Here is a 72,089-nt window from a genome sequence, read left to right on the forward strand (position 1 = left end):
ATGCGGGAAAGAAATTGTTCTAGGGAGGGTGCTAGCAGTATAAATACACGTAAAAAATGATAAACTCACCTTATGGACGAAATAGCTCTCAAGTTCCTCTGTCCGCGTCGAAAACAGAAAAAAGTGATGGTGGTTTAGCTCTGATGAACCATGGTCGGAAGCGAAAGGCTGCATCCCCCTGGCTACGTTTGTGGTCGAGCGAACGGCGGTTTCCATAGCCAGCCATATTGACACCCCCACAGTAGTAGGCATTTTATTTTTATTAAACATCTCGCTTTCCTCGAAACGGCATTACAAGCTCTCACACGATACAGCATATATTTAATAAAGCTTCGGTGATATTTACAACTGTTTTGTTGCTCGTTGTATGCGGAGATATGGGAAAAAATCCGGTTCTAAGCGACGCACCAACCCTGCAGATAACTTTAGAGAGCGAAATTGAAAAAGAAACTGGTTTTTTGGGGGAAGAAAATGGCGCAACGTGAAAAAGGCGTCCTTGCGTTTCCTTGAAACCACCTTGATTTCGCGGTCCTTTCCTTACAGGCATGGTTTGTGTGCCCACCGAGAAATATGGGGCAGGCGTTATGTCCTTTTTTGACCTCTAGCTACATTCAAGGTTATACTTGCGGCCCCGCTGACGCCTCGAAAAGCTGGTGCTGTGAAGCTTTCCGCTTCTAAAACTGTGGTTCTCTAAGTGTATTACCCCCAGCTTCTCCAAAACGTGTCCTAAGACGCACGAGCACCGACAACGCGTGATTTGCTACGGCTCTTGGGCTCACCGATTGAGCGCTTTAACCACTCAGGCTGCATCCAAAATGGACCTTGAAATCGAGGCCGGGAACACCATTTCAAAATCTATAACTCACTTTATTGTTACTGCAATCCTTGATTCGGCTTCTGGAGTGCCTATGTCAAGCACTGTGTTAATCGTTGACCTTCTTGTCGTAAATGTGAGTATTCTTGCAATAAAATTAACCACCATTTAGAACAATGCGCAAGTGTTTTTTGCCCATTTCAAAGAAACGACACAAGTTACTGTGTCTACTGTTGAACTTGCAGAATTTTTACCTTCCTTGTTACTTTTGTCTCGCCCTCAACCTTATTGAATATTCTTTTCGGTATTTGCGACTTTAAATACGAGCCTTTATGCACACCGCTACCTGCAAGTCTATCAGAGATGCAGTAACGTGTAGCGTGGGAAGTAAATTTCAATATATTGTTCGTTCATTCCACTAACGTTTGAGACATTATATGCGTAAGGCAAATAGCTTACAAGGGCGATTCAAATCACCTCGCTATTCTCAACAGCGCGCAGGTGCACATGTGGAAATCTGCGTGAAGGAAGCGAATAGTAACAGAAACCAAGGACCACTGTTGATGTTTTTGTTATTTAATTGCTGATGTTATTCAAAGTTGTAGATAAACGAAGCAGAAGAAAAAGCAGCACATGCAACCAGTGAGATCCGCACACACGTCCTATATATCATAACGTGACCCTCTTTTCCGTGCTCTGTCCTGCTGATATTTAAATCGAGGAAGGTTTGCATAATATCTTCGCACTTTGGCGAAGCTCGAAGTGGACGACTTAACATGGAAGCTGAGAATCAAACCCAGAGTCAGAACCAAAGCGACCCTAAAGAAATTCTTGCTGACCGCTACGCTGAATAAAATGTCAGAACGGACAGTCCCAAATTATTCTTTTCTCTGCATTAACCGAAAAACATAATATCACCTACCAGGCGAAGCCAACATATCCCGAATCTTTGCAGTGAATCTTGTGGCTGTGATTGCCGCCATGTTCGGTAAGCGTACGAAAAAAGTTTAGAAGTGAAATTTAATCTTCGATTTCCGGCAAGGTAGGGAATTCAGAGTCTTGTAATCGCGGCAAAAATTTCGTCGAAACTATCTCTAATTATCAGTCCACGCTGCTGCCGTGGATACATTTCTTCCTTTCGGCGTAAACGCTCCATCGTCAGAAAAGTCGTCAATACTCAGCGAATATTTGTCCTTCTTTTACTAGTTCCTCTTCTTTTTGTCATCGAATCACCATAATTACTATAATTACAGTAGACAAGACTTCAACAGGCGCCGTTTAACCAACCATACAGCTGTAAACATCTTGCCGTAAAGAAACTTCAGGCAGGAAATCTTTGAGGAACTTTTTTTTTCAACGAGAGCGCATCGCTACAAAATTTAGCGTTCACTAAAATACTCGCTCCTTACAGCTGGCATATTCATTAATTTACCCGCACGTCAGACAACCATGCTCGTAATCATGCATGCGGACTGTGTTGAATTCCGATTTTCTGTGGCAACTAAAGTATCTCAGACACTTGTACTTACTTCAGTACGCGCGCGCGTGGAAGTAGTCGGGGTCACTGTTATTAATTTAAGCTTTTGGCATTCTATTCGATAACCATTTTAAATAAGTACTTTACTAGATTCAGAATCGAAATTTATTTCAACCAAATTTGTGTAGAAAACCTTATTTTTAACGATGTTTCCCATTTAGCCAAATTTTCACTGCGGCGTTTTATAAATGCATGTGGTTCATCGTAAAGGAAAAAAACCTCATGCAAGAGATCGGGGACCTGCGTCCCAGTTAAATGCCACAGAAGAGCTCCAATGCTTTAAACAGTTCGATCAAACTTAACACACCTCTGTTTTTATTTTTGTTTTTCAGCGACCCTGTCTATGCTGCCCCATGGAGCAAACGCGATTCCTCTGGGTGGTATGGATGTTCTTGATACTATCACCAAGTCTCTCGAACGGGCGGAAGAAACCGCTAACAAGGAGTGAAGTTCCCCGGTTATTTAATAAACACGGGCTATGAATGACATTCGTGTTTGTTTTCTGTGAGTACGGGTACGTACGTCCGTAGAGTAACGGCTGAACTGCCAAATATTACGTTTTTCTTCTAAATATTCCTCCTCAAACTTCACTTCAAAGCTTAACTTTTTTCAGCCTAAAATCATCGTTTTGCGACAAAAATTTACCGGTTCTAAAGGGTCATGCGGTAAGAGCGCATGAAGGCGAAGTTGTTTAAGCCATAAAGGGGCTCATACTTGCCCGCTCCGATCTCTGGACGGCAGATATGAAACGCGATCTATTCTAAGCAATCATTCTTACAACGGGGCGCTTTTGGTGAGGAAGATAGTGGAGCGTTCTGAAATCACATTTGTGTGGTCTTTTTCAGTATGAGAAATGTCGTGCTCGTAACACAAAGTCGAAATAACCAGGACACCTCGTCACATAACGAACGGCCCATCTGTTTCTGGCTTATTTTTTAACGTGGCACCCGTATCTGTGCTGAAACGTCAATACGTTTAAGTTATCTTCATGACGCACCTCGGCGAAACTGTTTTTTTTCTGCTTCACTGAGCGCGGAATATAGCTCTCAGTTTGAGATCGACACAAAAATGATTATTGTTACCATTAGGCCTTGAGAGACAATTCAAGTACTGGAATAAAAAATCCTCTTCCTCAAGTGTAATCACATCAGGATAACTTTAAGCCAAGGTATTTCAGTTTTCGCCAGAGTGTATAACACACTGAACGCAATACCCCAGTACACAGATCGAGTGCCATCAGCAGCAGTGCCTCTACGATATAGTGCACAAACAGTCAAGCCGGAGTACTTTGAAATCATGCTGATGTAAGACATGCCATGGAATCTTCAGAGGCTGGCGCTTAACGAAGAAGACGACGAGAAGCGCCAAATACTCCTAGGCTTTTGCGTTTGGCGAGTTGGCAGCTTCGAACGTGTGAGAACGTGTGAGCCTTTCGAGAGAACGAAGATCACAGCGTCCAAGGAAGCCATCTGTTGACGTGGCTTAGCTACCCAGGCTGCGGGGCAGTGGCTAAGTACCTGGCGGTGTTGCTCTAGCTTGCTAAATTTCTCCTTTTTGTCTGTGCCTGTTTGCTCCTGTTCTTGGGTGATTGGGTGCGGGACTAAAGCTTAATGTCTACTTCTTCTCCTGGCCAGGGGTTTTCCCCTTGGTCGGCATCTCTTCCTAAAGACCAGCTCCCAATCGATCTCTTTTTCCGCAGCGGTGTTTCAAGCATTTCAGTCGCATTAGTGCCTTCCGATGGAGGCGCTATCCGACTGAACAACCCGGAGGCCGTGCAGGCGGCTCTTAGGTCAACATCGCAGCATTTCATGCACATTACCGACGTCCGGCAGTTCGGCAGGGGTGGCATTTTGTGCAGGTCGCCGGATAAAGCCTGTATTGAAGACCTGCTGAAGTGTACTTCATTCGCCAACCACCCGGTGAGCGCATTCATTCCACCTCATCTAGCATGTTCCAAGGGCTTGGTCCGAGGGGTCGACTCTCGATTGAGCCCTGCGGAAACGCTTGAGAACCTCTCGCCTGCGGGAGTGATTGCTGTCCATCGATGCAGCAGGATGGTTGACGGAGAAAAAATTCCTACGGAGTCCGTAATTGCCACATTTGCAGGAATATTTTGCCCGTCAGAGATTAAGGTGTGGCCATTGGTTTTTCGAGTAGATGCCTTTAACTCTCGGCCCCTTCAGTGTCAAAACTGCTGGCGATTTGGCCACAGCGGCAAAGCCTGCAAATCTGCCTTACGCTGCTGCCTGTGGGGAACGTCATTGCAGAGAGGAATGTCCTGAACAGCAAGAGAAATGTTGTTTGTGTAGCGGTGCTCACTCTGCTGATTCGCCTGACTGTCCTGCACGAGCACTAGAAGTTCAGGTGCTCGAGCTTATAGACAAGCGCAGATGCACGCGGAGAGAGGCTTTTGCCGCAGTCAAGGAGAGAACCTCAGCCTACTCTAGTGTGGCCGCCAAATGTCCACCCATAATGGATTCTAGTTGGTCCCAGGCTATTACAGCGGCAGTTGAGAAAGCTGTGGCAAATGCAATGGATCGCATTATGGAAACCGTGTCCACGTGCATTTCGCAGGTCATAGCTGCTCAGATGACCAATCTTCTGCAGGCTTCCACCGCTCCGCTCTTGTCTTCTTTGGCTTCGGAAGCTACCCCTCCTTCTGTAATTATCGGTTCCGCTCCACAGGGCCAAAAACAATGTGAGCAACAAAAGATCTCTCAGGCCTCTCCTTCGCATAGCGTTATGGACGCATCCTCTATGGATTGTATGGATATGGAGTCTGATCTCCGCGCCCAGAAACGAAGTGGGTCTCCTCTGAATATTGCAGGTCCATCTTGCCCCCAGTCAAAGACAAAGAGAAGTAATGCAAGTCAAAACGCTAAGACCAGTATTCTAGAAAAGGCAGTCGCGGCTGCGGCACTTCCGCCAAGATAGGGTTCTTAAGTGTACTCCAGTGGAATTGTCGATCTATATTCTCAGCTTCAACAGATTTAAATTGCCTATGCACTCAGCTTCTACCGGATTTAGTTGCTTTACAGGAAACATGGCTAACTTCAAATTTCAATTATCATCTCAAGGATTACAATCCGTTCCGGCTTGACCGGTCATCACGAGGGGGAGGGTTGTTAGTGCTCATATCTGCAAAGTTTTGCCACAGGGCATGCATTTCTTTTCAATGTGCGGACAATGAATGTGAAATCCTTGCGGTTGACCTTAGTGTCCCAGGTCAACAGCCCTTTACGGTAGCTAATGCATATTTCCCTTCTGGTGTGCGTGACACTCGGCCCCTTGACTCACTCATGTCTAGTAGCCGATCTCAGGTTCTTTTACTTGGCGACTTCAATTCGCACCATGTGACTTGGGGGTTTAAAACAGACAGCTTTGGTTCTAGACTATTTGATTGGGCTTCTGGCAATAACTTGATCTGCAACAATTCCGGATTGCCTACGTTTTTCCGCAGTCAATGCCGCTCTGCCTTGGATTAAACTTTTTCCTCCCCAGGAGTCTCTGTTATGTCTTGGGCGCCTGTTGACTGTGCAACAAACAGTGATCATCTACCGATTAGTTTTAAGTTTGCGTGTAAATTAACTCTTCCTGAGCGACATCAGCGCACGTTAATAAATTACCATTGCTTTAAAGACACGCTAAAATCAGCCCTCCAAATCACTACAGACACTCGCGCTCAGAGAAGTGCCGAAAGCAAGGCTGCACATCTATGCTCGGTACTGTACCATGCAAGGCAATAGTCTGAATTTTTCCTTAAGAGCACAAAGGGTGCAATCGCGAACAATTGGTGGAATGCTGAGTGCACGCGTGAATATAGACGACGAAAAGCAGCTTGGAAGAAACTTCTCATCAATCAATGCCCAAAAAATTGGCTGGATTATAAGTATGTTGCAGCAACATTTAAGCGCACTGTCGCCCGTGCAAAGGAGGAGTATAACACAAATCATTATGATTTCCTTTCCCAATCAGGAAATAAACGAGCTTTATTTAATTTCCTGAGGCGCAACAAGGTGATTCCTCCGATTGCCAACATTGAATCCCTCGTTCAGACCCCTGCTGACATCGCAAAAGCCTTAGAGAATATTGCGTGTGGCCTAGAGCTTCGCTTTACATCTGCTTTACCTTCTCCTACTATATTCACATGCACCTCAAGTGATTTCACTGAGGTCTCTATGCCTGAGCTGTCGCAAATTGTTCTGCGCTTATCCCCAACGGCTCTTGGCCCCGATAGGGTCACATCATCTATGATCAAAATATTGTTCAATGAATCTCCTGCAGACCTGTTGGCTCTAATTAACCATTCTATTAAAGGTCCTTGGATACCGCATGAGTGGCGTCTTGCTGAAATAGTTCCATTGCTTAAAAACCAAGGGGAGGGCTTAACTTTAGACAATATACGCCCTATTTCGTTAACATCGAACCTTGTGAAATTGGTGGAAAGGGTCCTTCTCAGCCGTGTCATGTCATTCATTTCAGAAAATGCTGTATTGAATTCATGCCAAATTGGTTTCAGGCCGGGTTGTTCAATTTGGTGTGCTCATACTGACCTTGAGAGTCCTATTAAATTAGCTCGCAATAGAAAAAAGTTTGCTGCGCTTGTCACCTTGGATGTCAGTAAAGCATACGACAGCGTGGAGCACTCGACTCTGTTACTAAGATTACAGGAACTCAACTTCCCAAGCTATTTTGTAGCCTGGATATCTGTTTTTTTGGAAAATAGAGAATTTTACTGCTCCCAAAATGGTGTTTCGACAAGGAGATTTCCAAAGACAAGAGGTGTTCCGCAAGGATCAGTTCTCTCACCTGTTCTTTTTAACATTTTTCTAAGCTCAATTCCATGCATTCAATATGTGAAAACTTATGTGTACGCCGACGATATTGCATTTTTTGCATCAGCAAGTGACATTAACATTCTTTATCAAACCCTACAAAATTACCTCAATGTTCTTGACAACTGGCTAGGAAGAATTCATCTGTCCCTTAATGTGAAGAAATGCGCATTGTTAGTATTTCCAGTTTCTGTTCCAGTAAATATCTGCCTGGTTTATAGAAATAACATAATACCCCAAGTTCAGACGGTGAAGTATGTCGGTGTAATATACGACCCTACTCTCTCCTGGCGGCCCCACATTGAGCAAGTTTCTGCAAAAGGAGTTCGGGCCATTGGCATCCTGCGCAGGCTTTGTAGTGCTAGGTCAGGCATGAGAAGGCATACGCTTCTGATGATTTATAAAATGTACGTCCGCCCAATTTTGGAGTTCGGGTGTGTTTTATTCTCAGGGGCTCCTGCCTATAAACTTCGCCCTCTTGTGCTTTTGGAGCGTGGGGCGTTGCGCCTTTGTCTGGGGCTTCCAAAATATGTCGCCAATGCTGTTCTGCACCTTGAGGCGCGAATGCCTTCGTTATCAGCTAGGTTTCGCCTTTTAACAGTTCAAACATTTTTAAAATTGTGCGACTCACCTCTTCACGCTTCCAGTATAATATTTCTTAGTCAACCTTCCGCCTTTTTTGGTGCTGCCTGGTCTCTATTTCATACCCCGCAGATGTGTTACGTGCAGTCCCTCCTTAATCGCATAAATATTCATTTCGCAGATGTCCGCCAAATATTTAACAACTCCTCATCTGTCCAGATTGAATTCGATGATATTTTCCCATCGAATGCAAAGCTGCAGCCCTTCCCACTTCTTCAGGGTCTATTGCAGGACCACCTAAGGTCCTTTCCCTCTCATGTTCTTATTGCTACTGATGCCTCGCAGGATCGCGAAAAGGCAGGTGTGGGAATTTTTTCGCCTTCACTGGATTGGTCTTTTTCTCTCCGTCTTCCTGACTACACTCCAACTTTTCTGGCTGAATTATTAGCAGTAATCTTAGCCTTACGAAAATTAGAATCTACAGTTTCCCAGGTCGTGGTTATGACAGACTCTGTCCATTTGCTCTTCCTTATCCTCACCCACTGACTCTCGGCCGTTACGCCTCTTTAAGTTCCTGATTCCGCTCCATCTAAATTCGGTAAGGTTGCTTTGGGTACCCGGTCACATGGGCTTTCACTTAAATGAGGTTGCAGATTCCTTAGCAAGAGCCTGTCTCAGCGGCCCAATTGTTGCTGTCCTGCCATCATGTGCATATACAGCCGCGGTGAGGTTTCGCCGCTACACAATATTTCAGGAATTTGCTGCCTCGGCTCTTACATCATCTCCCGAATATCAGCATCTTCTGCATCCTTGGAGTAGCAAAGACTGGCGCTCACGCAGACTAGAGGTCTCTTTCACGCGTTTGCGTTGCCGGGTTCCCCTTCTAAATTTCTACCTTCACAGATCTGGCCTGGCAGCTTCCCCACTGTGCCCTTTTTGTGCCGAACCTGAGACAATAGATCACTTCCTGCTGTTCTGCCGCCGCTTTTCTCATTTGAGGAAGCGTCTTTTGCAAATTCCATTTCATCAACTGGGCTTTCCTGTGTCTTCCGCGGTTGTTCTTTCCATTGGCGCTTCTTTGCTTGGACGAAGCGACAGGAGTGTGCGCTCTGCTGTGCAAAATTTTCTTCAAGAAACGCAGCGACTCCCATTCTAATTTCTTTTTCCCGCCCTCAATCAGTACGACATTGCAACATTACAGGCATTGTGTGCTATTATGCACATTAAGCAATTGTCCTGTCTTTGATCTCCAAGTTAACTGGACCCCTTTCCTTCCCTTTTCCAATCTCTTAGGCTACATACTATTACCACTCCTTTTCCCGTCAAAACTTTCCTGTATCCAGTAAGTAACCGCCTGTGTCTTGGCCACTCCCCCGTAGTGGGTATGTGCCAGCAACGTCTGAGGCCTTCCTTTCTTCCTTCCTTCGAGCGCCGAAAGCTTCGTCCCTCATGCGTGCTCTGTATTGACCGCTGCCTCGTGTCTGCACCTGGACTCTACCGCTGGTTGTTCGCGACGCAGTGCTTTGTAAGACGTTCCTTATTACAAGTGGTGGAAGTGCTAACGATCCCCTCGCCCTGGAGCTTCGCACCCGTGCTTTGCTTATCGCATCTGCAATGCCTGAGACAGTCACCCAAACCGCTTCACGACTTCCGTCGGCGCTCTTCTGTTCCGGCGCCGCGGGCCAGCGTGACCCGGCAATTTTCAGCGGCACAGATGACACGGATGTGGAGAATTGGTTGGCCTCCTATGAACACGTAAGCGCATACAATAAGTGGGACGTTAGCGTCAAGCTCACAAACGCTATATTTTATTTGAGCGACGTAGACAATCTCTGGTTTCGAAACCACGAGGTCAGCATTCCAAGCTGGGAAGCCCTAAAAACAAGTCTGACAGAAGTATTTGGCCGTCACACAGTGCGTAAGCTTCGCGCCGAGCAACGCTTGCGAGCCGGTCCTAAATGTGGGCGGAGCTTCACACTATACTTCCGTTGCATCTGATTATAGAGTGCGCGTCTACGTGTCTTTGGACACAGTAAGGACAGGAGACAAGCTCCATCGGAGGTGCCTGTTGTCCACTCGGCACAGAAGCACGACGGACAACCCCGAAAACATGGCGCCCTGTTTGTGAATTTCGACGAAAGCATCGTCGACACCTGCTTCCAATTTTTAGAGCCCCTAAAGGCGTGCGATAAAGAGACAGTTGATCTTGTTCGCGAATATAACTTCACATTGCCCGTCCCAATATGCCCGCTAACTAGTGCCCAACAACTGCACTAAGAATTAACATAGAGTACTAAAACTAAACGGATGATCTTTACATCTTTGTTGCCGTTTTGAAGGTAAATAAATGTTTCGTTTGGAGACCCAACTGTGAATCCTCCGAAGCAGCAAGAAAAGATTTCTGCGTGTTCACATCAATGGCGATAGGATGAAGCATTATAATATAAGCCGCCGAGAATTCAATCCTAAGTTTGTGACTCCTGCTCTACGATATGCAGTACTATTATGAGTAAAAAACTGAACGACGCACCGATTGAGGGATACAAATTGTCCCCTCAAGAACCTCACTAATTTCCAGGTTCCTAACAGCGGTCTTTGGTTTCTCTTAAACGATGAAGTGCTGTGTCGTTGGCTATATGCATTAGAAATGCTACATATATATTTCTTTTACCCTATATTACTGAAATGGTTTAGATATTTTCGTACGCTATTCAATAACGTGTCCTTTATTTCCGCGAGAGCCACACTATTTCTCGATGTTTGAGAGTGGAACCAAGGAAGAGCGTGCGTGAACTGGCGCTACCTTCACGAAATTGCTTTGGCACTACCTGGTATCACAAGTTCCTGCAAAATATCTCTTCAGAGTTTTCTAGTTCGAAGGTATCCAGAATTGTGTTACCGAAATAAAAATTTCCAAATCAAAAATGCATAATACATATTTAAACAAGAAACAGAAGTTTCACATTACATTTCACTTAGCCGAAAACCCGAAGTCTGGTAAATAAGAAAAATGAGAAAGTTCACGCAAAGATTTCTTTTATATGAAAACCTGGATATATATGTCAGAAACAAAAAGACTGAAAACACAAAAAGAGAACAGCACAAAAATTTTCAGGCATGTGGAGCTAATGGAAAATGTCTGTTTTTTACAGCAACAAGTTTTTACAGTGATGGCTGTATCAATCATTCTGTGCACAAAAGACTACTGCAGCCACTTCAATAAAAAGTAATATCCACGATTACTGCCTTTTTAGTTGAAATCCGAGGTGGAGGGGGGGAGCATTGAATTTATTTGTTATGTGAACATTGTAGAGGAAAAATAAATAGGCTGCATTCAAATAATGCTGTGGGTAGAGACATGGTGAGGTATGTTTAAGGCAGTTTTCTGTTATTTTTCTTCAAAATTTACTTTCTGTTCGTTGTTGTGTTGACCAAGTTGCTAACATCGTTAAAATATATAAGGCGAATACACATTCGCACCAATGCCAATAATCACATCTTGGTGGTGTATATTTCATCATTTGCAATTCATTCGTTCTTTCCTTCGCTCGTTCGTTCGTTACAAGGGGTTTAACGCCCCAAAACGAATCAGGCTGTAAGCGACGCCGTTATGTTGTTGTGCGAATAATTTCGACTGCCCAAGGTTCTTTACTGCGCACTGACATCGCACCAACATTTCATAAGTAAAAACGTTTTTGCTACAAGCTGAGAATTCTGATGTTCACTTTTTAAGAGCCAGTAATACTTGAGAAGTTTGACGATTTCAACGAGAAGACTCACACTTTGGGGTTCGCTCGCGCCATGGGCTTCATATAGACTAGTCGGCTAGTGCCTTGCAAGAAAAATTTAAAATTGGTTTCGATGAAATCAAAGGCGCAGTTACTAAACACGTCAAAATAGAGCCCTCAAGACTATCGGTGGAAAATGAGGTATGGTGGGAGTGAAATAAAATAGAGGGAAAGAAGTCGAGTCTAAGAGAGCCTAGGAATGATATCGACTGCCTGGGGATTTTAAAGATGCACTTACACTCCAGAGCACATGGGCGCCTTCTAGGAATACAGAGGGTCTCTGTACACCTCTGGTGCTTTGTCAACACCTTACTAGGTTGTCTATACCAGTCATCGAATTTGCACCAGAAGATTCAAGATGGGAGGCCACTATAAATAGTATTTGTGACGCAGAAACGTACCCGAAGGATTACGGCGTCGACAGAAAATCTCATATTCTCCGCTGCGTCGTACACGCATGCTTAATTTCCTTCCAGTGTCAGAATTGCCTCTCTATTATAACAATTCTATGCGTAAGTATTGCTACTCCCACTACGAAAAAAGCCGGCGGCGTGTGTGTGTGTATAATTGCAGATCATGCGGAAAACCCTTTGCGATGGCCAAAACAAAATAGAGTTACGCCATAAAGCGCCCGTATGACGTGCAGATCAAGCCGAGCACCGCCGCTACAGTTAATACTATACATGTCACTTGCCTATACGCACTCGACACTGACGTTTTTCCGTGTGGTGGAATTATTCTCGACATTTGTACAAAAACTGCGACACAAACATTTGTCGTACAAAGTTCCCGGTGACGTCGCACGAGTTCTCGTTGCTACAGCTTACATGCGCTAGTTGTGTTGGTGGTTATTTTTCTACAGGGATTCGAATCAACAACATATGCACTTTCTTTTTTATGCATTCCTAGCGACTCGCATCAAACGTCTATTGCAACCGTTCACCTCACAGCGTTCCAGCTGGTGTCATACTGCTCCATACCAGCACGCGAACACAAACTGGTTGAAAAAACTAATTTATATGTCACGTGAACCTGTTTAAAGCGGGAAGATGCAAATATCGGGTGATTTATAGGCTGTAGGGCCTGGGTTCAATCCACTGCCTTGAGCTAGCCGGACAGACTCTAGCGAGGGTCCAACGCGAGGAGGTTGGCCAACCATGAAGTTCCACAGTGTCGTCAACATCAGCGCCAGCTGTCGCCTGTGGTGGGTAAGACAGGTTGTGTTGCTGAAGCAGCTCCCCCCCGCTAGTGAACGAGCAACTGCATAGCAAGTTTTACTGTGGCAGTACGCCCTGTATAAGTCTGGCTTCAGGCTGTAGATAGAAATGGAGTCAGGTCGTTCGTGAACGTCCACGATGAAAATCTTCGACTGTCCTCCGATTACGTGGAACGGGCCATTGTAGGGTCGCTGAAATGGTTTGCGGACGGAGTCTCACCTAACAAAAACGTGAGAGAACGTCAAAAGGTCAGAAGGAACGTGCGAAGAAGGACGAGTCTGGTGTCGAGTTGCAGGAGCTCAGAGATGACGGCTAAATCTGCGAAGCTGAATGACATAACGGTTGGATTAATCGAGGCTTGGAGCGGAAATAGTAATATCTAAAAATTCGACACGAAGATAGAGGGGCGTGCCGAAGACAAATTATGGCGGAGCGCAGCGGAGATCTTGTTTTAATGTAACCGGTAGGCTAAGCAGAACAAGTGTTTGGGATGTAGTCCAGTGAGTGGCATCCAGTTGTGCTCTGAGGGTTGCGTTTACCGAAAGGCGGAACCTTTCAATCATGCCGTTGATGAAGGGATGGTAAGCGGTCGTGCGAGTTCGAGAACATCCAAGCAGAGTCATAAGGTTCTTGAACAAAGAATATTCAAACTGAGGGGAACTGTTGGTGGTGACCGCAGAGTTAGCCCCGTATCTTTACACCTATCCTGCGACCAAAATTCTGGCGATGGTGTCACTAGTTGCATCAGAGAGGGAAAGCGGCGGGCCAGCGAATGAAACGGTCGATGCACGTAAGCATATAGCAATATACTGCAGACTGGGGCCAAGGGTCGGTGACATCGCTCTGGACATTGTCGAAGCGTGCTGATCGCGGATGGACCCAGACGAAAGGAGATGTCGTGATCTCTGTGTTTTATAGTGTAGACAGGCCAGGCAGGCTTGGGCCCAGGAGCTAATGTCTTTGCTGATACCAGTCCATACGTAACGCTGTGAAATGAGATACTGCGTGCTTCGTATTACACGACGAGGGAGATCATGAAGGGCGTGTAAAACTGGGTAACGAAACGCAGAGGGTACCAAAGGGCAGGGAGTGCCTGTCGCAGTAATGCAAATGATGGGGACGGGGCTCGAATAGAGGAGAACTTCACAGAGGACCAATAAGCCGGGGACATTACGATGGTACTTAATTTCCGCGCCTTGGTTCTGTGCTCTGGCGAGGGCGGCCAGGTCGAGGTTAGCTTACCAGGCGCCGATAGTGAGGGAAGAGGTGCCACGCGGATGTGCAGACACCGGGGCGTTGTCAAGGTCCTGCAGATGTCTAATGTCTGTCGTGAATTCCGCCACGTAGAAGAGATGACGGATTTCACATGGCAAGAAATTACTGCCCCTCGACTTAATGGCAAGAGAGTGTATCATGGTCATCGGCAATGAGCATCTGCTGACCTTCGAGAAGGTGCTTGAAATAGCGAACCAACATCAGCATCATCAGCCTGGCTACGCCCACTGCAGGGCAAATGATTTTTTCATGTCTCTCTAAAGAACTTCGTCTTTTGGCAGCTGCAGACACCGTATCCCCACGAACATCTTATATCATCCGGTTACCTGGCTTTATGTCTTCCCCTGCTACGCTCGCGTTCTCTTGGAATCCACTCCATTACCCTTAATGACCAACGGTTATCGTGCCTTCACACTGCATGCCCTGCCCAAGACCTTTTCTTCCTCTTGATTTAAAATTGGATGCCATACCCACGTTCATTCCCTCACCAATTCCGCCTGCTTCCGTTCTGTTACGTAAACCTATTTTTTTTTCCATAGCTTCCTCCTTTGTGCTTAAGCTGAACTCTTTTCGTTAGCCTCCACCCCTCTGCCCCATAGGTGAATACCGGTAACATTCATGTAGGTGGCTAAATGTTCACGGCCAAATGTACTGTAGCGGCTTTCTGCAGAGTACATTTCCGCTAGAAAGAAGACAGAATATTTCTGGCACCTTCCTTGAGCTCGTGGAGTACAGTTCCAACACTGTGTCAGAACAGTCATACATGAGGCGCAGAGGTGCATCACGACGCGGGTAGACCAAGAGAGGGACATCGAATAGCTTCATTCTGGCGGGTTCGGAACACTCTAAAATAGCGGAAGACCATGTAAGTTGTGCACAGTTGGCTTTCTCGCCTTGAATGGTTTGAGGGAGCTGCACAGAGAGAAGTTGAGCGGCGATAAAATTTTTTAAGGCCAAGAATATTGTAGAGAGTGCAGAGTGAAGTGTGCTGCAAAAATTTTTGAATGGCATTGACTTTGGATAGAATAGGACGGATACCCGAACAGACAACACGGTGGCCGAAAAAGTCCAGCTCCGAGTTTTCCAAGCCACACTTTGGCACTAGTGATGAAAAGACAATAATCGGAGAGGCGCTGCAAAAACTGGCGGGGGTGTTTCAAGCGCTGGTCAGCTTCGACGCTGAAGACGAGGAGATCATCGATGTAATCCGCGCCGAAGAGTGCACCCCGAAACAAGATCTGCACAAAGCGTTGAAATGTTTGTATACAGTTACGGAGGCCAAAGGGCTTGGGGATGTATTCGAAGAGGCCGAAGGGTGTAATAATGTCAGTGTTGGTTTTTCCGAAGATTCCAAGAAGATTCGATGCGGTCGTGATGAGTTTATCACATAGACGGGTAATTCGGCGTGGAACTGTTCACCGACGCTCTGGAGTTCCAATCGGGAGAAAATACATGACGGCGGGGAGGAGGCGCGACACAGCGCCGAGAAAGACCAGCGTAAAGAATACGCCCATGACGGAATTCGCAAGCTAGCTCAGCGAGATTGTTCAATGACATGCCCTGAGCGGTGACGACCAAGATTCGGAGTGAGGAGAGTATGCGTTGAAGAAACAGTCCACGCAGGAAGGCTCTGGCGAAGGTGGCAGTCTTGTCGCCTGATATGTGGGAGCCGCTGCAGCAACTGGGTAGGTTTGCGGCCCCAGTTCTTCAGAAGACATTACTTGTTGCGGGCAGCGATGCTCTGTCTCTCTTATTCGCTTGATGGGCTCTGCAGCCAACGTTTCAAACAGCCCCGAGGCGGGTGGCTTTATAAGAACATCGAGTATCTCGGCGGAAACCTTGGGAGGGAGCGATGCAGCGACGAGAGAACTGGCTGCTTAGTTATGCGAGCCACAGCTGAGGATCGGTAGCCGAGAACGGGGTAATGCGCACAGACAGCGTAGAGACATCGCCAGAGGTGTCTTCACCGGACAAGGCGGAGGCATTGCCGTCGGCATTGGCCATGCTGCGTTAGTTTTTTCTAGCTGATTTCTGGAGTTACCAGTTTGTTGCGTCAAATACGAGGCCGAGATGTGGCAAACATCGGCTGATTTATAGACAGTAAAGGCAGGGTTTGTTGCGCTGCATGAAGCCAGCTGGAACAGTCTCGCGTGAGGCTCCAGCGCAAAGAGGGGGCCCAACCGGGATGATGACTATCATGATTTACTCAGGCTTAATGACAAACGACCTCGGTGGAGGATTGGATGCTCCTCGGTGTCGCCTTCGGCGGCGCCCGCTTCCACGTGTGCTGGGTGAGCTGGCTTGTGCTGGCACACATGTACACACATTAGCATAAAAAAAGACACTCGGGGACAGTTCTCTTTACGCATTCCCACACGTAAGTACTTCAAGTGTCTCTGCCAACTTTTGCGAAGCCCAGTGCAGACTACTGGTCTGTCTCACGTGAAATTCTAAGGTGATTGTGGTACACGTCTCCCAGACGTGCACCGATTAGAGATGAATTTTTACGCGATAGCGTTAAAGGCCCGGTTTTTCAGAAAATCTGCCGTCGGCATTGTCGGCGCCCACATTGTGAGCGAAAAACCGTGGGCATGGCTTTGCGAGGAAGCTACGGATAACAGCCTAGTTGGGGTACTCTGTAAGTAACTAGAGAGCATGGCTTTGCCAGGTAGCTACGGAAAGCGGTCTTGTCGAGTAACTCTGTAAGTAACTAGAGTTGCCTGCAGGACTGCCATATTGTTGCCCCAAAGACCCATATCATGAGAATGCCGCAGCGTTTGCATGCAGGAGAGGAAATTGCAGCAGTGGTTAGTGCGGTTGCTAGCTCAATGAATTTAATTTTGGCTCCCAAAGTTAATTTACTCTAGGCACATTGCAGTTTCATCTCTTTAAATAGGATCCTAATAATGAGTAGGCTTCACCAGGGACTATCTTAATGCGTTACGAACGAAATATCGGTCTTGTGGTTGGTTGGCGGCGGCTGTTGAGAGCGTCACCAATCACAAACGTTTTCTCTTAATAGTTGCCAAAGACTTGTGAAACATTTCGTGTTAATAATAAGAAAACATCACTTACAGTGAACATATCCTCTGGTACAAAATAAAATGCCGCATAGCATGAGGCTTGCACATGTACGAATTGACCGACAGAAACCATCTATTGATAAACGTGCAAACGGGTTTTCTTTGCTGCAATGCATGAATGCTTTTCAACCATATCATCGCGTTTATCCAATAAAGACGTGAGCGGCGTAGAGAAAAGAAACCTGCAGCTCTTCTTGAGTTTCTATACAGTAACTCTTCAACCTAGGATTCAGGTTGGCTGCGTGACCTTGCGGTGTCATCACAACGTGTTCACAGTATAGTTAGCAAACTCTCTACTTTGACAGGTGGTAGTTAAATTAATGATTGGTCTCGAAGGAGGAGCAAATTGGAACGCACAGGGTGAAGCACTCGGAGCACTTGCGATCGCAGGGAAGTGCAGCATCATCCAACCGCTGCACCAGTGCGTCAGCAAGGGTATGAGGAGGACTACCAGTGATCTATGAATGTCAAGTACATATTGGAATATATTAGATATAAAATAATTCGCTCGTTACACAATCGAGCCATACACTCGAGGACGATCTAAAGTGTCCTGTGCAATTTTTTTTCGGGCATGAGCATCGCATTGTAGCAGTAATAAGTAGCTGTCCAGAGAAATGTTCGCCAGAGGTTTTAGCTGAAATCTTAACAGCATCCACAGATGTAGATCGTTGCCGGAAATAAACATAATAAATGAAATTGCTTTTGCTGCATCTAAGAGGAACATATAATAGTTTGTAAGCAAACTGACTTCCGTGAGGGGCCAGAATGCGTTATCGCTTTTTTTATGCAGCATGGAGCAAGTCGTTAATGCAGTCTTTATGAGAAATATACATAGGATCCTTATTGCTACATTCAAAACACCACTGTTTACTTTTATGAAAAGCAAGACGCATGGTAAGAGAGCGATTTTTTATTGCTGTGAAGAATTTTATATGATTGCAGTTGGAGACGCATTGAACTGATGCTCCATGCAATTGGAGTAAATTTCTGAAACGCAGAAATTGACCTGGAGGCGAATTGGCTTCATATTTTTCTTTACATTGTGTAAAACGACCTATCAGAACTCTCAGGATAATTTTGAGCTGAAGGTACATTCTCTTTTTCAATTATACACACAAAACTTTCAGGATAATTTTGAGCTGAGAGTGCATTCTCTTATTCAGTTAGACAAAGAGAACTTTACCCAGTATAGCTGTCATTTTACAGCATTTAGTACTGGGAGCATGACTGACAGCAAGCGCAATAAGAGCGGCTCTTTGAAACGACTGACCACATCTTTTATTTTTGCAGTTTTACTTTGTCTCTTTAGCCCACATGCAATTGATGGCAAACTGAAACAAAACTTCAGTCGTACTCGAGATGACCTAATCATCATGAGGCAATCATGCGTCACCGGGACAGCTCCGTGCAAATTTTGACAGGCAAGCCCTATCCATTTCCTCTCTTTATGACATTTTTTCTCGATCATAGGCTTCAAAAAATAGACTTCTGATATGGAATTTTTTTTCTCCGTGACATATCAGAACAGCAAGGAAATACGGCCATCAACCTAATTATTTTGTTATTGTTTTCAAAATTAAAGCAGTAATAATTGACTGGTACCCTTCCAAACGCAGCCTCAAGGCTAAAAGGAAAAGAGTAGCGTTACATAAGGAAGATTGCAGTTAACGACAGTTTAGTTCTGGGCCGTGACGCAAACCCACGGATATCGCCTACCAGAAGGTGGAGAGAAGCTTAAACGGACAAGGCCTCTCTAGTAATAAACTGACCACTAGCAAAGCGGCACTGTTGTATTCGGTTAGTGAAAACGAGTTTAAAATAATCATCACACTAGGACATCTCACAATGGGAAAGTAAGTACTTAACGACATATTAGGGGCTCCATCTACTGTTCTAAACTACTAAAAAAGATTATTAAAACAGATTAGCATGATTATCTATCAGGCGACGTTTAAGCACGGCACTAAATCTATGTGGTCGAAGATAATGTTTATTATTATTATTATTATTATTATATATTTACTTTTTCACATTGTCAATGAATACCAACACAGGTTATAAACGTAACAGAATAGAAAGCAACAATGCGAACAGTAATAAACGATATTGCAGTTAGCCACACACCAAGCAAATGATTAAGCAGCTCATCACACACCATTCAGTATGAAAATACAATGTGTCAAAGCCCACAAAGCGTAAATCACTATAGTCAAAAATATCAAATCTGCGAACATCACTATAGTACTCTAAATACTTGAAGTTATTTAAAAAGAAATATAACAAGACAAGTAAGAAGCGACAGAGAACATGAAAATAACAATATATGCGAAGCAATAAGAAGACATAAATCCATCCGTCACCACTAGCCATGATTCATTTCTTGACAGCCTTATGTGCTCCCTTGAAGATATGAATGCTGCAGAAGTCAAACCTGTTTCACTGTAAAGGCGTCGTTCTCCATGTTCTGATTCATAATGCTTGCGGCCTTCAATATTCTCATACTTCTTTTTATGCTTCGCCATTACATCCCCTCACTGCTTTGAACCTGTGCACGGACCACCTCCTTGTGTCCTCGTACTAATTTTTGTCTGTTATGCTACTTTTTACTCTGAACATTATTGCGCCAGCCTACATAATAGAATAGAAGAGTGATTTCTAATTTCTCTGGGCTCAAATGTTTGTCAACACCTTTATAGAGCAGTCGATATGTCTTATTTCTTGAATTATTCCTGGCTCTTATCTATATCCATCAGAGTAATTTTCAATTCAGGGCAAATGAAATGAGCTGAACTTGTCGTTTGCGTAGTCTCGATAGCTGCATGTTTAGAACGAGCGTTTCTGCGAACAACAACGATGCATTTAACTTCAAAAAAATTTTCCCGAGAGTGTTCATAGAATGACACCCTAACAAGTTCCAGCAAAAGAGGTTGACTGTGAAGAAGTCACCGCTACATGGCCGCACACGCCAAAGGAATGACACAGATAACACAGGTGCACAAATCTCCGAAATGTTTTGTTTACTGCCAATTGGACGGCAGGAGAGTGAGGCCATAGTCTGCTCACCTTTAAAAAATGAAGCCCTTTTGGCAACCGTAATACGTGATAAACTCCTGAAACAGGCTAACCAAAAACCGTCCTAACTGATAGTAGCCTCAAATATCCAGCGACAATGCCGCTACGTCTGAGAGACACGCTGTTAAATTGATGCACCTGTTATAATATAACTATATATAAAATTGACACAGTTGTTAATTTCGTAATATCGAGAAAAAGAATGTCTCCATATTACAAAATTACAGACCGAACAGTACATGCGACGCTCTTCGTATAATCGTGAACAAAAGGTACCATAAAACGATCCCTGGAGTTTAACTTTTTGTACCGCGTTAAAAAATGCGCATTTAGGTAGTGGTGCTGCGCTCTCCGACTTTTTGCACATAAGGAGATAATATCCTACTAAGGCACAATTTGTTTCGAAGTCAAGTTTACTGTAGAACTCGTTACTGCGCTCCGTGAAGGTATTGACTATTATAAGATTCGTTATTAAAGGAATCGAGTACAAAATTCAAGAATATCGCACAGCCAAATCATGGTATTTAGGAAGCTTTCAAAAAACGTTCTACAATGTGTGTGCCCAATTTAGCAGCATTTGTTTTAATTTTTGTGTGCCGAAAATTATTTCTGTTGTCTCTGACGACATGCGATGCTCATGCAAAGATGTTCAATTGAAATGATATCATCAGCCATGCCTCGCCATTCCATAAGAACCCGCAGTCCACTTTTTCCCATCAATTTTTCACAAGCCTAGAACGGTACCGCGGAATTTAATTCATTCCATACGCATATACAGAACACAGATTTTTGCGTGAATATAGAAGCATACTCTTTACAAGAATGCCCTGATAAACATTGTTGCTTATAGCACCTTGAATCTGGTCAAAGTGACAAACGCCACCAGTGGAGACTCAGCCCTGGTCTACAAAGCAAACATCATTATGAGATCAATATTATCGGCGTTTGGGGCGACATATTGAAGATATCCCATCTATTCCTTACAAAGACGACTTCAGTTCGTTTAGTCAAACCACATGTTTCAGTTCGCCACCTATTCATACCAGTTGTTGATGACCTTACACGTCATCTTGGAAGCCCCATTAACCTATTAGGGACAAAGAAAATGCCAACAGTGTTTTTTTTTGCACATAAAGCTTCTTATAACGCAAAACAGATTCTTGAAATTTCGCCAAGATTCCTTTAATAGTTACGATGTTAGAGGGCTACTTTTTATAGTACAGCGGGTCCTCCCTGTAACACAAGCGGCTACATGGCTGCACTTCTGCTTCGCGGTATGATTTTTTTTCAATGTCCATGATTTTTGGGCAGGGTGATATAACATTTCCCGCAGGCCCTCATGAATCTTTTTTTCCTATCGGGGCACCGCTGTTGTTTATCTAATCTGAGCACGAAATTTTCTCCTTTGGTAAAAAATAATGAGAGACGTAGATAATGACAACTAGCCCTTCGCTTGGTATATTATCGAGGCGCCCAGATTTGCAAAGTTGAGCTTTCGTGTCCACAATAGCCGCCACCACATTCGGTCCTGATGTCAATCTAGTAGCAGCTGAACGCTTTATTTGCAAATGCGACACTAGTCATGCCAGTATAGTAAAAAGAAAAAATATTTGACTGCCAAAAGTCCAGTTTCGTGCGCTTTAGGCGACCACCGCTTTTCAAAACATGTTGGCTCAATGATGAGATATTTGCACATCACAGCTACCGCCTTGTGGTACTCAAATTTCGCGAAAACAGGTGACCTACGCTATTGATACAACAGATAATTTCTCCTCGATGTTTTTATATCAATTTATTTAAGGCGCACGTGGACACTTCCTAAGCCGGTTTTTGGGAACGGTTCCTGTTGCCGGCAATCCATTCCAGCAGTGTGTTTAAATGTTTGGACTGGTAAGATAAAAAGTTGCCCAAAAAGAAGATATGGTCACTAGGCGTTGAAAACATCTCAGGAAACGATAAGAAAACACGCGCTTCTAGAGGTTTCTTTACTGAACTGGAGGAATCCCTACAGTTCTACAATATGTTTCAAATGCATAACCGTATCCGTTTACACTGCACCACAAGAGTTCTTATAAAAAATAACTGTAATAAAAGCAATTAAAGCCACATCAACATGGGATTCAGGATAGCAAGAGACAAGCGAAACAAGCTTTAAGGCCTCCTTGTGCGAACAAAACAGTTTCTTTGAACGAAATTGCAAAAACCATAAGATCTATGACCTGGAAAAGATAGGCAGTATCGTGCACACTGGAAGACCAAGCCTACTATAAAACGTACAACAGCATATACTTCATCGCAGCGTATAAGAATTGAAAGATGAGAGGAATTTCAAAGCATACACTATTGGACTTTCACGCTGCTGTGTACTTAATACTATGAAGATATGTACATAAACGCTGCCGCAAGAATAAGAATAATGTAAGCAAGCGACTACCGCTGTAGTTGGTGCAAAGCAACTATCCTGAACTTGCTTCATGGAGATATGACACACAGGACATGAAACGCGCCTTCATTTTTAAGGGGCTTCACCCTACCTTTGGTGGCAAAAGCTTGAGCCACTTGAAAAGCAACATTCAATCGCTGGCCTGAAACCTTTCAAAACTGAACTGTACTTTAAAAATTGCGATTGTCCCTAATAGGCTAAGTTCACACATGTGCTGGTCTTCAGCTGAAGTCCTGCGGTTTTGTTCAGCATATTTCACATGACGTCTCACAATCCTTCGAGGGATGGTAGAGACTGATGAGAGGCCCAATTTTCGCAAATGTCCATATAAGACATCGAGTAAAGAGCAAATTTGGGGGAGTTGGTAAGTGTTCATTTTTCCTCAGAGCATGCAGTTTTCAAAGCTTACGTGAAATAAGTCTTCCTCGGCAACCTGGTTGGCCGTTCTGGCGTTCACCTCACATGATTGAAAGGACAAACTAACTCTAGAGCTATATCTGTTCAAATCTTCTCAAGGTGTGGATTGTGCAAGTATGAAATCAAGGGAAACCGAATGGTGAATATTTCCATATTTGAGCCACGGCTTATTGCCACTTGAGCAGTCCTGATGACATTATGTTAACCTTGCACTCCACCCATTGCTTATAAAAATAGAGAGTATTACATGCAACCGCAGAAATCTCCCAGCAGAAAACGGCAGCAAATTTATTAATAATTCAGAAGATATGATAAATTAACGCAATGGAAAGCGTCCATGCAAGAACACAAATGAAAGACGAACTGCAGGCGGACATTAATGTCCCAACAAGAGCTCTGGGGAAAAGGACATCATTGCGTCATATTATACACATAAATAGCCCAGCAGGTTTCTTACATGAATTGTAATTTCAGATTACACAAAAACATTGGAAATAATAAATCTTTATGTTTGCTACTGTGTTTCTCAATAAATAAGAGAAAGACAGAGCAAGGAAAAGTGCGAATCGTGCGAACATCAAAAATGAATAGGAAGTGCAGACCATATGCGCAGTTTCCTGCGCGTTGGCTTGTTTAATCAGATCTTCAAATTTTCTTATCTTAACTATTCTTATATTGTGGCGGTCTGTGTGTAGAGCTAGCGTCTATTACGCCCAAATTGTCAGACTGTGCTGTTTTTTTCAGCTTTGCGTGGTAATTAAAATCTGGCGAGCAATAAAATGGCTGTCATTCAAACACTGCTCTCATTACAGACTTTCCAACATTCCGGTCAGTACTGCTCTTCACTTCATCCTTCCTCGGAGTTAACAACTTTTTTCTCGTTACTTCAGCTGTCCGTGCGAATGGAACTCCGCTGCTGATTAAATTGCCTGTCATGAATGCGCTGCTTTATCGTCAAAATTTCTGACATTCGAAGCAAAAATATAGGACGCTTCGTCCCAGCTACAAGTATATATACCCGTTCTGGATGCATTTGCTGCTGTATCACCATCAGGAGGCAGAAAATCTTAGACTTTGTAATCTGAGGCATTTAACGGTAAGTACGCGAAAGCCATGAGTTCCCCGTAATATGCGAATTATTTGTCGACACTGCACAACAATTGGACTGAATGCCTATTTTCGTGGCTCTTCAAAGTGTTCCGCATACCAATCCCAGTTTTGAATGTCGGGTCGCTGCGATGCTGCAAGATAACGTTAATACTAATACGAGCGATTACAATTGCCGAGTTCGTTCTCACATAGCGACTGATTTCAGAAAAGCTTATTTTTACTTTCTTCAGTGCTTTAGATTTTGTAGGGAAGACAACAAACCAAGAAATCCCTTCATGCATTCGAACAGGAAACTAACAAATAGACACAGCATTTTCGTCTCCGTAGTAAAATAGTAATGCTAGCAGTTGATCTGATGAACTTAAGGGGATACCAAAATTGCCTCAAAGGCTATAATGTTTGGTCGATGCACAATGTACATGATCCGATCGTTGCCTCAGCGGCACTTGCAAGGAAACCTGTATGTAGACCGGTTTATATGAACAAAAATAAATGCAGAGTAGTAAAAGCTCAGAGAAAAATGACGAAAAACCAAATAGGAAATAGAATAAAACTGATGAGAATCCCAGCTCAAGAGCCTTCTACGACAACCACTCTCAGAGTTCACAGTGACACGTAGTCATATGGCGAGCCATAAAATAACGTTCAAATAGAAAGCTTAAGGCATATATTTTCTGGTAAAATCGATCTATATTGGTCTTGTACTCTTATTTATATGCATGCTTCGCCAGGCTACCTTTTTTTGTGGTTCTGCGTAGACTACCCTAACCGATTTCACCACTATCTGTGTCGCGACGCTGTATTCCTTGGGACGAACAATAAGGGTTTTTGGGTATTTGGGTCTAGGCTCAAAAGATATTCTGTGGACAGATATTTTTTGTCAAGTAAGGAAAAGCAATAATTGTTCTGGGCTAGACGCCTTCCTTAAAGTCAGTCACAATTTATAATCGTGTCCTCGTAGGCCAAATGAAACTTTAAAGCATGTAACAGAAGTAGACTTATAACAAATGGTTTACTGTTTCCTTGAAACAAATAATAGCCTTTCGATTCAGAAACCTTCATTGGCACCCTGTAGATGTTATGCTATGAATTTTTTGTTCCCTGCCATGAGAATGAAGCTTATTTTATGGAAGTTTTAGGAGGTTTAAGACGCCTCCATAGCCGTTGCGTTCACACAAATGTTGGCTATTGGTATTTTCTGTGAATTTATGTATTTAAAAACTAAATAGAATCTTAGGCATGTGAAATGTCAAAAAAGATTTGCTGCCGGACGGACGGCCAAGAGCTCAGTGCAATGTCCGGAATCGCGTCGGATGCACAGGACCTTGACAAGATGACATATATTGTGCACATCTTTGGGAGGTCTGAGTAAAATAGTGATTATCTCAAGAAACATTCATTATGGCGTAAAAGAAGTGCACGAAATCTCCTCATTAATAAAGAGGCCACTTAGTCTGGGGAAAGCAAAATTTTTGAGCACAGCCTTCTAATTTAGAACTTAGAATGTTTCGCCAGACCGAGTTACGATAGCTTTCTTACTGTACCTGAAATAAAAAGCTTCCAAGGTGGGGCTAACAGGAACAGAAAGAGGTCTAGCAAAAAAAGCCTGAAATATAAGCTTTCAGTGTCCAATCTGGAGCTAGAAACAAAAGACAGTGTTCGGAGACCAAGCAAGCTATTCTTTAAAAGCCGGAACTTGGTTGTCTCTGAAAAATTATCGAAGGACGAAGCAACAGGCATCAGCAGAGGCTGAACCCTGTCAGCAACAGGAAAGAAAATTCTACAATAGAGAGACTCATCGCATTAAAAATACGCTACATCAAGAGTGCCAGGCTTGATTAATATTGACCAGTACGTGCAGCAACACACCAGGGTTGATAATACCTTGATTCACTTTTGGCACCTATAAGTATGGTTTGATACAAAGCAACCAATTCCTGCTTTGGTTTACATGCTCTCGTGTTCTGTACAAAAAAGGCCCAATTAACTGTAAATCTCGTCGATGGTTGTTAAGACATCCACTTTACTAATATTCAACTTTCGTTTCCTTGCGCGCACTAATTTTGGAATTTATGCTTTGCTGCCACTGCGGCCTGATATGTTTTGGGTTGAAGAATTGGCCAGCTGACGCTTGTTAACAGTAACAAGAACAAGGGAATATCCGTGTCGGCAGGTAGTTAGTGGAATACTCGAATTACAACAACTGCAGCTCGACAAAGGCGTTGAGATATAGAGGCATCAGAAGTCCGGCATTCGAAAAAATGTTTGTGAACATAAGCAGTGAATACCCCTACCCCTCATGGCTCTGCATGAGCTTCAAAGAGAAACAGACGAACTGACCCCTTATCCTGTGACCTTGACAGCTTAAGCTTCACTGACACAATCGACACAGACAAATTTCCATCATAAGAGCTTCGTTTTTCTTTCATAGTTGTTCGGTAACATGCCCGTAGGTAGACGATAAATCGAAGTCGAGTGAGAAACGAACCTTGAGTGGCCTATGAGATAATAGCGAATGAAAGATCTAAGGAGCGATGAAGAGCGTGTGTTCTCAGAGCATGCCGCTAGAAAATAGACTCGTTCAGTCCCGCTCTAAAATACAAGCAAGACGTTTGAGTTTCTCTTGGTCTTGGATCCAGGTTTGCTTTGTAGCGAAGATGATTCCTGATTCACAGCACCTATCAGCGCGGAATTCACTTGGAGTGTAAGGCTGCGGAAATACATTGATTTGAATCTTGTCCAGCCAATATTTTAAGGCCAGAAGAGAAAGTTAATTGCCAAAAAGAAAAAAAAAAGTTTCTCGAGTACAAGCCGGGCGAATTTGCAAGTGAGAACGACAGCGGAGAAAACACGCAAAAGAAAAATCGCTGACCTCATTATCACTGCCCTCTTCATACAGTTCACAATCTTCTACGCCATTAAGCGCACTCTAAATGCTAAAGTTTCGCAGCAAGCGCGCAACCAAGTTTTGAGGGATGTCATCTCAGGCTGCAGCAATCAAACTGTTAGCGACACGCGCTTCATAGGGCATGTTGGAGTTAGCTCGAGTGTTCCACTGGTCCGCTGGAATGCCCGGCTCTCTTGCCAGCGCTCTCCTTTAGGCCTGTTGCACTTCTCTGGTCAGTGGAAGTGACACTGACCTCCGCGATATTATGAACACAGCCAGTTCTCAGTTCAGTTGTGGATGGCGACTTTTCTTCCGGCCCCTGAAGGCCATCCTCGTTGCTAGTCGGTGAGCATAATTTCTCTGCCCCTCCATCGGTGAAAATTCTATTCATACATTTACACGTTCCGACTTTTCACTTGAAGGCGGCAGTGTAAAGACACCGTCTCCTTGTTGCCATGTTGTCAGCGGAAAACCACGTGTGAACAGCTTCCACTACAACGAAAATCTGTTCACGCCACCACACGAAGCTAAAACGAGGTCAAAAAAGCAGCCAACGGTCGTGTGTGCTCTTTTTGTTATCAGTTCCTGATAGTAACGGATGTATTGCTTTTCTCTTTTGGCGTTTCATGCAGCCTCTACCCGTGTGCTACTTTTTTGTTTTTATGCGTTGTATTCATATTTTAAAGACACAACGTCAAAATCTTGGAATTTAATCCTACATAATTGTTTCATAACTCTTGTTTTTTAAGAACTAATGTCTAGATTCGAATAAATGTGGTAAATTATCTTTCCAAACAAACCATTCTCATCGCTAATTAGATAAGAATACGCAAACTAATCATCAACTCTTGCGCACATACGCTGGGTGTGGAATTTGAATATATCGCGTCATGCGGCTTTATTGCTATAGCGAACGAAAAGTGCCACCGATAATACTCTGGCAGATGAGAAGCGCGCGAGGAATTTCGCTGAAGTGACTGGCATAGCCTTGTTCTCTTTTCGAATCGCGATATTGACAGATCGCCAAAGGCACAAGGTGTTTTCGTCCACGAAAAATGTGTCCATCACTACAAGGAACCTGCCACGACATGACGAATTCCATTTCACATGGCGTCCGACACGTCGTTTATGGCCTTTCATATCACTGCAGATAACATATCTGTCACCTATGTCTCCTGTAAAGTATCTCAGTGATGTGATGTTTTCGAAGTTTCCGAAAAACAGGATTTGTTCGGCATTACTGTCTTCCATCTTTACAGACATCTATGAAAAGGCCAAACAGCTTGTGTTGTACTTTTTCTTTGCTAGTTGTATTGCTCCATACACGATCAAAAATTGCTCCGCTGTGTTTTTCGAGCAAGATATAAGCAATACACCACTGGCATTTGTTTCATAACGGGTACAATTTACACAGCTGCTGTGACTTCCTACCTGCAGACTAAGGAGTGGTGAGTAAAACTATGCCACCGTCCACTGCACATACACTGCACATTCTGTAGTTTCTGAATTCGGAGGTTTATTTCTTACATTTCTCATATTTGAGATGAATGTTGGGGCTGCGCTAAGAATGTCGCGTAATTCGGTTTCACAGAGCAACCCTGACGTGTAAAGGTCGTTGCTACTTTCCAAGCTGGATTTGGTAAATCTGGCTAACGGAAAATGCGACCTCTAAGCAAACAAGCTTAGAGCGACGTGCCGACAGAGCAGTGCACTGTGTGCTGACACCCAAATCGTGGTCAGGAAAATCTCACCGCCGGGAAGTTCTTAACATCTGTATTTTGGTAATCGTAGTATTTGATACGCTTCAAGCTGGACTGAAAATTAAAAAAGAAACTGCCGCCTACGCCTGGGATTCATAGCTGCCCGCAGGAAAGACCTGACCGCGAGGATAATAAATATTTTTCACATTAATTCCAAACGCGATGTCAATTTTTTTTTGTAGAAAGTAAAATCTCAATTTTTACCGATACGGCTCCTATAGTCCTCCGTCGGCGATTAAAAGAGCAAAACTATCCGTATGTAAGCCCATTACCAACAGCTGTTCCAAAATATGCCCTCAGATGCAGCAGCGCCTATTGCGCTCGATTTACGACGGTCGGCTGGGCCCAGCGGCTCAGCGCCTTACCGTTAGGCCACGGCTGCAGGTTCCATCAAAAAGGCAGCGCCACACCCTGCCGAAAAACATTTTTTCGAAAACTATAACTTCCTGCATGGTGACCGCGGTCATTGATTTGCCTCATGGATTGCTTAATATGCTGTTTTTCAGGCACAGTGTTAAGCAGTGTCCTTGCAGTCATAAATATAACATTTCTTCCAATAAAACTCACCACTATTTAAGGCAATTCGCATGTTTTTTGTGGATTTGATTGAAAACCGTACATGCTACTGCGTCTAGTATAGTATTCTTGAATAGTAACCTTTTCTGTTCCTGTTATCTCAGCCTCTATCCTGGTGCGCATCCTTTTCATTCAGACTTCATGCAGCCTGTGAGTAGCGCAGATGCTGAAAAATGTGATGTGCGGAGTACGAATTATTATATGTTCGTTCATTTGATTTATATCCCTGCCATTATATGTGTAATGGGAATGGCTTGCAAGTGACATTCCCATTACTTTACGAAAGCGAACAAATCGCAGTCGCACATGTTGAAACTTTCAAAACTTTGCCTTTCATGTCACTACATCAGAAAGTTCAGAGTGGAATTAAACCCAGAACCAATGTCAAATGGACCCTGAAGCAACTATTCCTAAAGAAGAGGCTTCATAAAATGCTACAAAACACGCACTATTTCGCCATCATCGTCGCGAACGAGTGTACAAGAGTAGATTATTTCTTCTGCAGTTCAAGCTAGAGACAAATTATTATTTTGCAGGCCAAGCCAACATGTCCAACACCTTCGCAGTCCGTCTGCTGTCTTTGGTGGCTGCCATGCTCGGTATGTTTACGAAATTAAAATTTTAAATGTGCAATACTTTTTACTATCATTTTCGCCAAAATAGGGGGAACACGATCTGGTAACCGCGGCAAATAGAACACTGAAACATTCTCAAATTATCAGTCCCCACTGCCGCCGTAGTTACATTTGCTCCCTTTGGCGGATACGCCGCACCATCTAAGCAGTGGTCAATGTTGGAGGAGTTTCCTCCCCTTTCCCACCCGTCTCTCTTCCTTCTGTCAGCAAACAATCTTAAATGCCACAGTCATGGAAGAAAAAGACTTTAACTGCTCTGGTAAACCTAATCATATTCCCCAAGCCTATCACTGTGAAAAAACTTCACACGGGAAATCATTAACTAAATTTCTTTTCCAGAAAGCGCACTGCTGCTTATATATCCCTTTTATATATCGGCGAAGCAGTGAACTACGCTTGCATTCAACTAACCAACAAGCTTGAGTGCAGATCTCCCTAGCAACCAAACTGAAAAGGAACATTTTCAGCACGAAAATCCTTTCAATAAAGTCGATTATCAACCAATCAGCATATCCGGATTACAAGACTTTCTAGTAAACTGTTGAAAGTTGAAATTGTTGAGAATGGCCTTAATTAGTCTGTTCAAAGGACTAATCAGGGTCCTGTCATTAGTTTCAACTTTCGACAGTATATTTGATGGGCTTCAAGACAGGATACACTGATAGGTTCAAAATCAAGTTTATTGGAGGCAACTGCGTTATGAAAATGTTGCTATATAACATTGTTCCCCACTAAGTCAAACTTTCATCGCGGATATTTGTAAATACACGCGGTTCCTCTTATATAAACAGTGTCATGAAAATTATGACGCAAGTGCGCCGCTATGAACGGCTAGATTAGAGCAGTAATGTTTAAAACACTTCAATTCAAACTTCTTAACACAATTCTCTGATATTTTGTTTTCAGCGCTGCTGTCTATGGCACCCAATGGAGCTGAGGCGATTCCTCTATACATTATGGATGAGATGAACAAGGGGAGGGCAGAAGACATGGCTAGCAAGGAATGAAGTTCACCTGTTGCTGAATAAACACGGGCAGTGAACGACATCCGCATTTGCTCATTTCGTAACATACAAACAAAAGAACAAAGTCTTAAATGTCAAACATTGCCTTTTTTGTCAATAACTTTTTTCAAATGCCACTACTAAGCTGAACATTTCGCAATCTGCAACAATTGCTTTGCGATTTAAAAAAAAATTGTATGTAAAGTGCCAATGGTGGCGGCCAAATTCAAACAGAATGGTATCATGATGGAAACGACGCTCGCACACCCGCGTAGATCAGATGGCAGCAGATACTAACCGCAATCCATATAAAGTGGATGGACACCGTCGTTATAGGCGGCGTTTATTGTATGGAAAGTAGTGCAGTGTTCTCAAATCAGGTTTCCTTGTCTTATTCATCTACGATAGATGTATCGCTGGTAACATAAAGTGAAAACGAAGAAGACAACACCCGCTGTTCGACGCACTGAAAGATATTCGGCTTCGCTCTTTGTGACGCTGCTCTCTCAGACATCACAGGCTCGTTGTACTGATATAACATCAGGAGAAATGTTCATCACGATGAGTTCTCGGGTAAGTTTATTCATCGGGAAAAGAAGGTGCGCTTGTCCCGTCCTCTTTCATGCGATTGTCCCTTTTGTGCAGCTCATCTTTCCACTATGATGAGAAATCTGCTGATCCCGCAACGGTATGAAAATATTACGTGTAAGGGAACGACTCTGTAATCACTGCAAACCTAGATATCGTCTCTTCAAATAAGTAATACTGTTAGTCTCTTAAAATTGAGATACAAAATTTATACTTTTCTGGCTAACTTGAACCACAGATGTTAATTTTGAATATAGCATAGATTCTAATCGGCCGCGATTTCTCTTTGGCGCCTCTGAGGCTTCCAAATGAGTGACCTATTAAAAGTTTTTTCCGTCCTGATTAGCTACAAAAGCCCCAATAGGTTCATAATTATTTCTTAAGAACGCGACACCCTGCCCGCTTTGAGGTAGAAACTCTCTAGGTTTCTAAATTTTCAAGATTATTAATTGACTGAAGTGTTCATTTAATGTTGATGCTCCCAAGTACCCCTGATCTAGCTCGGCATCTTCAATTCCTGCTAAATGCCTTGTCTTAACGTACACCACTCGCCAAATGCGCGTCAGAAAAATGTGTATTTTAAAAGTCTGTTCCTCAAAATAAACTGTTATTTATCTTATATTTCACCCTAGAAGAACTGGTTCCAATTCAGCTATTTTAATTGTACCAGATATATCCTCCCTCATCTCGTACACTCCATGAAACACAGCCTAGGCCAAGAGACCACTTCTTTATTCACTTTACGATGTCAAATAACTGCACACCATGTTCAAATCCCACAATAAAAATAATTGGAGAGTACAGATTCGGTAACAGTACTGCAATTAACTAATAACGTGAAATTACCTCAATACATAGATGCATGATTTCATTGACACTACAGTCAATGAATAATGAGTTTTAATAAGAAGTAATTGAAATTAGTGAGCATAATTCTCCTCTTCTATATCAATTCGAGTAGAAAACCGCGTCTTTAGTTACATTATCTTTCCAGAAGCTCTTCAGAAAGAAAAAAGCTGTTCCGCAAACGGTAGCAAGTCAACAACCCGTTCCTAATCCTTGAGTTCTACATAGGCCTTTCGAAGTTATGCACGTCTGTTTCAACGCGCCGGATCGTGATTCCATAATGCGACACTCTTTCGATCCTTCTTTCTGGAAATGTTTCAAATTTTAGTCAGGTATGAAGGGTCCTTATGGGAAAGCTTTATCACTTGCTGACATAAGCAGTAATGTCATCCCTGATTACGAATATCCTGGTTTTTTTTACGGTGTTTACTGTCCAAAATCGACTCAGGCTATGAGGGACGCCGTAGCCGAAGGTTCCGGATAATTTCTACCACATAGGTTTCTTTAAGTTCGCCTTGCCAGCGTACAGTACACGGGCCTCTACAATTTTGCATCCATCAAAATGCAACCACCATGGCCGGTATCGAAATAACGTCTTGAGGGTCAGCAGCCGAACACCATAACCAAAAACCATCAAGGAGGCTTCCGTTGACGAATGGTCTTATCAAATCGTTGCAGTGTTTATAGACGCCGCTGCTGTTGTAATACACAAAATGCGCACTCGCACATTGATTCCGATGCATCCTACAGTAATATATTAAACTGAACTGGCGAAATATATTCCAAGATTGAAGATTTCTTTCGGTTGTGGTAGCGATGAAAATAGTTTAATTTTTTTCTTAAATCACGGACCTAAAGTCAGCAGTGACTCGGCCATCGTTTGTACACAATTCCTGCCGGACAGCGTCCTGCCGCTAGTGGGCAATGTGAGTAACACGGATACGCTTTTCAAGTAATGTAACGCTCGTTCTGTCCTTATTTGCAGCGCTAATGGATTATTAGCATTATTTGCTAATCATTAGTTCACATATCTTATTTTCAACCTTGGTAACCTTCATCAACTGGACCTTGATTTTCTTCGTTCCGGACGACAAGATTTTCGCCTACACCCTGCAAGCGAAGCCCTTTCTTTTTCTTTTAATAACTGCTGATCATCCTCTCTATACCCTACATCGGGACTAGATCGGGAATTTCTTAAATTTTTCACGAACTTGTGGCAAATTGCCCCATGACTGCTCCGTCTGAAACAAGTCCCTTATATGTTCACCCCCGCATCACATAATTGATTTAGTGATTCCTCACTAACAGCGCTCTGTTCTTAGCAGCCGATGGTTATATTTCGTGTGCATGTGTTTTAACATGCGGTGGACCACAAAATACCATAAGGGGCACTTTTTTATTGCTAATATACACAATGATCGCTATAATGGTGATCGCATTTCCTGATCTATTGAGGTTTTCACCGACGATTGCGTTCATTATCCATAAATAAAAAGCCAGTATGCAAAACTGTTTTTGCAATGTGATTTGATGCATCTGAAATTAGCATAACAACTCGCTTGTTACTAGGCACTAACAAGTAAACAGGTATGACAATCTCGACCCGTAGAGCAGTTTTCTCTTTTGCAGTGTTCTCTCGTTTGGCTTCGCGCATTGGATTTTACGGCAAGCAAGCACGCCCGATACGCACGTCATCTCGCCGAAAACACCCTGTGCGGTTAAGGAATACGCTCTTCTCTGGTATCAGCTGTACTCCAAGCGTCACGCTGGGCATCGCCGACGGTTAGGTGCCCGGGATTAGCCATAGCCTGCAAAGCAGCTTCCCCTTGCTGCTTGCAGCACTTAGATGCCTTGCAACCACTCGTGGCGGAGCTTTCTCAAACTGCACCACCCATAGTTGGAACACTTTTTCAAAAGCCCACACAGCGCCAAGTTCCAAAGCAGACGACGGTCCTCTCACAATTTAAAGCGGCGGCGCGCGAGGGACGCGGTTGCTGCTGATGCCTCACGCTCCCTCAACTGCTTTTGCTGCGGCTCTATGTCGGCCATTGCAATCCATGCACGCGCCCTCACCCACACCAACCGCATGCCCAGCAATGCCATCCAGTGCGCAGCGTGCGCAGAAGCTGCCCTCCCCGAAGTAGTTGGGCTCGTCAGGCATGAGATGGCGCTGCTGCGCGTAATTCCAAGCGCGACTATACGCTTCATTTAAGGCACGGTCGCCATTACAGCTTTTGCTGCTCTCGTGAAACTGTGGCTGGAAGAGAAATTCGGTATTTCTTATATATATTGCTGGATTGGGCAGGAGAGACTGATATCACGAAGTGAAGGACAAATTGACCAAGTCTTCGTGGACGCACGTTCATGCGATAAACAAAGCAAACACGTTATTTCAGCAATTATGAGGAAGAGTATATATGATGTAAAAAAAATATTTTTCGGAGTTTCAAGATGACAGTGAGAGAGCTGTAGTTAAAATAACACTATTGTAAGCGTGCATGCACTCAATTCCAGCCTTCTTCCTCTGCCTTGTGTCTAGCTACACATACATCCACACTTCATAGCAGCGTACTCATGGTAATTGGTGTACATTATTATATACACAATTCTCGCAATTTTGAGGCAGGTAAATGATGTTCGCGTTGAAATGATATTGTACAGCTCAAGAGGGACTCTTTTAACCAAAACTTGTTGTAATGCGTTGGTAAATCCCAACAGCAGTGACCGAATTTATGATAAAAATAAAAACCTTATAAAAATCATCTCAGGGCTGTTTATGCATGCTGCAGAATGCAGATATTGAGCGTCGAGAATCATATTAGTTCCAGCAATGTCTTTTTAGTTGCTGGGTAATTAATAGAAAGAAAGGTGGACTGTTCAGTCCTGGGCCACCTATAAAGTAGAAAGGAATGACTTAGACAAGTTAATCACGCTAAGTGAACTTTTCTGGTTGCCATGCTCCACGAGCTTACAAAGTGCAGAAATAAGTCCTAAGAACTCATTGAGTCATCTTCACTAAATATCAGTATTTTTCTACGCTAAATACCTTTAAGTTGTCGAAACCATCATGAACGTTTTTTATGTGCAATGTTTTGCGTTTGGGTCTTGTATGACATAGTGTTCTTTTTTTGTGTCTGCATCAAAAAATATAATACTGTTGTGAAAGGGAAGTGCTTTTTGATGCTTCCGGAGGCATAGTAAATGTAGCCATCATCCTACATAATTCCTAGTCTTGGGAATTAAAGCAATCATTGATTTCTGAATATTTATTCACATCAGCTCAACTACAAATAAAACATTACAGCTATCATAGAAAGGTTACCGTTAACTATAAATTAGGTCTGGTTCAAACTACAAACCCAAGACGATCGCCTTCCAAAAGTTGAGAGCTGGCGGTCGAGGTGGGATTAGTAATGAACTGGTCACGATTGCAAATGGCAATTAATTCCAGTTTTTGAAAAACTAGTTTAAGAAACTACCGACATACTCCGTCAACCAGCGCTGTCAACGATGAAGTTGACGACGCCCGCATGGGGCGTGGAAACAACCACAGCGCGCCGAGCGTAAGAAATGGATAACGGAGCAGATGCATGGAGGACGGACAGCTTTTTTGTGCTCTTGCCGGCCACGTCCTGCCAGACTTCGAGGCGACCGATTAACCGCCCCGCCGGGTCACTAAACCTGGACTGGTGCCATTACGGGTGGCAAAGACCTTGGTGCCCGCCGTTCCATTCCCGGAGTCCTGAAACTAAGGCCTTAGCACGCGTATTCAGCGCCGGTCCTAAGTTCCCAGCAGCTGAGGACCAATTGGCCAAGGCGGTGGTCATACCGTTGACGCACCGGAAGGTGCTAAGAATCTCTTGCTGCGGACCAGCCGCCATTGGAAACTGAACCTGGACACGTTTAACGCTGGAACGTTATCCAGTAAGGATAGCCTAAATGTTCTCTTCGAGGAACTAGAGGGTATTAAATTGGCTGCCATAGGGCTTAGTACGGTCAATTAGGACAGATGAAACGTATGCAGTACTAAGGGGCTGGCATATACTGTGCTATCATTGATTAGAAGACAAACAAGAACTATTTGTGGGATTCCTCATCAAACAGGATATGGCTTGGAACATAGAGGTGTTCTATATTATTAACGATAATTTGGAAGCTATCGTAATTATGCTAATAAGAGAGACAAGCTCCTAAAGTGCATGCCTACGCACCGAAAGCCAGACATGATGACCAGATCAATAAAAGCTAATCGACAATAAACAAAGTAAAATCACAGAACACTGTATTTTGGTGGTCTAAGTCAGCACAGTCGGACTGAACAGATGTTAAGCTGACTTTGAACAGATGGTCTTATTATGTCTCCTGTCATTCTTCCAGTTCATAATTGGGCAGCGGCAGGGTAAAATGACTCAATACTGGGAGAAACTCTTCCTGTCTGATTTTTAATTGGAAGAGAAAAATAATAACTGCACGTAGAAAACCACTCTGAGAGTTCTGCAGTGGAGTTCATCCTATTCGCAGGAATAATATAGCCTCGTTGCAATTTAGGCCTTATCTATATTTCAGGCACATATTTATGTCCCTTAGAGAGTCAGTTGGTCCAGTCTATAACTGTAATGAAATAAACTCTTCACAGCATCAATAAATCCGCGCTCTTCCCAAGCACATTAGTTTTCATAGCTGCCAACACTGGTATGTTCAATATTACAGCGCACATCGTGAATAATTCAAAACAGCAGAAACATCAAAAGGAGCAAGAATGCATTCTATCGCCTAGCCCAAGAAAATATCCCTTCAACTTATCATGCATTCTTTGTGGATACAGCGCTAGAGATTTTCGCATGTTAGGTGTTTTTCTTACGCCACTTTAATCTATGAGTGGCTTTGCGATTTTTATATCCGAACAGTGTATTTTTCAATCTACTTTTAGCCGCCACTTAATGCTGCTATTATCGAATGCTAATGCTTCGGCAGAGACGTACGACTGTCACCTGTGAGTTACAAGAATGTTAATGTGCGTCAATGGCATTACGTGATTAGGGCGAGTCACGACCTCTGCCATTTGTTTATGAACATGCTTGAGGGGCTTGCTGTCGACTTTGCGAAACTGAAAAGAAAGTGAACGCGCCCCGCAGCTGAGCACACACATGATGTCGATGTCGAGTGGTTACGATGTGCTGGTAGGGATTGCTGGTGGCAGTGAACACCATCTTTCGGAGAAAAAACCCGAATTTTTATGTTTCGCTTCGGATACGGGGTATTAAGAATGTTTCAAGCAGCTTGGGTTTGTTCGTAAAATACTTTAAAATTCCTCCTAGATGAGAGTGTTTGCGCAAAATATCGCAGATTCATTGATGCTGAAGAGCGCCCACTCTGTGTATTGCGCGTTCAATGCGTTTATGTACATTGGCGAACGTTTAAATTCTTTGCCTTTAACATAGCCAGATGCGCTTATTTTTATACGACAGGATGTTTTATTCGAGTGCATTGCTTGCCTTTCAAGGCTACAGCGGTGCAAACATGATTTGTTTGTCCCGCAGTTATTAACAGCTCTGTTCTCCGGTTAATGCGCAGGAGTTTAAATGTCTTGGTTAAGACAATCTAGAATAACGATGTTTTTTCTTAAGATTACACCCTCTATTACGACAAAATTCATGAAAGGAGCGAGCACTGGATAAACGCTATTTTTGCTGGATACAACTTAAAGGTATTAAGCGTAGAAACTATACTGATGTTGAGTGAAGATGACTCAATCTGTTTTTAGGACTTAATTCTGCGCTTTGTAAGCTCGTGGAGCATGACAATCAGAAATGTTCACTTATCGTGAATAAATTGTCTAAGTCATTCCTTTATACTTTATAGGTGCCCAAGGACGGAACAGCCCACCTTTCTTTCCATTCATTACCCAGCAACTAAACAGACATTGATGAAACGAAACTGATCCTCGGCGCTGCATATCTACCTTCTGCAGCATGCATTAACGGCCCTGAGATAATTTTTATAAGGTTTATATTTGTATCATAAATTTTATGTCGGCATTTGGGATTTCTCAGCGCTATGCAATAAGTTTTTGTTGAAAGAGTCCCTCTTGAGCTGTCCGGTATCATTTCAACGCGAACGTCATTTACTTTGCTCAAAATTGCGAGAATTGTGTATATAATAATGTAGACCAAGTACTATAAGTACTCTGCTATGATGTGTGGATGTATGTGTAGCCAGACACAAGGCAGATGAAGAAGTGTGGAATTGAGTGCATGCACACTTACAATAGTGTAATTTTAACTACAGCTCTCTCTCTGTCATCTTGAAACTCCGAAAAATATTTTTTTATGTCATATATACTCTTCCTCATAATTGCTGAAATAACGTGTTTGTTTTCTTTATCGTATGAACGAGCGCCACACAAAGACTTGGTCAATTTGTCCTTAACTTCGTGATATCAGTCTCTGCTGCCCAATCCAGCAATTTATGTAATAAAAACAGGATTTCTCTTCATGCCACACTTAAGCGACAATAGCAAAATCTGTAATGCTGACCGTGACTTCAATGAAGCGTCTCGTAGCTTTTGAAATTACGCGCAGCAGCGCCATCTCATGCCTGACGAGCCCAACTACTTCGAGAGGGCAGCTTCTGCGCGCGCTGTACACTGGATGGCATTACTGGGATTGCGGGTGGTGTGGGTGAGTGCGCGTGCATGGATTGCAATGGCCGACATAGAGCCGCAGCAAAAGCAGTAGAGGGAGCGTGAGGCATAAGCAGCAACCACGTCCCTCGCGCGCCGCCGCCTTAAATTGTGAGAGGACCGTCGTCTGCTTTGGAACGAGCCGCTGTGTGGGCTTTTGAAAAAAGTGTTGCGACTATGGGTGGTGCAGTTGAAAAAAGCTCCGCTACGAGTGGTTGCAAGGCATCGAAGTGCTTGCGGGAATTATCAGCCGTAGCGGCGTAGACACGTCGCACGCAGCAAGGGGAAGCTGCTTTGCAGGCTATGGTGAAGCCCGGGCGTCGAACGGTTGCAGATGCCCAGCGTGACGCTTTGAGTACAGCTGATGCCAGAGAAGAGTGTATTCCTTAACCGCACAGCGCGTTTTCGGCGTGATGACGTGCGTTTCAGTCGTGCTTACTTGCCGTAAAATCCTATGCGCGAAGCCTAACGAGAGAACACTAGAAAAGAGACAACTGCTCTGGAAAGCGCAACTCTTCTGGTTTCTGCATGATAAGTACTTCCATGCAAACTCGTCTCGTATTTAACTTTAAAAAATTCGAAATATGCAACCCGCGCTTTTTAAAAAGAGCAGCTCGATAAAGCTTACTGACTTAACAATGTGTGAGATAAAAGTGTGCTCCATCTTAACAGATCCATTCAGTCACTCTTGGATCTTAGCAGTTGTTTAGGTTGGTTTTGTTTGTGGGGGTGTAACGCCCCAAAACGACAGAGGTAATGAGGGTCGAAGTAGTAAAGGGTCCGGAAATTTTGACCACGTTTCGTTTTTTAACGTGCACTACCGCAAAGTACACAAGCCTCCAGAATTTTGCCTCCATCGAAATTCGACCGCCGCAGCCGGGATCATCCAACCCGTGATTTTTGGGTCAGCAGCCGAGCGCCACATCCACTGAGCTACCGCGCCGGGGTATTAGCTGTTGTGTATTTGCATGAATTTTCACCATTGAGCCTTACTATATGATTCACCGCAATCCACCTCAAGTTGCATTCAGCCACGTGCGCAATGTCGGATTATTTATTGGCTCAATGATAATTTTCAATTACTTGGGTTGCGAAACGTTGCTACGAAGTTAACAGAGTGTGTGATCAGTTTGGAGGTGATGCATATTTTCAGCATGGCATGGAAAGTTATGAAGGGATAATTAAGATATTAATAGGAAATGAAATTTTCTAAGTACGCAGAAATATAACTGTACGTGTGCAGCAATGGTGCGTTCGAAGGGGGCGAGATTGTCATACCTGTTTACTTTTTAGTGCATAGAAATGAGCGAGTTGTTATGTGAATTTCAGATGCATCAAATCACATTGCAAAAACAGTTTTGCATACTGGCTATTTATTTAAGGATAATGAACGAAATCGTCGGCGAAATGCTCAATACATGAGGAAATGCGATCACCATTATTGCCAGCATTGTGTATATTAACAACAAAAAAGTGCCCCACATGGTAGATTGTGGTCAACCGCTTGTTAAAGACATGCATACGAAATACAACCATCGGCTGCTAAAAACAGAGCGCTGTTAGTGAGGAATTACTAAATCAATGGTGTGATGCGGGGGTGAACATATAAGGGACTTGTTTTGATGGAGAAATCATAGGGTAATTTGTCACACGTTCATGAAAAATGAGAGAAATACCCGATCTAGTCACGATCTAGGTTATAGAGAGGATGCTCAGCACATATTAAGCGAGAAAGAAAAGGATTCGCGTGTAGAGTGTAGGCGACAATCTTGTCCAAAACAGAAAAATTGAGATGGGGGAGGATATATCTGGTACATTTAAAATAGCTGATTTAGAACCACTTCTTCTAGGGGGAAACAAGATAAATAACAGTTCTTTTGATGAACAGACTTTTAAAACGCACATTTTTCTGACGCGCATTTGGCGAGTGGTGTACGTTAAGACCAGACATTTAGCAGCAATTGAAGATGCCGAGCTGGATCAGTGGCACTTGGGAGCAGCAACATTAAATGGCCTCTTCAGTCAATTAATTATCTTGAAAATTTAGAAACCAGGAGAGTTTTTACCACAAAGCGGGCAGGGTGTCCTGTACTTAAGAAATCATTATGGATCAATTGAGGCTATTGAAGCCAATCAGAACGGAAAATTTTTTTAATAGCTCACTCATTTTGAAACCTCAGTGACGCCAAAGCAGAATCTTGGCCGTTTAGAATCTATGCAATATTTAAAATTAACATCTGTGGTTCAAGTTTGCCCGAAAAGTATAATTTTTATATCTCAATTTTAAGAGTATAAAAGTATTACTTATTTGAAGAGACGAGATCTAGATTTGCAGTGATTAAAGATTCGTTCCCTTACACGAAATATTTTCATACCGTTGCGGGATCAGCAGATTTCTCATCATAGTGGAAAGATGAGCTGCGCAAATAGGACAATCGCATGAAAGAGGACGGGACAAGCGCACCTTCTTTTCTCGATGAATAAACTTACCCGAGAACTCATCGTGATGAACATTTCTCCTGATGTTATATCAGTACAACGAGCCTGTGATGTCTGAGAGAGCAGCGTCACAAAGAGCGAAGCCGAACGTTTTTGCATGGTGTCAAACGGCGGGTGGCGTCATCGTTTTCACTTTGTGCTGCCAGCGTTACTTTTATCGTAATGAATAAGAGAAGGAAGCCTGATTTTAGAACGCTGCACTACCTTCCTCAGAATAAGCCCCGCCTATATTGACCGTATCCATTCAATGTATATAGATTGTGATTAATATCTACTGCCATCTGATCAAAGAGGGGGTGTGAGCATCGTTTTCAATGTGAAACCCTTCTGCCTGAATGTGGCCACCGCCATGTGGGACTTTACAACCAGAAAATTTTAAATTACAAAGCGATGGCTGTAGACTGCGAAATATTAAGCTAAGTAGTGGCATTTTAGAATAGTTATTGACAAAAAAGGCAATGTTTGACAGGGAAGACTTTGTTCTTTTGATTGTATGTTACGAAATGAGCAAATACAAATGTCGTTCACTGCTCGTATTTATTCAGCAACAGGGGAACTTCATTCCTTGCTAGCCATGTCTTCCGCCCTCCCCTTGTTCATCTCATCCATAATGTATAGAGGAATGGCCTCTGCTCCATTGGGTGCCATTGTTAGCAGCGCTGAAAGCAAATGAGCAGAGAAATGTGTTAGGAAGTTTGCATTGAAGTGTTTTAAACATTGCTGCTCTATTCTAGCCGTTCATAGGGGCGCAATTGCGTCACAATATTTATGAGAATGTTTCTTTAAGAGGAAACGCGTGTGTTTACAAATATTCGCAATGAAAACTGGACTGAGTGGAGAACAATGTTAAATAGGAAAATTTTCAGAAAGCAGTTGCTTCCAATAAGTTTCATTTTGAACCTATCACTATGTCCGGTCTAGAAGGCCATCAAATAAACTGTCGAAAGTTGAAACTAATGACAGGACCCTGATTACTCCTGTGATTAGACTAATCAGGGCCAATCTCAACAATTTCAACTTTCCACTGTGTATTGGAGAGTCTTCTAATCCGGATATGCTGATAGATTTATAATCGACTTTATTTAAAACATTTTCGTGGTGAGAATTTTCCTTTTTAATTTGGTCTCTTAGGAAAATCTGCATTCATACTTGTTTGTTCGTTGAATGCGAGCGTAGTTCACTGTTTCGCCGATATATAAGAGCGATATATAAGCAGCAGTGCGCTTTCTGGTAAAAAAAAAATTAGTTAACAATTTCCCGTGCGAAGTTTTTTCACGGTGATAGGCTTGGGCAATAGGATTAAGTTAACCAGAGCAGTTAGTCTTTTCTCCCATGACTGCGGCATTTAAGATTGCTGACAGAAGGAAGACAGACGGGTGGGAAAGGGGCATAAACTCCTCTAACATTGACTACTGTTTAGAAGGTGCGGCTTTTACGCCAAAGGGAGCAAATATATCTACGGCGGCAGCGGGGAGTGATAATTTGAGAAAGTTTCGGTGTTCTTCTTGCCGTGGTTACAACTTTGTGCCCCCCCACCCCCAGCTTAGGAAAAATGAAAGTAAAAAATATTTCGCATCCAAAATTTTTATTTCGTACACTTACCAAGAATGGCGGCCACCAGACACAGCAGACTGACTGCGAAGTTGTTGGACATGTTGGCTTGGCCTGCAAAATAATAATTTGTCTCTGGCTTAAAGTGCAGAAAAAATAATCTAGGCTTGTACACTCGCTCGCGACGATAAAGATGAAGTAGTGCGTCTTTTGTAGTATTTTATACAACCTCGCCGTTAGGAATAGTTGCTTCAGGGTCCATTTGACATTGGTTCTGGGTTTAATTCTACTCTGAGCTTTCTGATTTAGTGACATGAAAGGCAAAGTTTCGAAAGTTTCAACATGTGCCCCTGCGATTTGTTCGCTTTTGTTAAGTAATGGGAATGTCACTTCAAGTCATTCGCATAAAACATATAATGGCTGAAATATAAATCAAATGAGCGAACACATAATAAATCCTACGCCCCACAACACAGGTTCCAGCATCTGCGCTACTCACAGGCTGAAGTGCGCACAAACGCACATCTTTGAAGCCAGAATGAAAAGAATACGCACCAGGATAGAGGCTGAGATAACGGGAAAAGAAAAGGTTACAATTCAAAAATTCTAAAGTAGACACAGTAGCATGTACGGTGTTCATTCAAGTCCACAAAAAAAAACAGGCGAATTGCTTTAAACAACAAGTTTTATTGCAAGAAATGTTATCTTTATGAGTGCAAGGACGCTGCTAAACACTGTGCCTGAATTACAGCATATTAAGCAATCCAGCAGGCAAATCAATTACCGCGGTCATCATGCAGCGAGTTATAGTTTTGGAAAAATTGTTTTTTGGCTGGGTGTGGCGCTGCCTTTTTGATGGAACCTGCAGCCGTGGCTCAGTGGTAAGGCTCTGAGCAGCTGGGCCCAGCCCACCGTCGTAAATCAAGCGCAATAGGCACTGCTGCATCTGAGGGCATATTTTGGAACAGGTGTTGGTAATGAGCGTGCACACCGATACTTTTGTTCATTTAATTGCAAACGGAGGGCTATAGGAGCAGTTAGGAAACAATTTCTGATGTTTTTCTTCTTTATAAAAACATTTCGACATCACGTTTGGAGTTAAAGTGAAAGATATTTATTATCCTCCCGGTCAGGTCTGTCCTGTGGGCAGCAAAGAATCCCAGGCGTAGAGGGGAGTTTCTTTTTTCAGTCCAGCTAGAAGTGTATCAAATACTACGATTACCAAAATACAGATGTTAACAACTTCCCAGCGGTGAGATTTTCCTGACCATATGATTTTGGTGTCAGCACAGAGTGCACTGCACTGTCGGCACGTCGCTGCAAGCTTGTTTGCTTAGAGGTCGCATTTTCCTTTAGCGATATTTACCAAATCCAGCTTTGAAAAGTAGCAATGAGCTTTTCACGTCAGGGTTGGTCTGTGAAATCGAGTACGCAACACCCTTAGCGCAGCCCTAACATTCATCTGAGATATGAGAAATGTAAGAAATAAACCTCCGAATTCAGAAACTAAAAAATGTGCAGTAGACGGTAGCATTGTTTTACTCACCACTCTATAGTCTGCAGGTAAGAAGTCACAGCAGGTGTGTAAGTTGTACTCGTTATAAAACAAATACCAGTGGTGTATAGCTTATATAGTGCGCGAAAAAACAGCGGATCAATTATTGATCGAGTATGAAGCAAAAGAAATAACAAAAAATACAAGACGAGCTGTATGGCCTTTTCATAGATGTCTGTGAAGATAGAAGACAGAAATGCCGAACAACTGTTTTTTGGACATTTCGAAAACATCGCATCACTGAGATACCTTACAGGACACATAGGTGAGAGCAATGTTAACTGCAGTGATATGAAATGCCACAAACGACGTGTTGGACGCCATCCGAAATGAAGTTCGTCATGTCGTGGCATATTCCTTGTTGTGATGGACACATTTGTCTTGGACGAAAATATGTTGGGCCTCTGTCGACCTGCAAATCTCGTGATTCGAAATGAAACAAGGCTATCCCAGTCACTTCAGCGAAATTCCTCGCGCTGTTCTCATCTGCCAGAGTATTATCGGTGGCGTTTTTAGGTCGCGATAGCAAATACGCCACATGACGCGATACATTCAAATTCCAGACCCAGCGTATGTGCGCAGGAGCTGATGATTAGTTTGCGTATTAGTATCTAATTAGCTGTGAGAATGGTTATTTAAAAAGATTTATTTATCACATTTATTGGAATCTAGACGATAGTTCTTTAAAAACATGAGTAATGAAACTATTAGGTAGGCTTAGATTCCAGGATTTTGACGTTGTGTCTTTAAAATATTAAGACAACGCATAAAAACAAAAACAATAGCACACAGGCAGAGGCAGCACCAAACGCCAGCAGACGACAGTAATATATCCGTTACTATCAGTAACTGATGCTTAGAAGAGCACACACGACAATTGGCTGCTTTTTTGACCTCCTTTTACCTTCTTGTGGTGGCGTGAACACATTTGCTTTTAGTGCAAGCTCTTCACGCGTCATTTTCCGCTGACAACATGGCAACAAAGAGACGGTGTCATTACACTGCCGCCTTCAAGTGAAACGTCGCGAAGGGTAACAGCAGTTTCGAAATCTGTTAGCCCGTTGGGACATATAAATGCAGGTAAAGAATTTTCGCCGTTGGAGGGGCATGGAAATTATGGTCACCGAGTAGCAACTAGAATGGCCTTCAGGGGCCCAAAGAAAAGCAGCCATTCAGAACTGGACTCAGAAGTGGCTGTGTTCGTGAAATCGCGGAGGTCAGCGTCACATCCAGTCACCAGAGAAGTGCTACAGTCCCAAGGGAGAGCCCTGGCAAGAGAGTCAGACATTCAACCGGACCAGTGGAACCCTCGAGTTAATTCCAACACGCCGTATTAAGCGCGCGTCGCTAACAGTCAGATTGCTGCAGCCTGAGATGACATCCCTCAAAACTTGGTTGAGCGCTTGCTCCGAAACTTCAACATTTAGAGTGCGTTTGATGGCGCAGAAGATTGGGAACTGTATGAAGAGGGCAGTGATAATGAGGTCAGCGATGTTTCTTTAGCGTGTTGTCTCTGCTGTCGCTCTCACTTGAAAATTCGTCCGGCTTGTGCTCGAGAAATGTTTTCTCTTTGGCAATTAACTTTCCGTTCTGGCCTTAAAATCTTGGCGGGACAAGATTCGCATCAATTTTTGTTCGCAGCCTTACACTCCAAGTCAATTCCGCGCTCATTAGGAGCTGTGAATCAATAATCAACTTCGTTAGAAAGAAACCCTGGATCTAAGACCAAGAGACACTCAAACGTCTTGCTTGTATGTTAGAGCGGGACTGAACGAGTCTATTTTCTAGCGGCATGCTCTGAGACAACTGGCCAATTGTTCAACCCAGAACATATCAGGCCGCTGTGGCAGCAAAGAATGAATTGCAAAATTAGTGCCCACAAGGAAACGAATTTTAAAGATAAGTAAAGTTGATGTCTTAACAACAGCGACGAGATTTGCTGTTATTTGGGCTTTTTTCGTACAGAACACGAGAGCATGTGAACCAAACAAGAATTACTTGCTTTCAATCAAACCATACATTGAGTGCCAAAATTGAATTGAGGTATTATCAACCCTGGCGTTTTGCAGCAGGTACTGGTCGGTATTGAACAAGCATCGCACTCTTCATGCGGCGTAATTTTAATGCGATGATCTCTCTATTCTCAAATATTCTTTCCTGTTGCTGACAGCGTTCAGCCTCTGCTCATGCCTGTCGCATCGACCTTCGATAATTTTTAAGAGACCCCAGTTCAGGTTTTTAAGCATAGCTTGCTTCATCTCCGAACACTGCCGTTTGTTTCTAGCTCCAGACTGGACACTGGACGCTTATCTCTCAGGATATTTTTGCTAGACCTCTTTCTATTCCTGTTAGCCTCGCCTTGCAAGCTTTTTATTTCTGGTACAGTAAGAAAGGTATCGTCGCTCTCTCTGACAAAATATTCTAAGTTCTAAATTAGAAGGCTGTGCTCAAAAATTTTGCTTACCCCAGACTAAGTAGCCTCTTTATTAATGAGAAGATTTCGTGCACTTCTTTTACGCCATCTTGAATGTTTCTTGAGATAATCACTACTTTACCAAGCCCTCGCAAAGATGTGCACAATATATGTCACCTTGTCAAGGTCCTGCGCATCCAACGCAATTCCGGACATTGCACTGATCTCTTGGCCGTCCGTCCAGCAGGAAATATTTTTTGATAATTCACACGCCTAAGATTTCATTTGGTATTCTAAATGCAAAAAATCACAAAAAATAACGAAGGCTTTCATTTGTGCGAACGCAACGGCTATGGTGGCGTGTTAAACCTCTTAAAGAATCCAAAATGAGCTTCATTTTAAAGGAAAGGAACAAAAAATTCATAGCGTCACATTGACAGAATGCTAATGAAGGTTGCAAACTTTTTGTGCTAATATTTCTTTGAAGGGAAACATCGTGAAACATTTGATATAAGTACACTTCTGTTACATGCTTTTAGGTTTCTATAGGCCTACGAGGACATGATTATAAAATTGTGGCTGACTTCAATGAAGGCGTTTAGCCCACAATTATTATTGCTTTTTTAAACTTGACAGAAAATATATGTCCACAGAATGTCTTTTGAGCCCTAGACCCAAAGACCCAAAAACCCATATTGTTCATCCCAAGCAATACCGCGTCGCGACACAGATAGTGGTGAAATCGGTTAGGGTGGGCTTCGCAGGAGCACAAGAGAAAAGTGGCCTGGCGAAGCATGCAGAGAAATAACAGTGCAGGACCTCTATGGATAGCTTTTACTGGAAACCTGATGCCTTAAACTTTCTATTTCAACGTAATTTAATGGATCGCGATATGATTACTTGTCACTGTGAACTCTGAGAAAAGCTGTCGTAAAAGGCTCTGCAGCTGGGATTCTCATAAGTTTTATTATATTTTCTATTTCTTTTCCTCCCAATTTATCTAAGCTTTCACTACTGCAGATTTATTTTTGTGCATATAAACTGATGTACATTCATGTTCGCTTGCAAGTGCCTCTGGGGCAACGATCGGATCCTTGAAATTGTGCATCGACCAAACATTATAGCCGTTGAGGCAATTTCGGTATCCCCTTAAGTTCATAAGATCAACAGCTAGTATTGCTATTATACTAATGAGAAAAATATGCTGTGTCTACTTGTTACTTTCCTGTTCGAATGCATGAAGAGATTTTTTGGTTTGTTATCTACCCTACCAAATTTAAATCACTGTAGAAAAAAAAGAGCTTTCGAAATGTGTCGCTGAATGAGAACAAATTCGACAGTTATAATCGCTCGTAATATGATTAACGTTATCTAGCAGCATCGCAGCTACCGGACATTCAAAACGGGGATTTGTATGCGGTACACTTTGATCAGCCACGCAAATAGGCATTCAATCCACTTGTTGTGCCGTGTCGAAAAAGAATTCACATATTACGGAGAACTCATGGCCTTCGGGTACTTACCGCTAAATGCCTCAGAATACAAAGTCAAAGCTTTTCTGCTCCCGATGGTGATAGCAGCAAATGCATCCAGATGGGGTATATATACTTGTAGCAGGGACGAAGTGCCCTATTTTTTTGCTTCGAATGTCACAAATTTTCACGATAAAGCAGCCCATTCATGACAGGTAATTAAATCAGCGGCGGATTTCCATTAGCACGCACAGCTGAAATAACAAGAAAAAAAGCTGTTAACTCCGAGGAAGGACCGAGTGAAGAGCAGTACTGACCAGAATGTCGGAAAGCCATTAATGAAAGCAGTGTTTGAATGACAGGGGTTTTATTGCTCGCCAGATTTTAATTACCACAGAAAGCTGAAGAAAACAGCACAGTCGGACAATTTGGGCGTAAATGACGCCTGCTCTACACACGGACCGCAACAATATAAAAATATTTAATTAAGATACGAAAATTTTAACATCTAATTAAACATGCAGACTCGCAAGAAACTGCGCATATGGTCTGCACTTTCTATTCATTTCTGGTGTTCGCACGATTCGCACTTTTTCTTGCTCTGTCTTTCTCTTATTTATTGAGAAGCGCAGTAGCAAACAAAGATTTATTATTTACAATGTTTTTGTGTAATCTGAAATTACAGTTGATTTAAAAAACTTGTACAATTTATGAGTATATTATGACGCAATGATGTCCTTTTCACCAGAGCTCTAGTTGGGGAATTAATGTTCGCCTGCAGTTCGTCTTTCATTTGTGTTCTTGCATGGACGCTTTCCACTACGCTCATTTATCGTCTGTTTTGAATTATTTTCAACTTACTGCCATTTTCAGCCGGGATATTTTGCGCTTGCATGTATTACTCTATATTTCTCGAAGCAATTGATCGAGTGCAAGGTTACCATAATGTCATCAGGACTGCTCAACTGGCAATAAGCCGTGCCTCAAATATGGAATTATTCACCATCAGGTTTCACTTGATTTCATACTTTCACAATCCACACCTTCACACGATCTGAACAGATATAGCTTTAGAGATAGTTTGTTTTCAATCAATTCAGGAGGACGGCAGAACGCCCAACCCGGTTCTCGAGGAAGAGTTATTTCGCGTAAGCCTTGAAAACTGTATGCTCTGAGCAAAAATGAACACTTACCAACTCCTCCAAATTTGCGCTTTACTTGATGTTTTATATGGACGTTTGCGATAATTGGGCCTCCTATCAGTCTCTACCATCACTCGAAGGATTGTGAGACGTAATGTGAAATATGCTGAACTAAACCTCAGGACTCGAGCTGAAGACCAGCACATCTGTGAACCTAACCTATTAGAGACGATCGTACTTTTTATTGTACAGTTTAGTTTTTAAAGATTTCAGGCCAACGATTAATAGTTGCTTTTCAAGTGGCTCAAGCGTTTGCCACCAGAGGTAGGATGAAGCCCCTCAACTATGAAGGTGTCTTTCTTGCCCTCAGTGTGTCATCCCTCTGTGGAGCAAGTTCAGAAAAGTTGTTTTGCACCAACTACTGCGGTAGTCGCTTGCTTACATTTTTCTTGCATCCGCGATCATGTACATATCATCATAGTATTAAGTATACAGCAGCGCGAAAGACAAAAGTGAATAGTGGATGCTTTGAATTCCCCTCATCTTTCAATTCTCTTGCACTATGATGAAGTACCTGCTGCTGTACTTTTTATAGTGGGATGTGTCTTCCTTCGTGCACAGTGCCGTATATCTGTTCCAGGTCATAGATCTTATAGTTTTCGCATTTTCGTGTAAAGAAACCGTTCATTTTTCGAACAAGGAGGCCTTAAAGCTTGTTTCGCCAGTAGCTAGCTATCCTGAATAACATGTGGATGTGGCTTTAATCACTTGTAATAAATATTTGGTTATAAGAACTGCATGCGGAGCAGTGCAATCGGATGCGGTTATGCATTTGGCACATACTGTAAAACAGCAGAGATTCCTCCAGTTCAGTAAAGAAACCTTTGGAAGCGCGTGTTTTCTTATCATTTCCTGAGATGTTTTCAACCCCTAGCGACCATATCTTCATTTTGGGCAACTTTTTGTTTTTACCAGTCAAGACATTTTAACACACTGCTGGCAGGGATTGCGGGCTACAGGAACCGTTCGCGACAACCGACTTAGGAAGTGTCCACGGGGCCTTAAAGAAAAATATGGTATGAAAACAGCGAGGAGAAATTAGCTTTTCTATCAATCGCGTAGGTCACCCGTTTTTCGTGAAGTCTGAGTGCCACAGGGTGGTAACTATGATTTGCAGTTATCACAGCATTGAGACAACATGTTTAGAAAAGCGGTGGTCGCCCACAGCGCACGAAACTGCACTTTTGGCAGTAAATTTATTTTTCTTTTTACTATACTGGCATGACAGGAGTCGATGTGGGCGCCTAGATAATGTACCAACAGAAGGGCTACTCTTCATTATCTACGTCTCGACGTGCCGCAACCAGGTGTTCGCAGGCTCACTCGTCTCTCAAGATTTTTTCACAAAAGAGAAATTTTCGTGCTCAAATTATAGAAACAACAGCGGTGTTACGCCTCTAACTTCGGAACTAGTAAAGGAATTTTGTCGAAATTTCAGAAATCTGTTTTGCGCAATAAGAATCTTTATGTGCGAAAACATAAAAAAACACCATTGGATTTTTTTGTCCCTTATGAATAATTGGGCTTCTAAAATGACGTAAGGTCATCAACACCTGGTATGAATAGGTGGCGAACAGAAGCGAGTAATGTGACTAGACGAACTGAAGTCGTCTTTGTAAGGAATTGATAGGATTTCTTCAATATGTTGCCCCAAACGCAGATATTTATCTCATCATGATGTTTTCTTTGTAGACCAAGGTTGGGTCTGCACTCGTGGAGTTTGTCACTTTGACTAGATTCAAGGTGCTATAAGCAAATATGTTTTTCGAGGCATTCTTGAAAAAAATATGCTTCTATATTCACGCAATCTTCTGTGTTGTGTATATGCGTATGGACAGAATTAAGTTCCGCGGTATCGTTCTAGGCTTGTGAAAAATTGAAGGAAAAAAATGGGCCGTTGCTTCATATGGAGTGGCGACGCATGGCTGATGATATCATTTCAATTGAACATCGTTGCATGAGCATCGCACGTCGTCAGAGACAACAGAAGTAATTTTTGGCACGCAGAAAGTCGAACAAATGCTGCGAAAGTGGGCACACATAACCTAGACATTTTTGAAAGCTTCATGGGCACCATGCTTTGGCTTTGCGTTATTCTTGAAATTGTTACTCCATACCTTTAATAACGAACCTTATAATAGTCAGTCTTTCAAGGAGCGCAGAAAGGAGTTCTACATTAAAATTGACCTCAAAACAAATTGCTCCTTAGTAGGCTATTAGCTTCTTTTGTGCACAAAAAACAGAAATCGCAGTACCACCACCGCCGTGCACATTTTTTACCCCGATACAAAAAGTTAAATTCCAGGGATCTTTATATGATATCTTTTGTTGACGATTGCATGAAGAGCGTCGCATGAATTGTTTGGTCTGTAATTTTGTAATATCGAGACATTCGTTTACGCGATATTACAAAATTAACAACTGTGCCAATTTTCTTTAAAAAGTTACCAAATAACTGGTGCATCAATTTAACAGCGTGTGTCCATTACGTTCCGGCATTGTCGCTGGTTATTTGAGACAACTATCAGTTTATACTGTTCTTTGTTGGCTCGTTTGAGTAGTTTATCAAGTATTACGGTTGTCGAAAGGACCTTATTTTTTAAAGGTGCCCAGACTTCAGCGTTCTCTCATTCCGTTCATTTAGCAGTTAACAAGCCATTTCGGAGTTTTACGCACGAGTCCTATCTGTGTCATTGCTTTGGCGTAGGCCGCCATGTAGCGGTGACTTCTGCACAGGTAACCTCTTAAGCTAGAACTTGCTAGGGTGTCATTCCCATGAACAATCTTGCTCAAAACATATTGAAATTAAATGCATTCGTTGTTGTTCGCAGAAAAACTCGTTCTAAACATGCGGCTATCGAGACAACGCAAACGGCATGTTCAGCTCATCTCATTTGCCCTAAATTTAAAATTACTCTGATGAATATGGATAAGAGCCAGGAATAATTCAAGAAATGAGAGATATCGGCTGGTCATTAAAGGTGTTGACAAACATTTGTTTGGTCTGTAATTTTGTAATATCGAGACATTCGTTTACGCGATATTACAAAATTAACAACTGTGCCAATTTTCTTTAAAAAGTTACCAAATAACTGGTGCATCAATTTAACAGCGTGTGTCCATTACGTTCCGGCATTGTCGCTGGTTATTTGAGACAACTATCAGTTTATACTGTTCTTTGTTGGCTCGTTTGAGTAGTTTATCAAGTATTACGGTTGTCGAAAGGACCTTATTTTTTAAAGGTGCCCAGACTTCAGCGTTCTCTCATTCCGTTCATTTAGCAGTTAACAAGCCATTTCGGAGTTTTACGCACGAGTCCTATCTGTGTCATTGCTTTGGCGTAGGCCGCCATGTAGCGGTGACTTCTGCACAGGTAACCTCTTAAGCTAGAACTTGCTAGGGTGTCATTCCCATGAACAATCTTGCTCAAAACATATTGAAATTAAATGCATTCGTTGTTGTTCGCAGAAAAACTCGTTCTAAACATGCGGCTATCGAGACAACGCAAACGGCATGTTCAGCTCATCTCATTTGCCCTAAATTTAAAATTACTCTGATGAATATGGATAAGAGCCAGGAATAATTCAAGAAATGAGAGATATCGGCTGGTCATTAAAGGTGTTGACAAACATTTGAGCTCCGGGAAATTAGAAATCGCTCTTCTATTCAACTAGCCTTGAGGCCCACATGTGCGCTACATAGACTGGTGCAATATGTTTCACAGTATAAAGTAGCATAACAGACAAAAATTAGTAGAAGGGGACCGGGAGGTGGACGCTGCACTGGTTGAAAGCGGTGACAGGTTGTAATGGCGGAACATAAAAAGAAATTTGAGAAGATTGAAGCCCGCAAGCAATGTGAATCAGAACATGAAGATGGACGCCTTTACAGGGAAAAGCGTTTGACTTCTGAAGCATTCACATCCTCAGGGATCACACAAGGCTTCCAAGAAATGATTCATGGCTAGTGGTAATAGATGGCAAGAAGAGGCGGTGTGAGAAAAAAAATTTCAGGTGCGAAAATGGGCTGTTTACGTCGTGCTGAAGATGCAAACGCAAAACGTTTTGATTGGCTTTTTGAAACAACCGTGTCGAAGAGCATGAACGAGTATGGCAAAGCTTTTGAAACAAGGACACGAATTTAGGCAATCTACGATTCTCAGAAAATAATATTAATAATTTTTTATTCCACTTACTATAGATGCACGGGAGAGATGTTTGAAATGAGCCGGTCAAAATTGTTTACAACTAATTGAGCTTCATTTATTAGATACGCCTGATACAGATTCCATATAACATATGCGTATAATATTACGGAGTGAAATAATTTAGTGCGAGGCGCATGTCTAGTTCTTCTACTGACTAATGAACCTTGCGCCTCACGAAACAAAGCGCTTTTGACACCGTGCTCAAGATACTGTTTATGTAAATATTTTATGGCTAGTTAGATGAAAAATTAAGGCGCCAATATCTTAATTGCAAAATTTATATTGGACAATGCAATATATGCAAAGGAAGAGATTAACGGCTCCTTTTCTTAGAGATGGCTCTAAACCTCTGTTCGACTCAGCGAAAATATTTGTAGCAGCAGCCTACCTCCTACACGGGCAGTTGAAATATCATGCAATTTATAAAGAAAAAGCAGCACTGAACCATTTAGCACGAAATCTGTGAATGGTTTTCAACTTTCTTTTCAATCTATACGCATCGTGAAACAGAAAGCGTGACTTTAGAGTCTGCAAATCCTTTTTCCTTATTAAAAGCTGATTATAAAGTCGATCTATAAACATAAATTGCATTACAGAATTGTGCTACTATCATAAGGAAACATACGAAACAACCCCACTGAATTTTATAACAGAGTCTCTTTAGTCCGACTGACAGATGAGTAGATCACCTTTACAAAAGTATCGTACAGTGCTCTGATAGCGAAAATCTTCAAAAAGCCCCGATCAAATATCTATAACTTATTGGATTTATGTCTTCTTATTGCTTGGCATGTACTGATATTTTCGTCTTCTTGTCGCTTGTTACTTCTCTTGTTATAATTGTTTTAAATAACATTGTGTATTTAGAGTACTATAGTAAAGTTCACCGATTTGATATTTTTCACTATAGTGAATTACGCTGTGTGGGCTTTGATACATTGTGTTTTGATACTGATTGATCTGTAATGAGCTGCTTAATCATTTGCTTGGTTTGTGCCTAACTTCAATGTCGTTTATGACTGTTTGCATTGTTGCTTTGTATTTTTTTACGTATATAAAGCGAACTTCGGTGTTGGTATTCGTTGCCAGTGTGAAAATAAATAAATATAAATAAAAAACATTATCTTCGACCAGATAGATTTAGTGCCGTGCTTAAACGCCGCCCGATAAGTATTCATATAACCTATTTTAATAATCATTTTTAGTAGTTTTGAACAGTAGATGGAGCCCCTAATATGTTATAAAGTACTTACTTTCCCATTTGTGTGATATCCTGGTATGATTATTATTTTAAACTCGTTTTCTCTAATCAAATTCAATAGTGCCGTTTTGCTAGTGGTCAGTTTATTACTAAAGAGGCCTCGCCCATTTAAACCTCTCTCCATCTTCTGGTAGGCGATAACCGTGAGTGTGTGTCACAGACCAGAACCAAACTATCGTTAACTGCAATCTTCCAGAGATAGCTCTACTCATTTCCTTGTAGCCTGAGGCCGCGCTTGGAAGGGTATCAGTTAGTTATTATTGCTTTAATTTTGAAAACAATAACAAAATAATTCGGTTGATGGCCATATCTCCTTGCTGTTCTGATATGTCACGGAGGAAAATAATTCCATGTCAGAAGACTGTTTTTTGAAGCCTATGATCGAGAAAAAATGTCATAAAGAGAGGAAATGAATAGGGCTTGCCTGTCTAAATTTGCACGGAATTGTCCCGGTGAAGCATGATTGCCTCATGATGATTAGGTCATTACGAGTACGGCTGAAGTTTTGTTTCAGTTTGCCGTCAATGGCATGAGCTCCTAATTAGACAAAATAAGACTGCAAAAATAAAAGATGAATTTTGTGGCAGTTTTTGCGGTCAGTCGTTTCGAAGAGACGCTCTTATAGCGCTTCCTGTCAGTCATGCTCCCAACCCTAAATGCATTAAAATGACTGCAATACTGACTAAAGTTTGGTTTGTCTAATTGAAAAAGAGAATGCACTTTCAGCTCAAAATTATCCTGAAAGTTTTGTGTGTCTAATTGAAAAAAGAGAATACACTGAGAGCTCAAAACTAACCTGAGAATTCTGATATGACGTTTTACATAATGAAAAGAAAAATATGACGCCAATTCGCTTCCAGGTCGATTTTGGTGTTTCAGAAAAATACTCCAAGTGCATGGAGCATCAGTTCAATTCTTCTCAAACTGCAATCGTATAAAATTCTTCACAGCACCAAAATTTTGCTCAGTTACCTTGCTTCTAGAATTTCATGAAAGTAAACACCGGTGTTTTGAAAGTAACAATAAGGATCGTACGTATCTCAAAAAAGTCGTTATTAACGACTTGCTTCATGCTACATAAAAAGAGCGATAACGCATTCTAGCCCCTCAAAGAAGTCATGTTGCTTACAAACTATTATATGTTCCTCTTAGATGCAGCAAAAGCGATTTTCTTTCTTAGGTATATTTCCGGCAGCGCCTACATCTCTGCATACTGTTAAGATATCAGCTAAAATCTCTGGCGAATATATCTCTGGGCAGCTACTTATTACTGCTACAATGCGATGCTGATGCCGGAAAAAAAATCGCAGGGAACACTTTAGCTCCTCCTCCAGTGTATGCCGCGATAGTGTAACGAGCGAATTCTCATATATCCCATATATTCCCAGATGTACTCGACATTCATAGATCACTTGTAGTCCTCCTCATACCCTTGCTGACGCACTGGTGCAGCGGTTGGGTGATGCTTCACCTGCGATTGCAGGTGCTCCGAGTGCTTAGCTTTGTGCGTTCTAGTTTCCTCTTCCTTCGAGACCAATCATTAAATTAACTGCCACCTGCCACGGTAGCGAGTTTGCTAACTATCCTGTGAACACGTTGTGATGACGCCGCAAGGCCACGTAGCCAACCTGACTCCTAGGTTGAAGAGTTACTGTATAGAAACTCTAGAAGAGCTGCAGGTATGCTGTCCCTACGCCGCTCACGAGTCTATTGGATAAACGCGATCACATGGTTGAAAAGCGTCCATGCATTGCGGCGAAGCCAACTTGTTTGCACCGTTTATCACTAGATCGTTTCTGTCGGTCCATTCGTACACCTGCTACTCTCGTGCTTTGCGGCATTTTATTTTGTCCCAGAGGATATATTCACTGTAAGCGATGTTTTCTTAATAATAACACGGAATTTTCCATAAGTCTTCGCCGACTATTACGAGAAAACCTTTTTGATTGGTGACGCTCACAACAGCCATCGCCAACCAACCACAAGACAGATATTTCGTTCGTAACGCATTCAGATAGTCCTTGGTGCAGCATACTCATTATTATGATCCTTTTTCACGAGATGAAACAGCAATGTGCTTAGAATAAATTAATTTTGGCAGCCAAAATGAACTTTATTGAGCTTGCAATTGCACAAACCACTGCTGCAATTTCCTGAGGATGCAAAAGTTGCGGCTTTCTCAAAATACGGGTCATTGGGGCTGCAGTATGGAGGTCCTGCAGACAACTCTATTTACTTACAAAGTAACTCGAATTGGCTGCTTTCCATGCCCGCGATTTTTCGCTCACAATGCGAACGCCGACAATGCCGACGCCAGATTTTCTGAAAAACGGGGTCCTTAACGCTATCGCCTAATCGCCTAATAATGCATCTCTAATCGCTGCCTGTCTGAGAGACGTGTACCACAGTCACTCAGAATTAAGAGGATGTCTCGAGAGAGAGGCCAGTAAGCTGCACTGGGCGTCGCAATAGCCTGCTAATACAAACCAAATGTTGGCAGAGACGCTTGAACTGCTTACGTGGGGGAATTCGAAAGCAGTATTGTTCCTGGGTGTCCTTTTTATGCTACTGTGTGTGTACATATGTGGCAGCACAAGCCGTCTCACCCAGCACACGTGGCAGTGGGCGCCGATGAAGACGACACCGAGGAGCATCCAATCCTCCATCGAGGGCGTTGGTCATTAAGCCTGAGGAAATCATGATCGTCAGCATCCCGGTTGGACCTCCTCCTTCCGCTGGAGCCTCACGCGAGTCTGTTCCAGCTGGCTTCATGCAGCGCATCAAACCCTGCTACTACTGTCTATAACTCAGCCGATGTTTGCCACACCCCGGCCTCGTTCTCGATGGTGCAACATAATGGTGACTCCGGACATCAGCTAGAAATCACTAACCCTGCATGGCCAACGCCGACGGCAACGCCTTCGCCTTCTCCGGTGTAGACGCCTCTAGCGATGCCTCTACGCTCTCTCTGCGCCTTAACCCGTTCTCGGCTCCCGATCCTCAGCTGTGGCTCGACTAAGTAAGCAGCCAGTTCTCAGGTGCGCATCACCTCGCAGACAAGAAGTTTCACCTCGTCGCTGCGTCGCTTACTCCCGAGGTTACCGCCGAGATACTCGATGTTCTTTTAACGCCACCCGCCTCGGGGCTGTTTTAAACGTTGGCTGCAGCACTCATGAAGCGAATAAGAGAGACAGACCATCGCCGCCCACAACAAGTAATGTCTTATAAAGAACTGCGGGAGCGCAAACCTACCCAGTTGCTGCAGCGCCTCCCAAAGCTCAGGCGGCAAGACTGCCACCATCACCCGAGCCTTCCTGAGTGGACTGTTTCTTGAACGCATACTCTCGTTAATCCGCACGGTGGTCATCACCGCACTTGGTTTGTCTTTGCACTAGCGCGCTGAGCTTGCGCATTCCGTCATGGGCATATGCTGTACGCCGGTTTTTCTCGGCGCTGTGTCGCGCCTCCTCCCAGCCGTCATCTCTTCCCTCCCGATTGGAACTCCAGAGCGTCCGTGAACAGTTCCACGCCGTATTACCCGTCCTTGTTATAAGCTCATCACCAGCCCACCAAATCTTCTTGGAACCATCGGATAAACCAACACTGCCATCATTACACAATTCGGACTCTTCGAATACATACGCATGCCCGTTGGCCTCTGTAACTTTATACAAACAATTCAACGCTTTGTGGAGATCCTCTTTCGGGGTGCACTCTTTGGCACGGCGTACACCGATGATCTCCTCGTCTTAAGCGGCGATGCTGACCAGCGCTTGAAACACCTCCGCTAGTTTTTCCAGCGCCTATCCAACTATTGTCTCTTCATCACTGGTGCCAAATGTGGCTTGGGAAATTCGAAGCTGGACGTTTTCGGCCACCGTGTTGACCATTCGGGTATCCTCCTCTTCTATCTAAAGTCAAGGTCATTCAAGATTTTTTGCAGCATACTTTACTCCGCACCATCCACAATATTCTTGACCTTGAAAATTTTGCCGCCGCTTTACTGCTGACTGTGCAGCCCCCCCTCAAACCATTCAAAGCGAGAAAGCCAACTGTACACAATTTACATGGTCTTCCGCCGCTCTAGAGTGTTCCGAATCCGCCAGAATCAAGCTATTCGATGTCCTTCTCCTGGCCCACCCCCGTCATGATGCACCTATACGCCTCATGAATGACAGTTCTGACACCGTGTTGGAACTGTACCCCACGAGCTCATAGAAGGTGCCAGGAGCCTTCTGTCTTCTTAGTAACGAAACTTTTACTCCGCAGAAAGCCGCTACAGTACATCTGGCCGTGAACTTTTAGACATCTACATTCATGTTACCGGTATTCACCTATGGGGAGAAGGCTGGATGCTAACGAAAACAGTTCAGCTTAAGGACAAAGCTGCAAACTATGAGAAAAAATACAGGTGTACGTAACAGAACGGAAGCGGGTGGAATTGATGAGGGAATAAACGAGGGTATGGCATCCTATTCTAACTCCAAGAGAAAATAATGGTCTTGGGCAGGACATGCAGGGTGAAGGCACGGTAACCGTTGTTCATTAAGGGTAACGGAGTGGATTCCAAGAGAACGCGAGCGTAGCAGTGAATGACAGAAAGCCAGGAAAGCGGATGATATTAGAAGTTCGCGGGGTTACGGCGGCCGCAGCTACCAAAGTACCGAGCTCATTAGAGAGACATAGAAAAAGCCTTTGCCCTGAAGTGGGCGTAGTCATGCTGATGACACTGATGTTGGTTCGCTATTTCAAGCACCTCCTCGAAAGTCGGCAGCTGCTCGTTGCCGACGACCATAATACACTATCTTGCCATCAAGTCTAGGAGCAGTAAATTCTTGCCATGTGAAATCCGTCACCTCTAGTACGTGACGGATTTCACTGCAGGTAATAGACATGTACAGGACCTTGACAACGCCCCAGCTGCTGCACACCCACGTGGCACCTCTTCCCTACTACTGGCGCCTGGTAAGCTAACCTCGACTTGGGCGCCCTCGCCAAAGCACAGAACCAAGGCGCGGATATAATGACCATCCTAAGGTCCCCGGCTTATTAGTCCTCCGTTAAGGTTTCCTCTAATCGTGCCCCGTCCTCATCATTTGCAATACTGCGACAGGCACTCCCTGCTCTTTGGTCCCCTCTTCGTTTCGTTGCCTAGTTTTCAACGCCCTCCACGGTCTCTATCGTCCTGGAATTCGCACCACGCAGTATCTCTTTCGCAGCGTTACGTATGGCATGGTACGAACAAAGACATTCACTCCTGGGCCCAAGCCTGCCTGGCCTGCCGGCAGTATAAAACACTTCGATCACATCTCCTTTCGGCTTGGTCTATCCGCGATCAGCACGCTTCGACAATGTCCACAGCGATGTCATCGCCCCTTATACCCCGTAAGCAGTATATTGCTATCTGCGTACGTGCATCGACCATTTCATTCGCTGGCCCGCCTCTTTCCCTCTCCCTGATGCATCTAGTGACATCATCGCCAACCAAAATTTTGGTCGCAGAGTAGGTGTCAAGATACGGGGCTTCCTCAACTGTCACCACCGATAGTTCCCCTCAGTTTGAATAGTCTCTGTTCAAGAATCCTATGGCTCTGCTTGGAAGTTCTCGAACTCGCACTACCGCTTACCTGCGTCAACGGCATGATTGAAGCCGTTCGGTAAAGGCAACCCTCAAAGCACAACTGGAGGCCACTCACTGGACCGTGAAGTTGGTCATTGGTCCGTGAAGTTCTCTATTCGTGCTCCGTCCTCATAATTTGCAAAACTGCGGCAGGCACTTCCTGCCCTTTGGTCCCCTCTGCGTTTCGTTGCGTAGTTTTCAACGCCCTCCACGGTCTCTCTCGTCCTGGAATTTGCACCACGCATTACCTCATTTCGCAGCGTTACGTACGGCCTGGTATCAGCAAGGATAGTCGCGCCTGGCCCCAAAAGTGCCTGGCATGTCGGCAGTATAAAACACAGCGATCACGAAATCTCTTTTCGGCTTGGTCCATTCGTGATCAGCACGCTTCGACACTGTCCACAGCGATGTCATGAACCCTTGGCCCCCGTCTGCAGTATATTGCTATCTGCTTACGTGCATCGACCGTTTCATTCGCTGGCCCGCCGCTTTCCCTCTTCGATGCAACTAGTGACACCATCGCCAGAATTTTGGTCGCCGGATAGGTGTCAAGATACGGGGCTCCATCTACTGTCACCACCGACAGTTCCCCTCAGTTTGAATATTCACTGTTCAAGAATCGTATGACTCTGCTTGGAAGTTCTCGAACTCGCAGTACCACTTACCATCCCTTCTTCAAAGGCAGGATTGAAAGGTTCCGAATTTCGGTAAAGGCAACCCTCAAAGCACAACTCAATGGCACTCACTGGACTATATCCCTACCACTTGTTCTGCTTAGCCTGCCGGTTACATTGACACAAGATATCCGCTGCGCCCCGGCAGAATTTGTCGTCGGCACGCCCCTCAGTCTTCGTCTCGAATTTTTAGACATAACTATTTCCGCTCCAAGCCTCCATTAATCCAACAATTATGGGGTCCAGCTTCGCAGATTTAGCCGACATCTCCGAGCTCCTGCAACTCGACACCAGAGTCGTCCACCTTCGCACGTTCCTCCTGAGCTTTAGACGTTCACTCACGTTTTCGTTCAGCGAGACTGTCCGCAAACCAATTCAGCGACTTTACAATGGCCCTTTCCGCGTATTCGGAGGACAGTCGAAGATTTTCGTCGTGGACGTTCCCCACCGACCTGACTCTATTTCTATCTACAGCCCTAAGCCAGCTTTTATACAGGTCGTACTGCCCCAGTACCTCTTGCTATGCAGTTGCTTCTTCACAAGCGGGGGGGGGGGGGGGGGTCTGCTGCAGCAACACAACCTGTCTTACCCACCACAGGCGGCAGCTGGCGGTGATGAAGACGACACCGAGGAACATCATGGTTTGCCAACCTCCTCGCCTAGGACCCTCGCGTGAGTCGGCCCGGCTAGCTGAAAGCGGTAGATCGAACCCTGGCCCAACAGCCTATAAATCAGCCGATATTTATTTCTTCCCGGCCTCATACTGGTTCACGCTACATAGAAATTAGGTTTTTTTCTACGAGTTTGTGTTCTCGTGTTGGTATGGAGCTGTATGGCACCACCCGGAACGCCGTGTGGTGAACGGTTACAATACACTTTAGATGCGATTCTCTACGAATGCATACAACAGAAAGAGCATATGTGGTTGATTCGAATCCCTGTAGAAAAATAACCCCAAACTTAACTAGCACATGTAAGCTGAAAGTAACGAGAATTCGTGCGACGTCACCAGGAACTTTGTACCACAAATTTTTGTGTCGCAGTTTGTGTACAAATGTGGAGAATAATGCCACCACACGAAAGAGGACCAGTGTCGAGTGCGTATGGACAAAGGACATGTATAGTATTAGTGTAGGGGTGGTGCACGGCTTTCTCTGCGCGCCATACGGCCGCTTGATGAGGTAACTTTATTTTGTTTTGGCCATCGCACGGGTTTTCTGCACCATCTGCGAGTGTACAGGCACACACGCCGCCGGCTTTATTTGTAATGGGAATAGAAATGCTTTCACTTATAATTGTTAAAACAAAGAGCCTATTCTGACACTGAAAGGAGAGTAAGCATGCGTGTACGATGTAGCGGAGAATATGAGATTTTCTATCGACGCCGCAATGATTCGGCTATGTTTCTGCGTCGCAAAGTCTATTTATAGCGGCTTCCCTTGCATCTTGTGGTGAAAACTCGGTAACTGGCATGGACAACCAAGTAAGGTGTTGACACAGCACCAGATGTGTACAGAGATCCTCTGTGTTCCTAGAAGGCGCCCATGTGCTCTGCAAATTAAGTACATGCTTAAGATCCCTAGGCAATTGAAATCATTCCTCGGCTCTTTTATACTCTACTCCTTTTTCCCCCGCTTTTATTTCACTCCCACCATACTTCATTTTCCGCAGACAGGTTAAAGGGCTCCATCTTGTCATGATTAGACGCTGCGCCTTTCATTTCATCGAATCTAAACCAATTTTAAATTTTTCTTAGAAGGCACTAGCCGTTATGAAACAAAAGGCGCGAGCGAACCCCAATGTGTGAGCCTTAACGCTACAAGCCGCTCTTTAGAATCTTCAAGCTTCTCAAGAATTACTGACAGTTCTCTTAAAAAGTGCCAACCGGGATTCTCAGTTTCAGGCAAAAATGTTTTTACTCATGAAATGTTAGTGCGATGTCAGTGCGCAGTAAAGTAAAACTTCTTTAGTGCGGACGCTAAGCACTGGTAAGCGATAGCCCTCTTAACAGTCTTAGCGTCCGCGCTAAAGAATTCCTGTCACCATGCCATGGACGCCGCCTTTGCATCTCAGGTGTCCAGACTGCAGAAAGCAGGCTTTCCGGCTTCCCTGGTTCTCTCCGTGACGCAGACCTTGCTGAAAAGCTGAAGGGCAGCAATGAAAACAACCGACCTCAAGATAAAAAGCTGGCAAGGCCGGAAGTTGTACCTTACTTGCCCCTCAAATCTTATAACCTCAAGAAGGTGGGCAATAAATACGGCGTCGACGTGGTATTTTCAGCGCCTCAAAAATTCGCTGGATTGTGTTCTCGCATTGGGAGAAATAAAGTGCAAGAGAGCGCCATCAGACACCGAACTCCACATGTTGGTTGCAAGAAAGGTTTGGTATAGGAGTTCGCGCTTACATGCAGAAAAGTGTACGTTGGACAAACCGCACGGTGTCTTAACGAGCGCCTGCTTGAACACAAGAATTAATTAAACAAGAAAGGTGCCTATCTGTCTGACCACAGCCAAGCCTGCTCGAAAGAGAAGCGTATAGCCTGCAAGCCTCGACAAACGGAATGAAACGTGCACTTGTCAAGCCGAGATAAGACAGAACGCGAGCTCGTAGAAGCCTTCTATATCAAGAAGCGAGGTGATTATTGCATCCGTGAGACGTCAGTTGTTCTTCGCCACAGGGAAATGCTGTTTCCTGATGCACATCTGTGAGAGGCGATTGTTGGTCAACTGCGATTAAGAGCATGGATAAGCGCAGGTGCTATATAAACGCCCTTTCTTGAATAAAGCCTGCTGAAAGTGCAGCGCTCGTCCTGTTCTCTCACTCTTCCGTGTTGCCATTTTCGCGCTCTCAGGTCTTTCACGCATAATTCTGTCCATACGCATATGAAAAAAAAAACAGATTCCTGTACACATATAGGAGCACACTCTTTTCAAGAATGGCCCGATAAACCTCTTAGCTCGTATTACCTTAGATACATTCACAGAGCCAAACACCAGAATTGGTGAATAGGCCCTGGTTTCCAAACCAAAGTTGATGAGATCTATAATATTTACGTTTCGGGCGACATATTGAAGAAATCTCATGAATGCCTTACGAAAGCAACTTCGATTAGTCTAGTCGAAGCACTCGTTTCTGCTCGCCACCTATTCAAACCAGGTTCTGAAAAACTTACATCATCCTAGAAGCCAAAATAAGTTCACACATATGCTGGTTTAGATCTCGACTCCTGTGGTTTAGCTCAGCTTATTTCACTTTACGTCTCACAGCCCTTCGAGGGATTCTATAGACTTATAGGAGCCCCAATTTTCGAAATGTCTGTAGAAGACATCGAGTGAAGCGGAAATTTGGGCTAGTTGACAAGTGTCCACATTTATAGTTTTTAAGGCTCACGTGAACTAAGTCCTCCTCGACAATTTGGCGTTCTCCTGAGACGATTGAAAGCCAAAACCAACTATAAGCCCACATCTGTTTAAATACTGTGAAGGTGTGATTTGTGCAAGTCGGAAATGAAATAAAACTGATGGGGGTTTAATCCCGTAGTTGAGCCCTCGGTTTATTGCCATTTAGGCAGTCCTGTTGACAATAGGTTAACCTCACAGCCTACCCATTGCTTATAAAAATTTGCAACCTCACAATACTTCACTTAAAAATGACTCCAAGTTGAAAATAATTGTGAAAAGACGATGAATTTACGTAACTGAAAGCGTCCACGAAAAAACACAAGTGAAAGATGAACTGCATGCAAATATATATGCCCCAACAACTTCTCGGTTCAAGCGGACATTATTGCGTCATAATGTACTCAAAGATAGCAAAATAGCTTTTAATTCAATTTTATTTTCTATTTGCAAGAAAATATTCAATATATATGCCATTATGTTTAAAACTATAAAGGGGGAATTATGCGGAGTTTAAGAATAGAGAAAAGCAGCAGATCATATGTGCAGTTTCTTGCGAGTTTGGCCGTTTATTCAGAGTTTCAATCTTTCGTATCTTCTATTAAAATTTCGTATATTATTGCGCTCGGCGGGTAGTGCTAGCGTCTTTTAAGCCCGCACTGCTCGACTTTGCTTATATGCTTCAGCTTTGTGTGCTAATTACAATCTGACGAGCAATAGAATCCCTGTCAGTCAAGCACTGGCTCACAGGCTTTCCGACATTCTGATCTATCCTGCTCTTCACTCCGTCTTTCCTCTAGATAGCTGCCTTTTTTCTTGTTATTTCAGCTTTGCGTTCTAATGGAAACCGCTACTGAATATATTGACTGTCAGAAATGCGCTGCTTTATTGTCGTTTGTTGTGACATTAATAGCAGACATGTAGGGCACAATGTCCCTGCTACAAGATTATATACCCCATCTGGATGCATTTGCAGCTGTATCACCATCGGGAGCAGAAAAGCTTGGACTTCGTGCTCTTTCGCATTTCACAGTAAGTACAAAAGAGCCGTGAGTTCCCCATAATATGCGGATTCTTTTTCGACAGTGCGTGACAAGTGGGTTGATTGCCTATTTGCGTGGCTCTTCAAACTGTACCGCACACCAATCTCTGTTTTGTATGTCCGGTCTCTTCGATCCTGCTAGATAACTTTAAAACTAATACGAGCTATTATATATCCTCACTTTCTTTCTCATTTAGCTCATCTCGAAAAATGTCATTTTTTTTTCTACAGAGCTTCAGATTTGGTAGGTTAGAAAACAAAAAAAACCCTCATGCATTCGAACACGAAAGTATTAATTATACACCATTTTTTCTCAGTAGTATAATTAGCAGGAGATCTTGTCTGCAAAGTAATATTATAGTGATCTTACGAACTCCAAGGGGTACTAAAAATCGACTTAAGGGCTCTAATGTTCACTTGATACACAATGTCCAGGGTTCGAACGTTGCTTCAGTGGCACTAGCAACAAAACCTGTATGTACACAGTTTCTAAGAACAAAAATAATTCTAGAGTAGCAAAAGCTTAGACAAAGATGAAGAAAAAGCCAAATAGAAGATTATAATAAAACTGATGAGAGACCCAGCTCCAGACACTTGTACGACAGCGTATCTCACAGTTCACAGTCACCAGCAATCATATAGCAAGCTATTAAATTACGTTCAAATACAAAGTTCAAGGCATATGTTTTCTGGTAACAGGTGACTATAGAGGTCCTGTACTCTCTATTACATGCATGCTTCGCCACACTGGTTTTATTTAACGCTTGTGCAAAGACCAACCTAACTGATTTCGCCACTATATGCGTCGCGACGTGGTTTTCTTTGGAAAGAGCAATCTGGGTATTTGGGCCTATGTCTCAAAAGACATTCTGTGGACAGATATTTTTCGTCATGTTAAAAATAGCATTAATAATTTTGGACTAGATGCCTTCCATAAAATCATTCACAATTGGGTAATCGTCTCCGCGTAGGTCAATTAAAAATTTAAAGCTTGTAACGAGAGTGGAAGGATATCAAATGTTTTATGATATTTCATTCAAAGAAATAATGCCATAGAGAATTTGCTAGCATTTCTTGGCAGCCTTTTGATGTGGCGTTATGATTTCTCTTTCGTTGCCATGAGAATGAAGATTATTTTAGGGATTTAAGGTCCCAAGTTGACTCAGATTTTGAAGGAAACAGTAGTGGAGGGCACCGTTTAATTCTGAGCACCTGCGGTTTTTAAAATGAGCTAACATCGCACCGTAACGCGCCCCTCCATCGAAATGCAACGCCGTGGCTGGCGTCCAACTCACGTCTTTCCCTACAGCACACGGGCATCATAAGCACTGAGTAACCACAGCGGATAGACAAGGAAATAAAGAAAAAAAGCATCGTGGCTCATTTTTAGAAGACAGCTGTTTAAGTTTCCAGCTCGAGCTTTTTCTCTGTGCTGTGTACTCTGCCTCCAATTAAGTATTCGAAGCTCTTTATTTGTACCAGCCCTTCTGAAGCACCTGTGAAAGCGCGGTAGTGGCGTCCATAAGCCAGGTGCTCAGCAGGCGTGAAGCCATGCTTTCATCAAAGTTTTCTGTTTTTTAGAAGTGTGTATTTAAAGAAAAAGGAATGCGGTCACTGACCATGTCATGAAAATCAAAGACGTTTCGGAACCTCGTAAAGGAATGCGGTCACTGACCATGTCATGAAATTCAAAGACGTTTCAGAACCTCGTACGAGGTTCCGAAACGTCTTTGAATTTCATGACATGGTCAGTGACCGCATTCTTTTTTCTTTAACACAATGCCTGACCAGAAAAACTTTCGTCGAACCATTGATTATGTTAACTACAAATGTGTATTTGTCACCATAAGTTGATTTATAACATATAAAAGAGGTGAATTGTATGAATACACCTTAGATTATTCCAAGTATACTATTTAAATAAAACGTATGTTTTCACAACTAAAGTTGAATATCGTGCTGGTTAAAATTGCGCCTTAACATCCAACATCTCTTAAGTCAGTTGCTTTTACATTGGTCTTAACCAAAACCACAGGTTTCAGTTTCACTTGGGAATTTTCTTAAAGCCAAAGGCAGAAGTTTCTCTATTCCTAGTTGCATTTTCTTGATATCCTAGTACTTATTGTGGCGGACATAATTTTTTTCTGTATTAAAGAGAACATGAACTGTTGTATAAAAACGAAGCAATTAAAGCGAGAAAAAAACACGCCAGAATTGCATTACGAACACACCTTTATTACGTGCACATTCATGCGGCATTGAAGCACCCGTTAGCAATCAACGAACACAGTTTTCGCCTTTTTTCACCCAAATAAAGTTGTCCTACGTTCCTTAAAAAATAAGTTTCATGAAGTTTACCAGCTTTAGAGCAGTGTCTAATGTAAAGCCATTTCCAACCCTTTACTGTGAAGCATGACGACACCTTAGCCGTTGCTTCACACAAATGTACACCTCCGTTATTTTCTCTGAATTTGTGTATTAATAAAACGAAATAGAATCTTAGCCATGTGAAATGTCAAAAAATATTTCCTTCTGGACGGACGGTCAAGAGCTCAGTGCAATGTACGGAATCGCGTCGGATGCACAGGAGCTTGAAAAGATGACATAAATTGTGCACATCTTTGCGAGGTCCGGGTAAAGTTGCGTTTCTCTCAACAAACATTTAAGATGGCATAAACGAAGAGCACAAAATCCTTTCAGCTATAAAGAGGTCACTTCGTTCGGGCTAAGCAAAACTTTTGAGCACTGCTTTCAAAATTAGAAATTAGAATGTGTCATCAGAGAGAGCGGCGATACCTTTCTTACTGTACCAGAAATAAAAAGCTTCCAAGGCGAGGCTAACAACAACAGAAGGAGTCTAGGAAAAAAATTCGGTAAATATAAGCGTTCACTCTCCAGTCTGGAGACAGAAACAAAACATAGTGTTTGGAGATGAAGCAAACTATTCTTAAAACCGAAACTGAGCTGTGTCTGAGAAATGAGCGAAGTATGCTGCAACAGGCATGACCAGAGGCTGAAGTCTGTCAGCAAGAGGCAAGTAAATTCGAAAATAGAGAGACTCATCGCATTCAAATTACGCTGCATCAAGAATTCCAGGGTTTTTCAAACCAACCAGTACGTGCTGCAACACGCCATGGATGATACTAGCTCGATTCAATTTTGCCACCTATTAGTACGATTTCATTGCAGGCAACTAATACATGCTCGGTTGGCATGCTATCGTATTTTGCACCAAAATGACCCAAGCAATAGTAAATCTCGTCGCTAGTTAATAAGACATTAACTTTAATTATCTTTAACTTTCTTTTGCTTGCGGGCACTAATTTTTTGAATTCATGCTTTGCTGCCACAGCGGCCTGATATGTTTTGGGTCGACCTATTGCAAAACTGGACGCTGTTTACCAGTAACAAGCACTAGAGAGTATTCGTGTAGGACGACAGTCAGTGCAATATTCGAATTACAACAACAGGAGCTTGGCAAAGGCGCTGAGGTATACAAGAATCGGAAGTCCGGCATTAAAAAAATTATTTCTAAGCACAAGCTGTGAATACCTTTACCACTCATTGTTCTGCGTGGGCTTCAAGGAGAAAAAACCCAGGTAAACCAATTTCCTGTGACCTTCACCACTTAAGCTTCACTGTCATAATCGACGCAGACAAATTTCTATCATAAGACTTTCGTTTTTCTTTCATGATTAGTTGGTAACATGCCCGTAAGCAGACGATGAATCGGAGTGGTGTGATAGACAAAAGTTTTGTGGCCTATGAGATTATAGCGAAGGAAAGATCTAAGGAGCGATGAAGGTCGTGTTGTCTCAGAACAGACGGCTACCCAGGCAGCACAACAGTATTGGGCGAACACTGGGCGATCATTGGCAAAACAATGCATGAACGGTGGTCCTACATTGGCATTTAGGCTAAGCGCTACCACTTTGACGCATTGTCCCCACTTTCAGGCCAGTTTTGGGTTAACGTTCGGCCGATCGAGCGGCCAACGCAGGCCGGGGGTTCGTTCTGCGACATGGCCCGTAAAGGCCTCAGATTAGCTTTTCAGCTTTCGAAAACTGTCATCCAGCTTTCGAAGATTGGTATCCAGCTTTCAATCATTAATAGCCAGCGTTCAAACGCTGGAATCCTGCTTTCGAAATTTGGCACATTCAACCTAACCCACTGCCCAATGACTGGAACTGTGCATGTATCATTCAACCTAGCAAATATTCATGAATGACGATGCCTAAGAATTCAGGAAAAAGTCCGGTTTATTGCATCGAGTTACAAGGATCACACTTCTAGTGCACGCAGAATGGCTAACGCTGCTACCAGTCATCCTGAGAATTAAAGGAAAGAAGGACCCAAGACCATGGTGGCAGAGGCTCTGGGATAAGCATTTATTTTCAAGTTTGCTGCGTGTCGACGATTCGTTTGGACAACGCCGCTCGGCAAGCTGTTGTAGCACAGTTAAAACATCTATAAAGTGCTTAACGGAACTGTCCTCCTGTGAGCTGATCAGTCATATTTGAAGTGATCGTTGCATTCCTCTTGCGAGAGGATTCTTGAACTCCACTCAAATTCCTCGCCCAGCTCTTGCGCGATGACCTCACAATGCGTCGAGCCTGCAAAGAGAGGCATGTTTTTATGGTCAACATAAATATGGCCGTCGCAGGAGAAAAAGAAATGAATAAATAACACTGAATTTTGTTAGGCACAGTCGGCGTGAAAACACTCGACACACATTTTACAGGATAATTTCTAACAAGCAACACAGAATTTTTGCATAAAGTGAAATTTATATTGCATTGTACCAAATTGGTTATTTTTAATTTAATGAGCCGTTTCGTACATCCAGTGAAGATATTCAATTTGAAAATAACAAATCAATGTGATATTGAAAGGAAATAATGTGTTTGTTTTAATATCATATCTATGTATCTCCAAATTGAGAGCGCATTTTTTATTCAGGAAAATATGCAGAGGTTGAAGCACCTCTTCCATATGAACGTGAAAACAACAGTTTTGAGCAAAGCTTGTTTTTTGGATGGGGATAGAAATAAATATGCTAGACGAAAAAAAACTCAGAAGACCTTTATTTTTTTTTGAAATCTAACCGTTTATCAGAGTCGCTTCCAATGGATGCAATACAGATTCGAAACTGACTTGAAGACCACACAAAACATCCGCCTCACAATCCAGATGGATTGCCTTTTTTTTTCATTGAGAGATAACTTGGCAAAAGTTTTAACCATAAGTTGCGGATTTTCTATTGCACCTGCAAGTGTGTTATCCAAAGAGAAACAACGCGGAAGTAGTACACATCTCCTTACCGACTGGTCTTTAGTGGTACACAAAGCAGTTCCGATTCCTATCCTCCATAAGCTGTACATGACAAACGTATTCTTGAATGCATCGTATGCCAAGTCACTTGAACTCAAACTTGGTGTTCGAGAAAGTTGTGAATGTTTGGTGAATTCATTGCACCAAACACGAAAAATGAAGTTCTTACCATTCGGGCAGATCCGCACTGCGCACGACGTCAAGCCAGACATTTGGCAATGAGATCACGTACTTTGAAGAGTTCTCGTGCTTTGTCTCGTTCTCTTTTCCTGCAGTAAAAAATTAAGCTGCCTGTATTCAAAGAAACACTTACTCCCAAAATCACATTCATTTTCGAACGTATCTCGAGATAAAATACTTGTAGTTTTTAGGAATAAAGTATTGCAGACCAGGATAGTGAACCGCGTCAGAGCTCTCAAATAGTACCAGATGTGGGTTTTCGCTTGCGCAGATGACGAACGGATCCAGCTGGAGTGCGCATGCTCTTTTGTCGCGCTCGTTCTGCGGCTGGGCGCCGCCGTGCCAGGCAAGGCAAGATTCGTGCAGTCAAGAACGTCTCATGGCGACGCGTAGCTTTGTGAGGAGTGGCAGGGGACACAACGGTGGTGGTGGTGGGAGAGGGGTGGCGGCTGCAGGGGGAGAGCCATTATTTTTGCACAGCTTTTGTGGTCGGAAAAAAAGTTTCGAACTGGAAGGTAGAGAAATAAAGA

General features: G+C 43.2%; 3 long non-coding RNA genes across 3 annotated transcripts in view; 2 read left to right on the plus strand and 1 right to left on the minus strand.

Annotated features, from left to right (window-relative positions):
• The first annotated feature begins 24,124 nt into the window (after positions 1 to 24,124).
• On the plus strand, positions 24,125 to 31,063 carry LOC144118674 (uncharacterized). Its single transcript, XR_013312103.1, has 3 exons — positions 24,125 to 24,162; positions 29,936 to 29,998; positions 30,941 to 31,063. It is a non-coding gene; the product is annotated as an uncharacterized LOC144118674 (long non-coding RNA).
• Positions 31,064 to 42,171: 11,108 nt separating this feature from the next.
• Positions 42,172 to 48,737, minus strand: LOC144118675 (uncharacterized). The gene is made up of 3 exons (XR_013312104.1): positions 48,696 to 48,737; positions 43,256 to 43,318; positions 42,172 to 42,312 (listed from the first exon to the last, which is right to left on the minus strand). It is a non-coding gene; the product is annotated as an uncharacterized LOC144118675 (long non-coding RNA).
• A 17,235-nt stretch (positions 48,738 to 65,972) lies between these two features.
• Positions 65,973 to 72,089, plus strand: part of LOC144118677 (uncharacterized) — an 11,144-nt gene continuing 5,027 nt past the window's right edge. The window contains exon 1 of the long non-coding RNA XR_013312105.1: positions 65,973 to 66,038. This is a non-coding gene — a long non-coding RNA (uncharacterized LOC144118677). The remainder of the gene's footprint in view (positions 66,039 to 72,089) is intronic.

The sequence above is a fragment of the Amblyomma americanum genome, chromosome 2 (assembly GCF_052857255.1).
Source record: "Amblyomma americanum isolate KBUSLIRL-KWMA chromosome 2, ASM5285725v1, whole genome shotgun sequence".
In the NCBI taxonomy this organism is placed as follows: Eukaryota; Metazoa; Arthropoda; class Arachnida; order Ixodida; family Ixodidae; genus Amblyomma; species Amblyomma americanum.